Source organism: Muntiacus reevesi, chromosome 1 (genome assembly GCF_963930625.1).
Source record: "Muntiacus reevesi chromosome 1, mMunRee1.1, whole genome shotgun sequence".
Classification (NCBI taxonomy): domain Eukaryota; kingdom Metazoa; phylum Chordata; class Mammalia; order Artiodactyla; family Cervidae; genus Muntiacus; species Muntiacus reevesi.
Genome location: NC_089249.1, coordinates 66,805,470 through 66,866,417, shown reverse-complemented (window position 1 = coordinate 66,866,417; position 60,948 = coordinate 66,805,470). Strand labels below are relative to the sequence as shown.

General features: G+C 44.7%; 1 protein-coding gene across 1 annotated transcript; it reads right to left on the bottom strand.

Annotated features, from left to right (window-relative positions):
- Positions 1 to 1,129: 1,129 nt before the first annotated feature.
- On the bottom strand, positions 1,130 to 52,516 carry RXRG (retinoid X receptor gamma). The gene is made up of 10 exons (XM_065924838.1): positions 52,191 to 52,516; positions 34,036 to 34,283; positions 20,727 to 20,871; positions 18,133 to 18,312; positions 11,782 to 11,942; positions 11,536 to 11,665; positions 10,074 to 10,206; positions 8,654 to 8,745; positions 7,004 to 7,109; positions 1,130 to 1,519 (listed from the first exon to the last, which is right to left on the bottom strand). Exons 1-10 carry the CDS (start codon positions 52,237 to 52,239, stop codon positions 1,372 to 1,374), a joined length of 1,392 nt encoding a protein of 463 aa, XP_065780910.1. The 5' UTR covers positions 52,240 to 52,516; the 3' UTR covers positions 1,130 to 1,371.
- Between the last annotated feature and the right edge of the window lie 8,432 nt (positions 52,517 to 60,948).

Genomic DNA, 60,948 nt, shown 5'->3' with positions numbered 1-60,948 from the left:
CCTAGGGGGCACAGACCTGTGTATTATTAAGTTCTGTTCCTGCAGATGCCGGAAGGTGACTTGAAGAAGATGGGCTGGCTGTGATGTCAGTTAGACATGGTTTCTGCCCTCAGTGAGCTCACCATCCAGCAGACAGAAGGCTGTAAGACACTAGGAGATCACAGGCTAGAAGCTGGAAGAGCCTCTCTCTGTTTCCCTTTTGGGAACAGGCTACATAGGTAGCGTTAGAGATGATGGAAACAACTTTGGTGCACTCTGGTCGCCTCATTGCTATTGCTGTGTGTGTGTGCTTAGTCATTCAGTCGTGTCTGACTCTACGATCCCATGGACTGCAGCCCGTCAGGCTCCTCTGTCCACGGGGATTCTCTAGGCAAGAATACTGGAGTGGGTAGCCATGACTGGGATTGAACCCAGGTCTCCTGTATTGCAGGTGGATTCTTTACCATCTGAGCCACCAGAGAAGCTCGTTATTACTAATAGTTAAGGACAAAAATTCCACTCTTTTACCATTACCAGAATCCATTACCATGTCCCACAGACTCCCACGACCCAAGTATCCTCATCAAAAGAACATCTTCTCTAACCTAAATAGGAAAATAATTTGAAGAATATATGTATGTATAACTGAATCACTTTGCTGTATACGTAAAACTAACATAACATTGTTAAACCAACTATGCTCCGATATAAAATATAAATTGGAAATGAAAAAAGAACATCTTCTCTTGTCCTTATACTCCATGGTCCCCAATCAGGACAAGGCTATTAGTATTCATCATTCTTAGGAGTGAAAAAGCAAAAAACAAAAAAACCAAGCTAACTCTGAAAGACAGTGTTTCTTCCCAATCTCTCCAGAGGCTACTCTGGGGCAAAGCTGGCTGTGCCCAGCTCAGACTTGGGGCATCTAACTGTGAGATTTACGGTTTCAGGACCCCTGCCTCAACCTCTATTCATAACCTCCAATACCTTTTCTCCTGCATCTAAGATAACTTCCCTGCAGCATAATAATTCACCCTATGCTCCAAGCAGTGCCAATATCACATACGTTACTTTATTATTCATTCATTGGCTTTCCAAGGCAAGTGAAAAAATAATTTAAACCAATTATATGTACAGAGGCTTGGTTAGTTTTCCCAATAACTTCCAGAAGGAGCCCCATCCCCTTAGATAGCAAAGAAGGGTTACATTTAACATCTATACAAAACTTCACCTATAAAAGTCACATGTGTAGAAAGGTTTCTTTATTATAAGCATCACATCTGGGGAATGGGTAGGGGTCAGGGCGGGAGGTGGAGGAACATGTGCAGGCTGGGGGTCCACACACATCTGCCCGGGCTAGTCCTGTGCAGGGAGGCTGGTGGCTGGTGGGGCTCAGGTGATCTGCAGTGGGGTCTCCAACATCTCCATGAGGAAGGTGTCAATGGGTGTGTCCCCGATGAGCTTGAAGAAGAAGAGGTGCTCCAGGCACTTCAAGCCGATAGAACGCAGGGCTGGGAGGCGCAGCAGCAGCTTGGCAAACCTGCAGGGAAGCAAGGAGACCTTAAGAAATGGGGGGCCAGCATGCACGGGGCAGCTGCTGGCATGAGGCCGCTTGTTTGGTCTTCTTGACCAATCTGTGGTCAGAAGAAAGAGCCTGAGAGGGGAATCTAACGTAGCCGGAGAATCTCTAATCTGGGGGAGCTTCAGAAATAGGCTTGAGGTCTCATTTAGCTTCCTTAGATGGAAGTTGGATCCTGTGACCTCTTGAGGAACTCTTGACTTCTGTGGTCACATCCCAGAATTGCCCTCAGCACTCCCATTCATGGCAGGTGAGAGCTAGTCTGCTTGCAATGACTCAGTGCCAATCCTAACCACGAGATGTTCCTTACATTCTTTGTGCCCAGAGGTGCCTGGGAAGATCTGCCCAAACGCTTGGAACACAGCCCACAGATGTGCTGAATCCACAGGGGTTGTCACCATCAGGGAAGGTGCTCCAGGCATTCAAGCCACTGGAGCGTGGGGCTGGGAGGGACAGCCCCAGCTTGGTAAACCACCATCAGGCACTGCAATAGGTTCTGGGATCCAGGGGAGCCCCTGCCCTCAGAACCAACAGCTCTGATCGCCTCCCCAGACTATGCATTTCCTCGGGACACACTTACCTTAAGCAGCGTGACTGCAGTGTGCCTCAGTTACATTTTTGTTACCACTTTATAACCACTTTGTACATCAGCTTCTTAGTCTATTGCTTGCCTTTGTTTTGTTTTTTGCCTAAGAAATGTGACTTTCTTTTTTAAAATTTAAAAAAAAATTTATTAAGATATAGTTGATTTACAATGCTGTGTTAGTTTCAGGTACACACACCTCAGTTACACATATGTACACACACATGTATATTCTTTAGCTTATTCTCTGTTATAGACTCCCACAAGGCATCTAACACGGCGCCCTGCCCTGTACAGTGGGTCCTGTTGGTTATCTTCTGTATGTAGCAGTGCACACCTGCTAAGCCCAAACTCGTAGTTTATCCCTCTCCCCCTTCCCCCTGTGGTAACCATAACTTTCTTTTCTACATCTGTGAGTCTATTTCTATTCTATAAATTCACTTCTGTCATTTTTTTAGATTCTACATATAAGCAGTATCATATGATATTTGCCATTCTCTGTCTGACCGACTTCACTTAGTATAATAATCTCTAGCCACCATGGAGAACACGACGGAGGTTCCTTAAAACACTAAAGTTACCATATGATCCAGCAATCCCACTCATGGGCATATATCCAGAGAAAACCATAATTCAAAAAGATACATGCACCCCAGTGTTCATAGCAGAACTATATACAATAGCCAAGACAACATAAATGTCCATCAACAGAAGAATGGATAATGAAGATGTGGTACATATATACAATGGAATATCTTTCAGCCATCAAAAGAATGAAATAATGCCATTTGCATCAACATGGGTGTGTTTACTTTAAATTAGGAAGAGGGAGAGATAGAGCAGAGTAGTCTCTGCCCCTTATGGCAAAGTCTGTTAGGGGAGATAATACACACATGCATGCATACACACTTACTCACACGCGCCTCCCTCACATGTGCACACACACACCCTCATCACTCACACACAGATGTGTGCACACACAGTCACTCACACTCTCATCCGCCCTTGCACACAGAAGCTAGCACACACACATATACATTTAAGCACACATATTCTCCTCCATTCTCATCTGCCCTCACACACTGGTACCAACACTCAGGCACATAGGCACGTGCAGACACACTCACACTTTTCAGTAATTAAAGACCTTTAGTTGCAGGGCTCAACAAAGGGAGAGAGACTAGTGTGTGAGGAACTAGCTTTGTTCTGACATGTCTCTCAATCAAGCCACGTTTGTAACCTGCTTCTGTGGCCCTTGTTCATCTCTCAAAGTCCTTTTTGCCCATGAAGCTTATTCGCAATGTTATTTATGATAATGACCAGAAACTAAATAACTCTACTCACAACTTTCAATAAAAAGTACAGGAACCAAAATCATGTTCACCACTACAGACTTAAATCAGCAATTTCTGGTTGGGCTGGATCTTCCCTGGAAGTCACAACATTATTTCATGAGAAATTTTCAAATTGGAATTTTGATACTCCTTGAAAATGCATATAGTCTGTATTTGTGCCAAAACAAGTTTTAAAGAAATCTGGCAATACAAGAAAAATAAAGTAGCACAATCTTAAGAGGTAAGAATTACCTTCCTATGTGGAAAAATTAAAGGTCTATATCAAGGCTAGCACACACCTTCAAAATGACTGATTAGGAAGCTTCTGAGTGCATCTGAATGGTATCACCATGCTGTGAAGAGGCCATCAGATAAAGAACAAGGAGGCTGAGCTCCTGGTTGTGGCTCCGGATGGAAGTTTTATAGAACTAAGCAAAGGAAAAGGCTTTACGCTTCTTTATAAAGTGTAAAATTAGATTGAGATTATCTCTGAAAATGTATTTTTTTCACTCTAAAAATGCCAAAGTTTAACAATATGTAAAATACTAACCATTTTAGATGCAAACTATTATACACAGAATGGATAAGCAACCTACGGATTAGCACAGGTAACTATACTCAATATCTTCTGATAAATCATATAGAAAAAGAACGTGTATATATATACACACACACACGTGTATAACTAAAATCACTGTGCGGTACAGCAGAAATTAACACAGCGTTATCAGTAAAATACATTTTTAAAGAACGCTAACCATGGCGTAGCACGGCCGTCCTTGCTGTCTGCCCCAGGTTTAGAAGCTGAGACCAAGCCTGTAGAAACGGACACACTTTCTCACAGACGCAGCCGCCGGTGGCAGTCGCATCTCTCGCTGGTGTGTTGGGCAGCAAGGCCTTCGAGGGCGCCTGCTGTGTGCGAGAGAGAATGTCCCTGCCGCTCTGCCCCCTCCTGAGCTTTGATCTCTGCTTTCTGATGGGGAAGCAGAACTCGGCCCCGCAAGGTGTACTTCTGAAAAGTCTCCACGGAGGGGCAGCCCTCCACCACCGAGAAAACGGCCTGGACAGGCCCCGCGTGCCAGGAGCACCGCCTGCCGATTCACAAAGCCGAGGTGAGCAGCCTCGGACACGCTTCCCACCTGGCTGAGCCGAGTGGCATCCTGACGGACCTGCTCAGTCCCGGGGTGGTCTCCGTCTGCCAGGCTGTGCTGGGCACACCAGGTTAGCCTCTGCACCCACTTCCTGCACCCCCAGGCCCTGCTTCAGGCCAGCCAACACTTTTCCCTCGTGCCTGGAGGCAACTCAAGCCCCTGGCAGTCCCTTTCCTGGGAAAACAGGCACGTTCCCAAGTTTTCAAAGTGATATTCATCAGAAGCAACCTAACGGTCCACCACAGGGCAATGACTGGATACATTAGGATCCATCTATCCTCTGAAATATTACAAAATCACTGAAAACAAGAATTTTGTGCTTTTCAGTATCTGAAAAAAGTCTAAAATAGCTATGGGAGGAAAGTAGTACACTGAACCAAATGACTTCAGATCTGTAACTATACATGTCTAAGTATACACATATTCACAAATGGAGCTACTAGAACTATACCTCTCAAATTTACAATCAATATTACCTGCTTAATTTTTTTAATACACTCATTTTAATACATTTAATGTATTTTTTAGATACATTTATCTTTAATAATAAAAATAAATACATTTAAAAATACATTTTAACCCGGAAATGAATCCCATCACCATAAAACCCAAGACTGTGAGCTACGCGGCAGAGCAGTTCTCCTGGGTTCCCTTACCCTCCTGCTCTCCACCCGGGTGCCCTTTCCCAATAAAATCTCTTGCTTTGTCAAAAAAAAAAAAAAATACATTTTAGATACATTCCTTATTCATAAAAACATGCTTGGCTTTTATAATAAGATTTTTTAAAAAAAGAGTTTTGCTTTTTAAAGAGGAAAAGGATGAGTATGAGCTTTCCTCGTCCTAACGCCTGGCACACAACATGTGCACACACACAGAAAACCATGTGTAACGTTGCCTAACCGCTGGGAGAGTCAGTGAGTGTCGCCAGCATAGGGTTTTAAGTCAGCTCCTAAGGGCCAGAGGCTGAGCTGATGTTGGCAGCCAGGCCCTGCTTGCTGGGTGGAGATTTTTCAATCTTACCCACTGCAGGTATAGGAGAGGCTGCCAGGCACCCACCAAAATCCACTCTCCCCTTCCTCCTTGGCATCTAGCTGCATACATTCTCCAGATAAGCTATGTGACCGAGTTTTAGCCAACGGAAGTGAGTGAAGGCAGACGGGCCCTCTCCAGGTCAAGGCGTTGCCCATAGAGACACCTCTGTGCCCCCCTCCTCTGCCGCCCCAGCCATCAGCATACAAACACAACATGACTCGGGGACCACGGAGCCCCGAGAGGGACACCTGGGTTCCTGAGTGATGGTGGAAAACAGTCAGTGCTCTAGACCGATTATCCACCCAGGATTGATTTGTGAGGAGGAAATAAATTTGTGTTCAACTCTTGACATTGGGAAGTCTGTCGTCACAACTTACTCTCCCTAACACACCAGGCCTGCACATTTATTGTACCAACAGGCTGGATCCCACTCACTCAGATGCATTCATTTCCTGTGATAAAAAAGCAGAGCTCAGCCTCTTCTAGACAACTGATAGTGGCTTATGATCCAGGAAAAATGGCGAATAGAAATTAGATTTCATAGGGGAATAAAAGTCATCAGTGAGAACTGGGAACACATATAATTAATTCTAAAAACAAACTAATGCCTTTAAAGGAGTTTATTTAAGTTTCATTTTCAGTTTTCTGTGAGATTTGTGGATCTTTTTCTCTCTTTTTAACTAGAGTTAGCAGAGTAAGGAAACTTTTATTCAGTTGTACTTGGGGGAAACATTTGGGAAAAGTATTCAACGACTCAGGAATACTGGCAGATGGCCTCAGAGATCTTCTGACCCATGTCCTCCTTTTCAGACAAGAAGTTCAGACCCAGGACCTTGCCAGAGCCTACAGATGGTGACTTCAGGGCCAGTGATCACCTCTTGTGGCTGCCAACGCCTGTATCTTCTACTGCAGTAGGGCTCCCATTGGGGCGAAGCAGAAAGCAGTGCAGTCACATTGGAAAACACAAGCTCTTTGAAATCAAACACACATGTGTTCACATCTCACTACACCATGTAGTCAGGGTCAGCTCTGTGACCCTGGGCAAGTTACTTACCCTTTCTGAGCCTTGAGACCTCTTTAGAAAGTAGAGATAAGGACTTCCACAATTATTCACTCATTTGCATGTTCACTCAACATTTAAAGATGAGTATTATTTGCCAAGAGAGGTGATAGGCTCTAGAGTGCTAGAGTGATGCTAGAGTGGTGAGTGGTGGATATACAAGAGAGACAAGACCTCCAGTTTCATGAAGGTTGAGCTGCTTGTGAAAACATCTAGACAGAGCCTGCTGAACATCACCATTCATTAATGGCCACTGTTGTTAACACTCTTTCAGGACTGCCTCACCTGCCTGGTTGTTCTGGATACTTCTGCTTGGTGTAGGCCTCGAGGGTAGCATAGACCTTCTCTCGCAGAGTCTCTACCTCAGACGGGTTGGAGAGACCCTTGGCATCTGAAAAAGACAGCCGATTAAACCTCTGGTTACACACCTCTGTGGGGCACCCTGTTTCAGAGGCCGTCCCCATCCATATAGGTCACCTCCTGTAGGGTTGCTAGAGACACACGGGGTGCGGGACATTGTGAAATACGCAGAGCTGCTGCTTTGCGCCTGCCAATCTACCCAATAAACTCCTGAAGCAAAGGTACCCACTGCTGACTGCAAGGAGGAGAGTTTCCTTTTATCTGGGCCATTGTACGTATACTACCTTTACACATTCATTGAGTGTTTACTCTGTGCTAAGTGTGGGCTGAATGAAAAGACAGGGAACAAAAACCAGACATACCTATGTCCTGCTTCAACTAACTGACCACCTAACTCAGAGATGAAGTGCATGCGCCGGTTACTAGGTAATTCTGAATACTCATCTTTCCTGACCCATGGCAGCCTCTTGTGAAAGCTGAGCTCTTAATCCTCCTTGCAATGCTTTTCCTCCTTGAGCCCCCAGGACATCATTCTCTGGTTCTTCCCTCGCAGGTCCTTCATTCTCTGGTCTGACCCACTGCTCCCTCGCAGGCACCTTTGCTGTTTCTTCCTCTTCTCCACAACTTCGAAATGTGGCCATGCCCAGGACCCAGTCCTCAGCCCCGTGCTCTGCGTCTGCTTACACTCCGGATGAGCTCGCTTCAGCCTCAGAGCTCTCCACGCTAGGTATAGGCTGACAGCTCCCAAATGTACATCTCTGGTGCTGCCCCTCTCCTGAACTCCAGAATCACATGAATAATTGCTTCCTGGACAGCCACTCTTGGGCATCTACATCCATCTCAGAGTTTCACATCCAAAGACCTGCTTCCTAGCCACCCACCCTTAGAACCTCCGTTTCAGTCAATGAAAATTGTTTTCCAATTGTTCAGGAAAACAAAAATACTTAATGCCTCTCTTTCATATCCTATGTACAATCCATCAGCAAAATCCCATAAGTTCTGCCAAAAAATATATGCAGAACCTGACTCCTATTTTTTTTTTTTTTTTTTGCATGAAAGTAGTTTATCTGAGGCAGTGACCCAGGGAAGAGAAGGGAGGAACCGAAAAAAGAAAAAGCAGGGAAGGAAGAAAAGCCAACACAAGAGTACATAACTGGACTGATCATGGCCATGGGCAACCGGGATTCAACCTCACAGGGACCCTCTAAGGAGGTATGTAGAATGTACCTCAGGATTGTCCACCTAGGGAAGGAAGATGGAAGCACTTATTTATTCACTAGTTTCTGTCAGCCCCTGGAGAACCTGACCACTTTTTACCACCTCCTTTACTACCCTAGGCCTCTGTCATCTCCCACCTTCCCCACTGACCCCCAACGTGCGCACTCCACGCCCATTTGAGACACTTTTCAAGATGGCTCAAGGAGCAGAGGCCATGCAGAGGTGACTCCGTCCTCCCCACGGACAGGTCTCCTGGCCCTGCCTTCTCCCCTCTCTGTCTCAGCTGAGCTAGAGGGCCAAAGAACATCAGAGCACTGGGGGCTGACCATGGCGGGGGGCTAAGCAAGACGCCCTCACCTGGGTTAAACAACACGATGGCTCGCAGGCACCCCAGCTCTGACTTATCCATCTGCATGTCCTTCATTTTGGAGACCAGCTCAGTCAGAACTCTGTTCACAGGAAACAATGACAGGGAATGAGAAAAGCATGAGCACCAGACCAAAGGCTGATAAAATGAATGCAATCAATATTTATTATATACCCCCCCACTCCACGTTTTCCAGTCACTGCGCCAGGTACTGGGGGCACAGAGATGAATCAGACACAGTCCCTGATCTCAAGGAGCTCGCAGTTTAACTGAAGAAACAGACAGAAACAGCTCATAGCAACAACGCAAAGCCAGTGATCGACATAACCAAAGTCCTAGGGGACACCCAGGAGGAGGTGGTGAGCTCAGACAGGGGGCTGGAAAAGCAGCCAAGAGGTTTTGGAAACTGGTAGAAATGCAACAGGCGAAGCAGGCCGAGGGCACCGCTTTTCGGGAAGAACACAGCGGAGGACAGCGTTCCCTGACACAGAAGAAGCCTGCAGGCACCATCAGGAGGACTAAGGCCGCTGAAAACCACGCGCGGAACATGTGGGAAAAGGCAGGGAAGGAGGAGTGGCGTCTTAGATGGACATGCACACGGCCCTGGAAGACCGTTTATGTTGGGGCTGGAAAGGGACCACAGGTCCCCAGCACTGGGTAGAGAGACCATCTTCTAGCTCACCCTTCCCTTTCCTAGCGCATCTCCATCCTGTCTCCCCAAGTCATGCATCTCTACTCATTTCTTGTTGCCTTAAATCACCTGGCTTAATTTCCCTGAGGGCAGAGAATCCCAGACTGAGGCCATTGCTCCCTCAGCGGGCTTGCCCCAGAGAACCTGATGCAGAGTCCAGCAAAAACCCTAGCTCACCTTTCCTGGACTCCTAAAGTCAGATTCTAAGCCTTCATTCCTGTCTCAGCCCTCCAGGACAAACAGTTCAAACTCCCCACCCTACTTATCGTTCAGTCATGTCCAACCCCAGAGACTGTAGCCCGCCAGGCTCCTGTGTCCATGGGATTTTCCAGGCATGATACTGAAGTGGGTTGTCATTTCCTTCTCCAAGGGCTCTTCCTGACCCAGGAATAGAACCCAGGTCTCCTGCATTGCAGGCAGATTCTTTACCAACTGAGCTACGAAGGAAGTCCAATCTTACTAGGTAATGTCAGTAACACTGTCTCTTCCTTGGAAACCCATAGGTTTTCATCTGCCAAAAACTTTGTTGGCCTCTGACTGGCTCTGTCTCCTCGAATCCACATTTTTTTAAATCACTTTCTCATTCCCCAGGTTTATGTTTTCATGTGCTTAATGGTCTCTGCCTCCAGCCATAAATGTACAGCTGATTGAGCTATCCACTCTAAATGCACACGTGCACACATGTGCACACGCACGTGCTGCAAGCAGAAGAGATGCACCTGTCGAAGATGGAGCCAACCCCAGCGCTGTGGGCGCTGCTTCGGTGGACGTGCAGCCCCGTGGCCAGGAGAATGCCGTCCTGCACGGAGACGGAGCGGTGGGAGAAGGAGGCGATCAGCAGCTCGTTCCACCCTGCAAGGATGAGAAGGTGGCCGTGAGGGAGGCCTGCCACACCCGTGCTTCATGGACGGCCATCCAAGGCGGGCATTATTATCCTTTGGAATAAAAGTAGAATCAGAATCCAGTTCCAGACAATACTGCTAATGAGTGAAGAAGCAAACGAGAAAACGGGGGTCTCCGGACCTGGGGCTGTGCCCATCCCCCAGGCTCCCCTGTGCTGCGTAGAATGGTAGCTTGAGAGCAAGAACTCTTTATTCCCCAGTCCATCAACAGATGTGGATTGAACACTTAACGGGTAATAGTCACTATGTTAGCTGCCGTGGTGGATAAAGCAAGCATACCTTGCAGTCTCTGCCCCTAGGACCTGACAACTTGGTTTTATTTCTTTGGCATTGTCTAGCATGGGCTGCCGTCTATGGGGTCACACAGAGTTGGACACGACTGACGTGACTTAGCAGCAGCAGCAGCAGTATCACCCAGCGTGGCATGACGCTTTCCATCGCCAGTCAGGGATCGCTCATTATTTGATAGGAATGAAATGAGGGCGCTGGCTTCCAAGGCTCAGCCAATCTTCATGACATTTCTCTGCTGGCTCTGTGACAAAGAGAAGCTTTGGCATATGTCAACTGCCAGTGTCCCAGAAATGGGAGGTGAGAGAAATTATAGCATGTAGAATATTAAAATAGGAAGGGACTCTGGAATCCATCTAGTACCAGCCTGAGCAAAAATCTTTTGCTTACTTCATCTGTGAAATGGGAATATCTCTATTTTCCAATTTCATAATAATAATGAGGCAGAGCTTCAGATTGTCTTCAGTAAAAAACTATTTAACTCTCTTTGAAAATTGAATGCAAATTATAAAGGCTGTGTAACATTTGCATGGAAAAATAGTCCTTTTCTGGTCACTATAAGGATTCTAGGAAGCAGTTTAAGAAACCCAATGGACGGAAAAGTCTCTGCTTCTTAATAACTTGCCTCTTTTTGAAGTGCTATATGTGTGTTTAAAAGTTATTTTTCTCTGATAATAAAATGCATGTAGAAACTAATACAAATTTCATTGTGTAAAAAAAAAAATTTAAATATCAAAAAAAGAAAAAGTCTTATTCCTCCACTAACAAACTGTTTTGTTTGGGAATGAAAAGTTTGGGAGAGGGCCATCCAAATTTAAGAGACTGTAAATAATATAAAAAAGAACAATCTCACATAGGGTTATCCTGTCTCAACAAGATGTACCAGCTTGGAGGGGTTCAACGCCATCAGGTCACTTGTTTTAGAATCCCAAGGGCAAAACGGCAACCCAAGTGCTTGCCCCGAGAAGAAAGGATCCTTGGTATCACTTACCTGCCCGGAGCAGAATGACTTGGTCCTCCAAGGTGAGGTCAGAGAAGTGGGGTATACGCTTGGCCCATTCAACGAGAGTAAAAAGCTGCTTATCAGCAGCATGGCATATATTGGTGACAGGGTCGTTAGTCTAAAAAAGGAACAAAGTAATCTGAAGGGACAGACTCTAAGACTCAAACAAATCCCTTGCCCATGTCTAGCCCCATCTAAGATATGGCAGCTGGATGGAGATCTAAGAGCACCTACCGAATTTTCCGTGTTCATGTCACCATAGGATTCTGTCTTTGGTTCAACAGCAAGCTCAGCCTCCAGAATCCTCTCCACGGGCATGTCTTCGTGGCCACTGCTGGCACACTCTGCCTCACTCTCAGCCCGCTCCCGGCTTCTCTGCCTTTCTTCCTGCACGGCTGGTGAGGACAAGGATGTGCAGACGTTACCACGTGCCCAGGACAACAGTGGGAAATTTAGTTACCTCCCCAAGCCTCCATCTCCTCATCTGCAAAATGGACACCATCATGGTAGTGAATCAGGACACTGTCTTTTAACAGATGAAACCAAGAAAGCAGAGCGTTTGCTTATGCCTGTGCAGAACTGTGGGTTTTTTAGTCCATATTCTTTCCAGTTCATTATGGTGACCTCTCTAAGAAGTATGCATTTTAAGCTTTAATTATCTCCAATTTTGCCCTTTCTTTAAATGAACCACTATCTCCTTGCATGCTGTATGCCATGTCCTTCCTCCACCGGCTACCTCTAATAAACTATGAGCACGCAATAGTTAAGTAACAAGCACATTACTCTAAAAACTCCCTCTGTCAGATCCTATGCATCATCCTTGGCATTCACGTCCCATTAGGTCTGCCCCTAGTGCACCAGCCTGAACACAACATCACCTGATCTGACTTGTCAGGGAAGATCTTTAGGGAACCATGCAGGCATTTAGTAAGCAGAAAGGTGGAGGAATGTCACCTAGATGACATTTCAGAATCAGTAGATGATTTAGGGGGTGAGGAAGGGTACACAGGCAGAGGTGGAGGCTGGAATTTTCTCAGATTCCCAAAACTTAGGGTTTTCATCTAGAACCTTCTGGGTTTGTACATGAGAATGTCAGCCAGACCCCTTCCCCAATTCTGTCTTCTTCATTGGGAGGACAGGCTCTATGGGGTTAGTTTCCATTTCCTCAAAAGCTCTAGTTTTCATCTTATTCCTAGTAGCAATAAACAGAATTCAATATTAGCACACATCTTTTTAAATCCCAAGAATCAAGAAATTATACTCTAAACAGTGGCTAAGTAGGACCTCAGTGAAAACTACTCCACCAGAGACTTCTACGTCTCACCCCCTGTCTTTCCCTCCCCATCATCCACTTTCCCAGGCACCTCCTACTTTCTGAGGGCAGAAGGAGCTACAGAGACTGCAGAATGAACTGGGACCGGATGCTGGACATTTAGTTTCTCACGCAAGGGGTATTATCGATCTGTCAAAGTAGGTCAGAAAAGGGTCTGCCTCACAGACACAGCTGATACACCACAGTCTCGAACAGAGATGGACCAAGAAGCCTCAAGATGAGAATAATACTCAGGGGTTGAGAAGGAAGGAAGGAGTAAAGAAAGAAAAGAAAGAGAGATTAAAGCAAGGGACTAAGAAAAAGGAGAACCAGGAGAGAAAGAGGACAAAGATGAGAAAATAGCAGAAGAGCAAAAATCATGTACTCGGAGTCAAATCTTTTTCAAAATGGGCCTGACCATTTCCTAGCTAGCAGCATCAGACATGTTACTCAGCCTACAAAGCCTCAGCCTCCCTGTATGTAAGGTGGGGCTTGTAGTACTTACCCTAGATTGTTTTCTGAAGATTAAATGAAGTAATAATTTAAAAGTTAAAAAAGTAGCAATTTCCCTCCCCTTGGTCTCTCTACACTCTTGGACTCTGCTCTGGTCCTCTCTCCATCCCCTCTTTGGACCTCTTCCTCTCTCTCCTTGTTTCTCTTTCCCCCTCCTCCTTTCTTTCTGTCCATTCTGTTAGCCTTCATTCACTGACGACATACAGAAACTCTCATATGCGTCTTTATATTCAGTTGGATTTGCTGGTAAAAGTTGAATGCTTCTTGTATTAATTTTTTAATACAGGTTAATGGGCTTCTATTTGTCTTAATTTGAAAAGATGGGGAAAGCAATATAAGTTGCTTTTGCGGTCCTCAATTGATTTCTTCTATAGATTTGTAACATTCAAGGAAAATAACTTTCAATTTCAAAGAAAATAACCTTAGCTTCAGGGAATTATATCCTAATTCCAATTCTGTCATTAATTGAGTGATCCTTTTCTATTCACTCCTCTTTTTTTGTGCCATGAATCTTACTGTCGTCAATAGGAGTCCAGTATCCCTGGTTGGAGGAAATTCGCTATGGACAGACATTTTGAGCTACTGCGACTCCATATCTCAGGCTACATTTAGGGGACAGTGGAATCTAAAACAGGATTATTCTTTAGTCCAACATATATCTATTGGGATGTACTAAAATAGCCAAAATTTACCAAGCTCTTTCTCTATGTCAGAATTGTGCTCAACATTTTCCATAGATTACAGGTCCTTAACCCTCTGAAGAGCTATCAACCACAGAGAAGTTAGGTAACCTGCCTGAGGTCTCAGAGCTAGAAAATAATGAAGTTAGCATCGTAGATAGACCCAGGCTGGCTGTCTCCTGAGCCTCCCTCTAGCCCCTCTTTACTACCTCCAAGACTGTAGGCTGGTTGGATTAATAAATCCACAAGGATATCAAATGCTGCCTAAATTGCCTGAAAATAATCCATTCTCTTACTACCCAAACCACATTTTATGACTCAAAATTGTGGAAACAGACTACCCCAGAACCCTGAGGATTGTTTGGTGGCCTGGATGCCAGAGGGTCCCAGTCCTAGAGCAGCTCTGCCATTAGCTTGCTATGTAAGCTCAGGCCAGACTCTGGCCTCTCAGAACATCCGCTTCTTCATTCAGAAAATAAATGTGTTATATCAGACAACAGCAAATGTCCATTTCAGCTTCACCCCAGTATGTACCCTGATCCCAGACAGGTGACTTCTGAGCCCACTCCAGTTTTATCTCTTTCTATCTGTCCAACTCTCTAGTAATATAAATTCCATAGTATCACTCAGTTATCTGTTCCAGAATTTCATTATTCTTGTCCACAAGAAGGTGTATGAACTGAGCCCTAAATTTTGCAAATAAAGACCAGAAATGATAGTGGCAAAGGGAAGGCTGTCCAGTCACTTTTAAAAAGTGACATTTCATATAGTGAGATGAGGAATTGATTCATTTCTTTGCCTTCTCTTTGTCAGGGTAAATAGTATGAATTCCTTTAGTAATTTCCCAAAGAGCCCTTTTCCACTCCTGATTTTTAATGATTCAGCTTTTCATCACTCTTGTTTCACCACATGATTCTTTTTTAATTCAGGAACCAAAACTGGACCCAATTTTCTAATAATGAATCAGAATACTAGGTTTAAAAAAACCTAGAGCCTATTATACAGAGTGAAGTAAGTCAGAAAGAAAAAGACAAATACCATATATTAATGCACATATATGGAATTGAGAAAGATGGTACCAATGACCCTATATGCAGGGCAGCAAAGGAGACACAGACGTAAAGAACAGACTTTTGGACTCGGGGGAGAAGAGCGTGGAATGATTTGAGAGAATAGCATTGAAACATATACATTACCATGTGAAAAACAGATGGTCAGTGCAAGTTTGATGCATGAAACAGGGCATCCAAAGTCAGTGCTCTGGGAGAACACAGAGGGATAGGGTGGGGAGGGAGGGGGAGGAGGGTTCAGGATGGGGGGGACACATGTGTACCAATGGCCAATTCATGCTGATGGGTGGCAAAAACCATCACGATATTGTAAAGTAATTATCCTCCAATTAAAAAAAATATATATTTAAAACAGGACAGCCCAGGCTGTTATAATCCACATGTCCCTGTTTGACTTACATTTTAAAATAAAGAACCACATTTCCCATAATTTTCTCCATGAACCACTCTGACCCTAATTGAGCTGGAAACATCCAGGTTGAGTTTTGAGAGACAGAATTAGACTGTGAAGCAATAAAGTCGAATATAGATGATTCTCAGTCAGTAGCAATCACACTCTATGCTTACGGGAGACACACTTCGGGGTCATTAATTTAGTGTTTCGACTATCACAGTGGTGGGAGCTACAAAAAGTGAGTATCAATTCTATCCTGGGGAAGAGAAGACAGTCTCTACCATCTGATTTTTCGCATCACATGTTCCAGTCTAGAAAATCGTTGACCCCTCTACAGCAAGTATGACACAAACATAAAGTAGACACCTGGTTAATATATGATGAATGAATGACTGAGCAAATGAATCATTTAGAAGCACCTGAATTACTAAAACATCTGACTCCAATATTTAGTTTAAACCACTCATCGATTCTCTCAACAAATGCTTCCTAAATATCTACTATGTGCTAGTCCCTGGTGATAAAGCGGTGGGGGGTAGGGAGGCAGGAAAAATGCCCCTGGCTTTTTGGAGACAGGCAGTAGACAACATTTAAATATGTGTTATATAGTAATAAATGCTGTAGGAAATAAACTGGGAAGTATTAGGGGTGGTTGATGTGATTTGAGTCAGTGTAGTCAGGCAAAACTTTAAGAAGTTGTAAAGATGTGAAGAAGTGAGCCATGCAGACACCGGGAGAGCAGACAGAACAGTAAGTGTAAAGCCCTGAGGCTGGAGTAGAAAGACGGGGGTAGCCGGACCACGTACATACTTGAAGTCATAACCAGGATTCTGCCTTTTTTTGAGTAAGAAGTGAAGGCACTAGAGGGTTTTGGTGAAAGAAAGGCTTCACCTGACCCACTTGTTCAAAGACTCACTCTGGTTGCTTTGATAGGGAGAGACTGAAGGAAGATAAAGATGGAAGCAGGCAAACTTCTTAAGAGGCTATTTGCATTATTACAAAAAAACCCCAAACAAACAGTGGCTTGGCAATAACAGTAAAAATGGTGAGACACGGAAAGATTCTTAACATATTTTGAGAAAGAGACAAGATTTCCTCATCCACTGAATGTGGTGCATGCAAAAAAAGAGTTGTTCAATGACTTTTGATCTGAGTAGCTGAAAAATGGCTATTTCCTAAAATGGGGAGAACCATATGATGAACAGGCTGAGGGGCAGGTTTGGGTCTATCAATCTGAGATTCTTGATAGATATCAGAGTGAGAGTCCATCCTTAGCTCCACAGTTCCTTCTTGCCCTGGTAGGAGAAGAGATGTGTGATGAGCTCTGACCTGGAAGTAAGAAGTTCCAGTCTCTGTTTATCACCTATCCTTGGGACCTTGGGAAACTCACTCCACCAATCCAAGTCTATATCCTCAGCTATAGAATGGTTAGGTAAAGAATCTGCCTGCAATGCAGGAGACCCAGGTCCAATTCTGGGTTGGGAAGATCCCCTGGAGAAGGGAATGGCTACCCACACCAGTATTCTTACCTGGAGATTTTCATGGACAGAAGAGTCTGGTGGGCTACAGTCCATGGGGTCACAAAGAGTTGGATAGAAGTCAGTGACTAACACTTTCACTTTCAGAATGGTTAGGGTTATTAAGTTATTCTTAAGGGCCACCTCCATCCCAAACATTCTAAGAGTGCCATTTTTTCCTTGTTGGTAGGATTCTCTCCTACAAGGGGTCCAAACCCTTTTTTCACTATTCCTTTTAGCCAGCCTCCCCCCTCCTCATAGAAAAGAAGTTCTTTAAGAATAGTCACCTGGGAGATACAAAAACGCCTTGTTGAGAGAGAGAGAGAGGCAAGACCTCTTGACTCTTAAATCTATTAAGATTTACCATTTACAGCCTGCACCTCTTGAGTTCATTAGTTAATTAACTTCTTGATTTGATTTATCTGTGTTACTTAACAGAAAGGCTTTTTGATCTTGTAAATAGCGAGCATGTTCATATTTTTTCCCTACAACAACCCAGCTAACCTACCCTGTAAATTTGAAAGATGTAACATTTTAAAAGTACACGATGATGATCCCTCTGAATGAGAAGGCTGTCTGATTATTGGTAATGCCAATAATCCCTAAAGATTTTGGAATACACCAATCTCAGAGGATTTATAGCAGACCAAGGTTAGAAAAGCCCAGAGAGATTAATCAAACCAGCAAGCTTCCCCAGGGTGAGGATTAGAGGGGATAGTCATCTCTGCCCAGAAGGTCAGTCTGATGCTCCATGGTAGGCCAGCGCCCTGAGACCTCAGCTCTAATACTGCCTGGATATTGGAAGAGGAAGAGAGCCGGTCCCTCTTGGACCATCATCTGAGGTCCAGGACAGGTGAGAATGGTGAAGGAAGACGCTCCTGCTCGCTTTGCTTAGGGATACACGCTTACCAGGGCAGGAGGCATTCAGTTGCAGCACTTGATAAATCATGGTACCCAAAGTCATTCCCTCCTCCTCTTCAAACTTGTTCACATAGTCCAGCCTAGCAGGACTCTTTCCTACGTCCTGCACTTGCTTCCATTATGTCTATGCAAACTGCTCTCTGCCCTGAGCAGAGAGCAGGGTAGCAGGAGGCCTTACCTTCTCTCTTCATGCCCATGACCAGGCACTTCTGATAGCGGCAGTACTGGCAGCGGTTGCGCTGACGCTTGTCGATGAGGCAGTCCTTGTTATCCCGGCACGTGTAGATGAGGTCTTTCCTTATGGTTCTCTTGAAGAAGCCTTTGCAGCCTTCACAACTGTACACACCATAGTGCTTTCCTGGCCCCAAGAGAAGGACATTCCACAAGTTGCTCTTGTGTTTATCTGGGTCTTTCATTCAAAAGAACCTCTGGGCTCTCCCCAGAAAAACTAGCACCTCACTTCGGCAATGGGAGCAAAGGCGAAGGATAACTAGCACAGAACACAAGCTTGACGACAGGAACCAAACCAAGGGAGAGTAAATACGCCCTTTCTTGTGTCTACCCCCTAGAAGCAATTCTCTGGAGTCACTAATTCCAGAGAATGTTATTAAAAACGTCCTTATATAAGACTTTGCTTCCACTTATTTAATAGGGCAATTCTTATGTTTAGTTAAGCAAAATGTTCTGCCTTCATTCAAGACATTAGTGTACATAAAAAATAAAAATATTTATGATTGTTGTGCATTGTCTAGCAGGAAAATAACCTGTTTCACTCATATTTCTCCATAACTGAAGTCCAAGGACTCAAGAATCTCACTTAGAACTATTATGCTTTATAATAAACTACATGCAAGAAACTAACTTATAAATTTTTCAAATATTATTGCCTATCAGAGGGATAAACTGTTATACGATCTTTACGGCACAACATGACATGTAATCTTGAGATGTGACAAGAAGATCTGGTGGAAGGTGATTTTACTTGGTCCAGGAAAATCTGTTACCTGTTCCATTGTCCTTATTACCTGTCCCACACCTCCAGTTTTCCATGACCCAGCCAAAGATGGCTAATTTGTGTCAGGAGGGCCACCTCACACATGACCACACAGGCATCAAGAATCAGTCACCATGGACTTCCTGGGTGACCCAGTGGCTTAAGACTCTGTACCCCAAATGCAAGGGGTTTGGGTTCAATACCTGGTCAGGGAGCTAGATCCCATATGCTGCAACTAAAAAAAGATCCTGCATACCACAACTAAAAAGACCCCACATGCCCAATTAAGACCCAGCACACCCAAAGAAATAAATATTTTTAAAAAGTAGTTTTTCTAGGTAGACATCTTCCCAATACGACACACCAGGCAGCTTCGTTCAGTTGTGAAATTTTGAGACTTGAACAATATAATGAGACAAATTATGCAAAACAAATTTAAGTCTGATTCTTGAGAGTGACACGTGATGCAGTTTAGCTATAGACCTGATATGACTTTCTAATCTGGTAAATCTGAAGTCCCTGAGAACTAATCAATGTTAATATCTGGATCCCAGGAGCTTATATTTCAGAGGAAGACACTTTAAGGTGCAATGGTGGCTAGAGATAGCCTGCTTGATGAAGTTGTCCCTGAGAACTAATCAATGTTAATATCTGGATCCCAGGAGCTTATATTTCAGAGGAAGACACTTTAAGGTGCAATGGTGGCTAGAGATAGCCTGCTTGATGAAGTTAGTCTGTGTCTAATCAGCTGAATACACCAATTTACTGAACTCATAGAACAACAAATAATGCTCTCAGCTCTGAAGTATTTGTCATTAAGAATTTATCATTTCCATGATTCTCCCATATATGAATGAACCGCCCAACTTCAATTAAACCATAGCAGAAAAAACTCTCTATCAGGGTGTGGCTGGAATTCTGTTGCTATGGCAATGGCCAAATCTGCACAATTTGGGAACAACTTTTTGAGAACAAGCAAACACTAGCCATGTAGCTAAGTTCCAGGCACTGGGAACTTTCAATGGAGTGACATTTTGCAGTGACTTCAGTGGCAATAAAAAGCAGAGAAAATATTGTCAGCCATCATACACAGACATAGAAATCTTCCTCAGCTTCTCTTTCATCAAATCAGAGATTCGATTATCATCAAAATTGTTGAGATGGGGAGTAGAGGGGCAGAAATTTTGGAGAGGTAGGGAAAGAAGTCAGGAAAGAAATAATTTGGGCAAAAGTGGAAGAAGATAAAGAGAATAAAATCAGGAAAAACAATAGTTTCCACCCAGGGAAACATGTTAAAAGCCTAGAAGGTTGTAGAAGGAAATTTGCTAAAATACCAAAGGATTTGTCTTTGTTGGGAATATTATAGATAACTTTTTTAGTTTTCACTGATAACTTTCTAGTTCTCCCATATTTTGTACATTAGGATATTATTTTTAGAATTATAAAAATAATTTTTTAAAAATTAAAGAGACTCTAGATTGAAATACTTGCTCATCACAACCATTTCTTTATCCCAGATACACACGCAACATGGTAACTCCAGAGAAGCTTCCTGAAATGTTTCTTATAAATCTAACCACCTCAAGTGAAGTCATGCTTTAAACTCATCAAGCCTGTGGTGACAGAAATCTACAGCCTGGGCCCCAACTTGGATCATCCTCAAGGACTCTTGTTTTCTCATTGGGTACAAAGAAGCCAAGTGGGAAGTAGAACAGGTGTCTTCCCTGGGACCCCCCTTGCATGGGGCACTTGGGAGGGGTGTCTGCCTCTGTACATACCTGAGGATCTGTCCCCACAGATGGCACAGATGTGTTTAACCAGAGATCCTGGGCTGGTGGATGGGTAATTCATGTTTCCAATGCCAGGAAGCCCTGGTAAGGGCTTGATGTCCTCTGAAATGCTGACACTGTTGACCACATTTAGCTTCAAAAAAAAAAAAGATACAATAAAACACAGAGTCAGAGTAAACCCAAACCCCAAGGCAGAAACTAACAAGGCCTTCCAGTGGGGGAAAAAAGCAGGTTCTATTTCAAGAAGTAGTTTCCAAGTACAGAGTATCTAAAATTGCCTATGAAGGATGTGAATTTAAGGGAGAAAAAGAGTAACATAGAGGAACCAAGTCATTTCTAAATGCCAAAACCTAAACTGAAAATCACAACACATCTACATCAGAGCTCTCAACTTTAACTCATTTTACTCATGTATTATTTGAGCTAGAAATCCACACTGAACAGCACACTTAGAACAAGTCTGTGTATTTCTAAATTTTTTATTAACTACCTCTTGCCTATTCAGCAGTGCTCCAAGAGGAGATATGGCCCTCAGGCAAGACTTAGACTCTGAAAGAACCAAGCAAATTATGCAAATCCATTTGTTTAGTGAATCAGCAGACCTTCACAAGTGCTCATTATGTCAGGCATCAAGCCAGGCTCTGTAGCACAAAGGTAAATAAAATGCACACTTAAGATGTTTGCAGTAAAATGGAAGAGGAGATAATGTGTAGTGGTCATCTCAGTGAACCTACTCAAGACAATAAGCCAAATGCCCACATCATTGCAGTAGCACTAAAAATGAGCTTAAAAGCCCCTGATCATACTTTTGAACTTGTCTATAAGGAAAAAAATAACCTCCATGAAAATATAAAATCTTTTGCACCAAAGACCAGCACTTCCCAGTACCTGACATCAACCCAGGACGTGGTAGTGTGGTAGGAGAAAGACGGGCCTCTAGGCTGGACAGCTGGCCTTTGTCAAGTGGGGTAGAAATCAAGCATTGTTCTCACTCAGGCTCCAAGGGCAAAAAGCTATGGCAAAAGCTGAACTCCGCTAAAGTAGAGAGGTAAGGTGCTCACTCTTGAGATCAAGGAAGACTTCCCTGTCTGCACACGTGCAGGAAGCCTCCTTGGGGCCAAAAAAGGAGGGGAATCCACGGGTCCCATGCCATAAAAAGTGTGAACATGCACCCACAGCCCTCTGCAGTGGGATCCATCTTAGCAAAATGTTGTGTGAACATGCACCCACAGCCCTCTGCAGTGGGATCCATCTTAGCAAAACGTTGCGAACACATCTTGGGAAGGGTCCTAGGAACAGTCAGGTATGAAGAAAGTAGCAAGATAATTGGCCAGGGTAAACAAAGACAAGCTTCCCAGGTGGCGCTAGTGGTAAAGAATCATCCTGCCAATGCAGGAGACAGGAGAGATGCCGGTTCAATTCCTGGGTCAGGAAGATCCCCTGGAGGAGGAAATGGCACCTCACACCAGTATTCTTGCTAGAAGAATCCTTGAACAGAGGAGCCTGGCTGGCTACAGTCTATAAGGTTGCAAAGAGTCAGACATGACCGAGCATCTGAGCATACACACAAAGACCAGAAGGACAGCCCTACATAAGTGATTTAAATCACCTCTTTACTGCTCTCCTTCTCGTTCAGGATGCCCACACTCCTCTTGGGGTGTGTATTTCTGCCTAGCTTCAGACTTATTGTGCTCCTCCCCACTAGAGAGGATGCTCATACCCTTCTTTCTGTGTGTGTGTTTCTTTGGTACTTTTGTCTTAAATAAACTGTTTCTCTGTGTGCTCTCCCATACATACTATGCTCTGTCTCTAATAAACTTTGTACTTATTTTTACAGCTTTTCCCTCCATGAAACATTCTTGCTTTCCAACAGGGGAAAGAGCCAGGGCCACTTTGCTTCTAACCTCTCATCCCTGGCTGGCTAGGATTCCTGGTTTTCATCCAGGTTCAGTTCAGTTCAGTTCAGTCGCTCAGTCGTGTCCGACTCTTTGCGACCCCATGAATCGCAGCACTCCAGGCCTCCCTGTTCATCACCAACTCCCGGAGTCTACTCAAACCCATGTCCATTGGGTTGGTGATGCCATCCAGCCATCTCATCCTGTTAGCTGGGTTCAGTTCCTAGGCAGGGAGCTAAGATCTCTTTGTAGGATCGCTCACTGCTGTCTCTCTGAGATCAGTAGGGAATTGGTAGAACTGAATGGCTCAAAAAAGGAACATTGTGAGATGCCTTTCCTCACCCCTTAGCACCAGTTAACATTAGCTCCTCACCACCACCAACTCCATGTCTCTTGGTGCGCTAATGGAGGTGACCGAGAAGCCACTGCTACCTGTTTCCTATTCATCAAAGAAAAGTTAAATAAACATGAGTCCATCATCCAGTCGGCAGCATTTCTGTACCCATGGGTACAGGTCAACATTCTAGACACTGTCAAGGGAGATATAACATCTAGATCTGTCTCTCATTCCTCAAAAATGGCCACAATCTCAGTGAGGAGTCAGAACACACAAAAAACTAAGAACATTTCCGAGTAAATTCAAACAAAGGTGATGCTGAGTGTGCATGTGTTCAAGTGTCCAGCAGCAGCACCTGGTGAACACCTGGGGATTTTAGGGAGGGTCCACTGACTTTTGCATGGTCTATATGAATTCTGAATCACATTGCCCAACCGAAGTGACTGCAGCTCCCAAACTGAACCAAAGGTAGGATTTTCTTCTCTACTTAAGGCCTTTGAAACAGAAGAAATGATCAATAAAACATAAAATATAACAGAGCCTGAGTTAGGTTCCTTCAAGATTTACTATCTTTTCAATTCACTAAACAAATATTTATTGAGCAGGAGGTGGGCAGAGGTTCTGGATTAAATGCTGTAAGGGATGCGAAAAAGAAAAGATAGCATTCAGGGCCTTGCTTTGAAACCAAAGTCACCAGGAATTTTTAAAAATTAATTTGTGTGAGAGATGAAAACACATATGTGATGAGGGACTTCTCCCTCCTCTTCCTCCTCCTCCCTCCTTTTTGTACAAGGCTAAGACAAGATATCTAGAATTTATGTTCAGGATTTTTTTTCTTTTGGTTTAATACAGTGGTTCTCATCACCGAATACACTCCTGGGAGCTTTGGAAAAAAATTAATTCCAAAGTCCCACGCCAAGAAATGGTGTGAGGGTCATTGATGCTGGCATTTCTTTAAGTTGATCAGATAATGCTAATGGCAGTCCAGGGTTCCGAAACACTGATGTAGAGGAGAAAACTTGCTTTGAAATCACACAGCCCTGGGATTGACTCCCCATCTGCCCTTATTAGCTGCATGACTTCAAAGAAGTCCTGGGTTCCAGGTCAACATTCCTCCTTATTAATCTTCCTTGACCTTCTGTCTCCTTGTCTGTAAAATGAACATAGTAATACCTAACTTACAGAGTCACTGGGAGGATTAGATGAGATGATAATGTAAAATGTCTGTCACATTGCCTGGTACACAGTAGATGTTCCATAAATTGAAGCTATTATCATCCCAATAAAATCCGGTTAACTCAGATTTTGAATGTTTATTATGAACCAACATTCTGCTATGTGCTAGGAATTCGCAGCATCTCAAGGAAAGTTAGATCCATCCCATGAAATGGAAATATTTTAGAGAGCTCTCTAACTGACCTTTGTCTGCAAATCCTGAAATGGATAAGAAAGATCAAGGGAATAAGAAGGAAGACAATATCACCTGGGGCTCAGGAGACCCTCACCCACCTTCCCTTCCCACTCCCATCTCCAGTAGGACCAGCTCCACCTTCTCCAGTCTGCAGTGATCACAGAACAGTAATTATTGTTCTTGCTACTCAGTGCTACCATCCAAGGAAAGTTTGCTCAGAGCCAACTATTTTAACCCTCACAACAACCCTATGAGGTTTTCCTATTTTCCAGCTGAGGAAACTGAGCCATAAAGAGGTTCACTTATTCATTCACTCACAGGTCCTCCTGGGATGCAAAAGAGAAGTCTCGGGCATTGCCTCAGGAAACCGGCCATCAGTGAGACAAGCCGGCTGGGATAATTTAGGAGAGAAAGACCACAGGCAAGATTAGGGAAGGTGTCTTGAAGGAAGGAGCATTTGATCTGGGACCTGACAACTTTAAAAAAAGAATGGTATTTGAATGAGCCAGTGGGTGAAAGGTTTTGACAACAAAGGCCTGGAGAGAAACCCAACTATTCGTGTCCGGTGGATGTATGGGAGACAAGACCAAGAGGTGGACTGTAACCAAGCCTGAGGCTTGATCGCCCAGGGAAAGCAAGTGAATTTAATCTGAGAGGCCATGAGGAGCCACAAGGTTTCCAGCAAAGGAAAAAAGCCCTTTAAGTATGGGGCAGCAGCACAAGGAAGAGAAGAGAGACACCTGAGGCTATTGCAGTTGCCCATGTACCAGGTTCGGAGAAGGCAATGGCACCCCACTCCAGTACTCTTGCCTGGAGAATGGGGGAGCTTGGTGGGCTGCCGTCTATGGGGTCGAACAGAGTTGGACACGACTGAAGCCACTTAGCAGCAGCAGCAGCATGTACCAGGTTAGGCATCTTCCCAGATCTAACATATTGGAGCTGGAACCCTGAGCTTCTGGATCCCAGCTTATCATTCTTCTTTCCCCACCTTGTCTGTCTTGTGGGGCAGGAGCCCCCAGACCACCCCTGCTTTGGCTGCTTCCAGCCCCCACCCCCTAGGCAATGAGCCCCTGGAGGAGTAGACTTGCATCTGGTCACTGTCTCCTGGCAGCCCCTCTCCAAAACCCTTCCTCTTCCTGGGTTGGATGGTGGTGGGAGGCAGTGGTGGGGACAGGTGGATTGATACCCTCTCCTCTGTTCGTCTCTTTGCTGGCTTGGGGTTTGTGTGGGCTAAGAGCAATGGTAGATGATATTGAAGGCAGCCACCAGAGCTCAAACCCATTAGCTGCCTGGTCCCAGTCCCACAGCTCCCCAGCTGTCTTGTTCCATTAGAAGCCGCTCTGCTGAAGTGAGCACTCCAGAGCTGGGATTTACCAGGTGGCTGGCTAATCCTGAGAAAAAGGAGAGACACACACTTGGCTGACCTGTCTTCCATTTGCAGACTCTCAGCCAAGGACCGAATGCATCCTAGATGCCCTGGAGCCATCACCAAACATCGGGTCCCACATTTCTGAGCTGCTTTCAGCCCAAATTATTCCATTCAAGGCAGATACGCAGCCAGCCAGGCAGGATTCAGGCAGGCACTCCTCTTCCAGTGAGCGGGGTCCTCAGAGGGCCATATCTTTAGTCGAATGAGGGTCTTCACTGTGAAAAGTACAGAGCCTGGACTAGCCACTCCCTTGCTGTGAGGTCTTGACAGGATGACATCACTCAGAGACTGCACTAACTTATGCACAGACTAAAGCAGTGGTTTCCAAGCTGAGAACATGTGTGGCAGGGGGTGGGGAGGTTGAGCAAGAAGTTTTCATATCTCCTACCTCGAGTTCACCAGACCTGTTTTTACTTAACGTGCAATGGCTTCCAAACATGCTTTCACTTGAAGACTTTATGGCTTTTTAAAAATCATTAAACAAGATGGTATTCAAGATCTGTTCTAGCTCTAACATTTTAAAATTTTTACTATATTTTTATTATTTTTAAATTTTCGGTCATGCCACACAGCTGTGAGATCTTATTTCCCCAATCAGGGATCAAACGTGTATTCCCTGCAGTGGGAGTGCAGAGTCTTAACCACTAGACCACTGGGGAAGTCTTACATTTGCAACTTTTATTATCAAAGTAATCTCTGTAAAAATGCAAACATCTGAAAGGGCAACAAGTCAGTTATCAATCACTACCTAGGCGGGAATTATCAGTGACAGAACCCAGGTCAGGCAGCAGGGTTGGGACAGGCTAATGAGGTGGGGGCCTTCCAAAGACTTGCAGGTCCTGCTTCGGAGTCCAGCCAACAGACATCAAACTTACAAAAATACAGCATCACACACACACACACTGTAAAATGTAATCTAGATCATCTGTCAGAACGCTGCATAAATATCTCCTCAATTATATACATGTTGTTTTGGGAAACAACTCACTCCACTTAGATCCTCCCCAGGCCAGGGACTGAGTCTTGTATATTTTTAAAATTTCCAGTCCTTGGTGTAATGAATGCTTGTCGAAATGAACTTCTCTGGAACCTTTCGACAACAAAGAACACACACTTGGACTAATGATCACGTAGGTATAAAATATTTATTACCTTGGTGCCTGATATACCACCTGGGTATAATAGTACTAATAGTAAAAATAATACCACCTTATGTCCATAGAGCATCATAAGCACCTAAGAAGTAATTTCTTAAGTCCACATCTTGTTTGATATACCCAAAAAGTCTCTGTAGGGTAATCAGGGCAAAGTGTGTTACCCCACAATAGAGAAAAAGGAACTGAGATAAATGTAAGTTCAAAGTGATGATTTGCAAAGGTTACACGGTCCTTGCCTCCGGAGTAATCAGTTCAGTTTTCTTACTTCTCAAGACTGAAAATCCAACAAGAGCAAAAAGAGAAGCTCAAACACCAGAAAGGCAGAGCACAGAATAGGACTCCGCGCCTGCTCTCACCCCGAGCACCTCCTTCCTCCCCTCACCCCTAAATCACACTCACCCGAGACTCAGGTCACAGAAGACACATGTTCCCACATGAACTCCACTCAGCCTCAGTCCTGGGTGAGAAAGCAGGGATGCATAGGAACCGTCTATCTGGAGCGTTCAGAGCCCAGCCCACAGTGGCTAACACTGCAGGCACTGAATGTCCCGAGTCACCTAGTTAATTGGGCAAAGTGTCACTGCCCCGTGGCTCCAGAAACCAAACCCCAAACGCAGCTCTGCGTCTGGGGCTGCTGAGCTTCACCAGTGCTTGGCAAACTGAACACAGCTCTCAGAGCCAAAGTTGGCTTCGGCCTCTGCACACAACCCAGTTGGCCAGAACCAGAGCTTCCAGCTGACCTTTCAACCCCAATCCCTCTGTACAGACACATGGTCCAGGAAGAGCGGCCCTGCCACTCACACGGCTGTGGAGCTGAATCTGTTGGCCAGATTTGGCTCAGTGAGACTGGAGTGTGTCTAAAAGCAGGCTTGGAGGGCCGGTGGCTTGCCCCCTCCCCACCCACACACCCTGTCACTGGTCATCACCTCACCCTGTTTTATATCTTCGTGAGTATAGTCATGGTCATTTGAAACTATCTGGTTCATTCATTTGGTTTTTGTCTGTCTTGCCTGCTGCAGTATAATTGCCATTAAAGTAAAGACTTATTCAGTGCTTATCCCTGGAACCTAGGACAGTGTCAGATAGTGACACAGAGTAGGTCCTGCTAAATAGTTATTTGAATAAATGTGAGTGTCCTTTGCAAAATTTTACTTCCAGAACTTCAATCTCTCTTTCTGTCTCTAATCTATTGACTTCGACCTGCCCTCCTGGAATCCATTCACATGAATGAAAATGAATAAACAAATCTCTTCAAGGTCCCGCATTCTAAAGGGTAGAGTGTCACCAGCTCTGCTGACGACAGAGGGAGAGAGTGGCATAAATCCACGTCCCCTCCCACTGCTGTCCGGCCTCCACTTCTCTGAGAGGCTGACACTCCCATGGAACACAAGACTGGAAGTTCTCAGGTCTCTTTGCTATGCTCCCTTCGGTTCTGTCCCTACACCTACACAATGTTGCAATTTATCTGCGTGATATTCATCTTTTCATCCTTGGCAGACAACAGGAAGATCCTGGGGTCACTGTTAAGACAGAAGACACCATGGCTGTGAGTGAATGCAGCATCATGGAGTCTGAGTGGGCTGTGGAGACTTGGGGTCTAACCCTGGCTCCGCTGTGACTAGCTGTGTGAAGTCGGACACATCACCTGAGCCCACTGGGCCTGTGTGGGATGAGGGGCCTGGACGGAATTAGTGGTTCTCAGCTGGGCAGGGGCGGGGCAGTTAGAATCCTCTGTGGGGCTTTTACAACTCACACAAGGGCCAAAATATGGGATGAGGGAGAACTGTGTATGCTGAGAAAGACCCTAAAGGTGAGGGCCATTAGATTACAAATTAGAGTTAAAAGGACTGGCCAAATGGGACCCACAGAAGTACTCTGCTTGGCCATGAAATACTTCAAGCCTCTGAATTTGAATGGCTTCAAGTGGGGAGAGCAGCTCTCTACAGCCCCCACCAGACTCATTCACCCTCCTGTGTTACCTGTATGGCCCCTGACTCCTGTAATCCCTGCACTAGAGAACTGATAAGGTCTTCTCCAGATTCTTTAATCCACAGATGAAAAACTTTCTGAAGTCCTTACTGGCTATGAAATTCTATGACTCCACATGGCTTTGCTTTTAGACTCTGAGCACACTCTCTCTCTAGGGAGAGTCTCTGAAATTCTCTTTGTAGAAGTAAAAAATGCTAAACCAATAGGGGCCTTGTCTCTTCTTCAAGCTATAAATTCAAAAGAGACTATAAGACCTACTAACTCTACTGCTAGATGTGCTGGTGGTTGGAAAACTGACCTCAGTTGTGAGATACCAACACAGTGAGAGAGTGTGGTAGACAGGGTCACTATTCCTAATGCTTCACTCCTGCTAATTCTTCATATCCTTTGCATTGTGTCTTTGTAGTTTCTTACACTAAAAGGCACAAATTATTCCCCTGTCCCACCAATGTTGGAGTCAGTCATACAGTTTCCTTAGACCAATGGAATATCAAGGGACATGATGTGAGCAGAGACTTCACTGTATTTTCCTGATTTGGTTTAGACTTTCCCACTCCTGAGCGATACCTTGAGAAAAGCATGACCCAAGAAGCTGCTGCTCCTGTAGTCGGGACATGAAGAGCTGACCTGCACCCAGGCTGCAGCCTAGACCAGCTCCCCCACCAACTGAAACAGAACCTTCCTCAGTTCAGTTCACTCACTCAGTGGTCCAGCTCTTTGTGACCCCGTGGACTGCAGTATGACAGGTTTCCCTGTCCATCACCAACTCCCAGAGTTTACTCAAACCCATGTCCATCGAATATGTGATGCCATCCAACCATCTCATCCTCTGTCGTCCCCTTCTCCTCCTTCCTTCAATCTTTCCCATAATCAGGATCTTTTCAAGTGAGTCAGTTCTTCGCATCAGGTAACCAAAGCACTGGAGCTTCAGCTTCAGCATCAGTCCTTCCAATGAATATTCAGGACTGATTTCCTTTAAGATTGACTGATTTGATCTCTTTGTAGTCCAAGGGACTCTCAAGAGTCTTCTTCAACACCACAGCTCAAAAGCATCAACTGTTTGGTGCTCAGTTTTCTTTATGGTCCAACTCTCATACCTATACATGACTATTGGAATAACCGTAGCTTTGACTAGATGGACCTTTGTTGGCAAAGTAATGCTTCTGTTTTTTAATATGCTGTCTAGTTTGGTCAGAGCATTTCTTCCAAAGAGCAAGTGCCTTTTAATTTCATGGCTGCAGTCACCATCTGCAGTGATTTTGGAGCCCAAAAAATAAAGTCTGTCACTGTTCCCACTGTTTCACCATCTATTTGCCATGAAGTGATGGAACCAGATGCCATGATCTTAGTTTTCTGAGTGTTGAGTTTTAAGCCAGCTTTTTCACTCTCCTCTTTCACTTTCTTCAAGAGGTTCTTTAGTTCCTCTTTGCTTTCTGCCATAAGGGTGGTATCATCAGCATATCTGAGGTTATTGATATTTCTTCCAGCAATCTTTTTTTTTTTTCTCCCAGCAATCTTGATTCCAGTTTGTGCATCATCCAGCCTGGCATTTCAAATGATGTATTCTTCATATAAGCTAAATAAGCAGGGTGACAATATACAGCCTTGACAATATACAGCCTTTTCCTATTTGGAACCAGTCTGTTGTTCCATGTCCAGTTCTAACTGTTGCTTCCTGACCTGTATACAGATTTCTCAGGAGGCAGGTAAGGTGGTCTGGTATACCCATCTCTTTCAGAATTTCCCACAGTTTATTGTGATCCACACAATCAAAGGCTTTGGCATAGTCAATAAAACAGAAATAGATGTTTTTCTGGAGCTCTCTTGCTTTTTCGATGATCCAGCAGATGTTGGCAATTTGATCTCTGGTTCCTCTGCCTTTTCTAAATCCAGCTTGAACATCTGGAAGTTCACGGTTCACATATTGCTGAAACCTGGCTTGGAGAATTTTGAACATTACTTTGCTAGCATGTGAGATGAGCGCAATTGTGCTGTAGTTTGAACATTCTTTGGCATTGCCTTTCTTTGGAATTAGAATGAAAACTGACCTTTTCCAGTCCTGTGGCCATTGCTGAGTTTTCCAAATTTGCTGGCATATTGAGTGCAGCACTTTCACAGCATCATCTTTTAGGATTTGAAATAGCTCAACTGGAATTCCATCACCTCTGCTAGCTTTGTTCGTAGTGATGCTTTCTAAGGCCCACTTGACTTCACATTCCAGGATATCTGGCTCTAGGTGAGTGATCACACCATCGTGATTATCTGGGTCATGAAGATCTTTTTTGTACAGTTTTTCTGTGTATTCTTGCCACCTCTTCTTAATATCTTCTGCTTCTGTTAGGTCCGTACCATTTCTGTCCTTTATTGAACCCATTTTTGCATGAAATGTTCCCTTGCTATCTCTAATTTTCTTGAGAAGATCTCTAGTCTTTCCCATTCTGTTGTTTTCCTCTATTTCTTTGCACTGATCACTGAGGAAGGCTTTCTTATCTCTCCTTGCTATTCTTTGGAACTCTGCATTCAAATGGGAATATCTTTCCTTTTCTCCTTTGCTTTTCGCTTCTCTTCTTTTCTTAGCTATTTGTAAGGCCTCCTCAGACAGCCATTTTGCTTTTTGCATTTCTTTTTCTTGGGGATGGTCTTGATCACTGCCTCTTGTACAGTGTCATGAGCCTCCGTCCATGGTTCATCAGGCTCTCTGTCTATCAGATCTAATCCTTTGAATCTATTTGTCACTTCCACTGTATAATCATAAGGGATTTGATTTAGGTCATGCCTAAATGGTCTAGTGATTTTTCCCTACTTTCTTCAATTTAAGTCTGAATTTGGTAATAAGGAGTTCATGATCTGAGCCACAGTCAGCTCCCAGTCTTGTTTTTGCTGACTGTATAGAGCTTCTCCATCTTCGCCTGCAAAGCAAATAATCAACCTGATTTCAGCATTGACCATCTATTGATATCCATGTGTAGAGTCTTCTCTTGTTTTGTTGGAAGAGGGTGTTTACTATGACCAGTGCATTCTCTCGGCAAAACTCTGTTAGTCTTTGCCCTGCTTCATTCTGTACTCCAAGGCCAAATTTGCTTGTTATTTCCAGGTATCTCTTGACTTCCTACTTTTGCATTCCAGTCCCCTATAATGAAAAGGACATCTTTTGGGGGTATTAGTTCTAAAAGGTCTTGTAGGTCTTCACAGAACCATTCAACTTCAGCTTCTTCAACATTACTGATTGGGGCATTAGATTACTGTGATAGTGACTGGTTTGCCTTGGAAATGAACAGAGATCATTTTGTCATTTTTGAGACTGCACCCAAGTACTGCATTTTGGACTCTTTGGTTAACTATGAGGGCTACTCCATTTCTTCTAAGGGATTCTTGCCCACAGTAGTAGATATAATGGTCATCTGAGTTAAAGTCACCCATTCCAGTCCATTTTAGTTCACTGTTTCCTAAAATGTCAATGTTCACTCTTGCCATCTCCTGTTTGACCCCTTCCAATTTGCCTTGATTCATGTACCTAACATTCTAGGTTCCTATGCAATATTGCTCTTTACAGCATTGGACTTTACTTCCATCACCAGTCACATCCACAACTGGGTGTTGTTTTTGCTTTGGCTCCATCTCTTCATTCTTTCTGGAGTTATTTCTCCACTGTTCTTCAGTAGCATATTGGGCACCTATCAACCTGGGGAGTTCATCTTTCTGTGTCCTATCTTTTTGCCTTTTCATACTGTTTATGGGGTTCTCAAGGCAAGAATACTGAAGTGGTTTGTCATTCCCTTCTCCAGTGGACCACGTTTGGTCAGAACTCTCCACCATGACCCGTCTGTCTTGGGTGGTCCTATACGGCATGGCTCATGGTTTCATTGAATTAGGCAAGATTGTGGTCCATATGATCAGTTTGATTAGTTTTCTGTGATTGTGGTTTTCATTCCTACGGACTATACAAGCCATGGAGTTCTACAGACCAGAATACTGGAGAGGGTAGCCATTCCCTTCTCCAGGGGATCTTCCCAACCCAGGGTTCAAATCCAGGTCTCCTGCTTTGCAGGCAGATTCTTTACCAGTTGATCCACAAGGGAAGCCCAAAAGGAAAATGAAGTGGTTCAGTCATGCCCAACTCTTTGTGACCCCATGTACTGTATGTAGCCTGCCAGACTCTTCCATCCATAGGATTTTCCAGGCAAGAGTACTGGAATAGATTGCCATTGCCTTCTCCAGGATGTCTTCCCGACCGAGAGAGTGAACCCAGATCTCCCGCATTGCAGGCAGACTCTTTACCTGAGCTACCAGGTGATCTAGAACTTTCCTAGACAACACATAAACTTGTAAGAAAATAATTGTGTGTTTTTGTAAGCCATGGCAATTTGGGGATTGTCTGTTATACAGAATCATTGAAGCAATAGCTGACCACTACAAGAAATGAAGGTGAATGATCTCAGTGTGACATTGCTAGAAGGAAATAAACCGCATATGGCCAACCTATAGTTTTCTTAGAGCAGCTAAAGCAATGTCTACCACGCATATACATCCTTGCCTCTGTTGCAGCAAAAGGCACTAGGAACTAAAGTGAAGGTTTTTTCCCCCTGAGTTTCCACAAGCTTTGCCTCTATCTCAGAGATAACATGTATGTAACACAGTCTGCCTTGTTTTAGATTTATCCATGTGCAACACCTGCTTCTCAATGGTAAACTCCTGGAGAGCCAAGACCACATCCTGATCATTTCAGTATCACCTACAGGATGTGGAAAAGGACCAGGCACTTCACTGACTTGAAAAATACCTAGTATTGAGTTGAGAAGGATCAAGGGGGTCCACCCCTTGGAAGACAAACAGGCCTAAGAGATGTTGAAATTACAGCCAGGACTGAACCATCAAAACGCCTGGGCCATGAGGCATTGTCAGTTCTCTGCGGCCGCCTGAGGACACACTCCGTGAAGGCCGTGCAGGAGGGAAGCCTACACAGACAGCCGAGTTCCTTCCCCAGCACGCGTTAAGCACCTACTGATCGCTGGCTCAGCAGCAGGATGAACCTGTTAAAGACGTCTGGAAGGACGTTGAAGATGATGGACGCACACCTACCTGAGAGCTAGGCGGGGCCACCAGATTGATCCCTGGGGGGGCTGCCAGTGCCCCCGAGGGTGGGCCCATGGCAGAAGTGATGACACGATATGGAGAGCCCAGGGCGTTGAGGGGGGCCCCCACTGCACCCAGAGTTCGCGGGGCACTCACTGGGGTGTCGGTGTAGCTGGGGCGGCTGTCCACGGGCTTCCCTGTGGACAAAGCTGCCGATGGACTCATGGACGTGGAGCCAGTATGGCCGGGAGAACCTGCAAGGAGAAAAAAGTCAAGGTGATGGGAGGGTTGATGTGTGAGGACAGAGTCCCCTCCTTTTGTCTCCTGTATCATTCCCCTGCTTCCAGCCACAGCCGCACACCTGTGAACTCACAGCTGGCAGAATAAAGGCCAGCAAAGACCAGGAAGGAGAAAGGACTTGCTATCGGACAGGTCCTCTGGTACGCCACATGGAATTCACCTTGAACTGTATCAGAACAACAATCAGGGCCACAGGGACATAACCCACAAGTCCCCAGGCCTGGGGGACTGTGACCTGAGCCGGTGAGACTGGGAAGGTGAGTCCATACCAAGCTCCCAGGTGGGGGATGGAGTGAGCAGGTGTCTGGCTGCTCCCAGAATTCCCTGCTCAAACTCATTTTGCTCTGAGACCACGGGTAGGGCTGAGCCTCTATATAGTCAGGAGTCATTCATTCACATGTAATGAGCATCTATTATGGTGCAGGTACCACATTAGATGCTAGCGATTCAGAACTGAAGGGAACACTGTGCTTGCTGTTGGGAACACATTCCATTATGATCATGGGGAAGGCAGAGGCTGTTAGCATGCCTTTCACTGTCTGTAGCTTTTGCATTTTCGTCCCATAAGGTTCTTATCCAATCTCTAGAGTGTAGGCTTAATCAGCACTTAGGGAAGAAGACTCAGGATGGCTGGGTATGGCTCAGCGGCCGCAGAGGCCCCAGAAGGCAAGTGTGACCTGGCCTGCCCAGACTGTTTCTCCGCTGGGGATAGGAAGCTGTGGCCATAAGTGTCTGTGAAATGGGCTCTGGACAGATGGCATCTGGTACCTTTTTCCTAGAAAAGTTGAGCCCAAGTTCCCTCCTAGATGCAACTCAAGATAAATGAAAAGAAGCATACCCAACTTCCATCTCAGGAGCCCAGCATGGAGCGCCCTCTCCAGAAGAGAGGAGCTGTGAACTTTAGGGTCCCAGCAGCAGGGCAGAGACTCGGGAGAGCAACAGAGCAGCCCACCGAGAATCACAGTCCCAGCTCCCTGTGTGGCCGGCATGCAAGACAGATTCTGCATCATAATTTTATATATATATAGTTTCCATTTATTTTTATTAGTTGGAGGCTAATTACTTTATAATATTGTAGTGGTTTTGTCATACATTGACATGAATCAGCCGTGAAGTTACATGTGTTCCCCATCCCGATCCCCCCTCCCACCTCCCTCCCCATCCCATCCCTCTGGGTCTTCCCAGTGCACCAGGCCTGAGCACTTGTCTCATGCATCCAACCTGGGCTGGTGATCTGTTTCACCCTAGATAATATACATGTTTTGATGCTGTTCTCTTGAAACATCCCACCCTCGCCTTCTCCCACAGAGTCCAAAAGTCTGTTCTGTACATCTGTGTCTCTTTTTCTGTTTTGCCTATAGGGTTATCATTACCATCTTTCTAAATTCCATATATATGTGTTAGTATGCTGTAATGTTCTTTATCTTTCTGGCTTACTTCACTCTGTATAATGGGCTCCAGTTTCATCCATCTCATTAGAACTGATTCAAATGAATTCTTTTTAATGGCTGGGTAATATTCCATGGTGTATATGTACCACAGCTTCCTTATCCATTCGTCTGCTGATGGGCATCTAGGTTGCTTCCATGTCCTGGCTATTATAAACAGTGCTGCGATGAACATTGGGGTGCATGTGTCTCTTTCAGATCTGGTTTCCTCAGTGTGTATGCCCAGGAGTGGGATTGCTGGGTCATATGGCAGTACTATTTCCAGTTTTTTAAGAAATCTCCACACTGTTCTCCATAGCGGCTGTACTAGTTTGCATTCCCACCAACAGTGTAAGAGGGTTCCCTTTTCTCCACACCCTCTCCAGCATTTATTGCTTGTAGACTTTTGGATAGCAGCCATCCTGACTGGCGTGTAATGGTACCTCATTGTGGTTTTGATTTGCATTTCTCTGATAATGCGTGATGTTGAGCATCTTTTCATGTGTTTGTTAGCCATCTGTATGTCTTCTTTGGAGAAATGTCTGTTTAGTTCTTTGGTCCATTTTTTGATTGGGTCATTTATTTTTCTGGAATTGAGCTGCAGGAGTTGCTTTATATATATATATATATATATATATATATATATATATATTTTTTTTTTTTTTTTTGCTTTATATTTTTGAGATTAATCCTTTGTCTGTTGCTTCGTTTGCTATTATTTTCTCCCAATCTGAGGGTTGTCTTTTCACCTTGCTTATAGTTTCCTTTGTTGTGCAAAAGCTTTTAAATTTCATTAGGTCCCATTTGTTTATTTTTGCTCTTATTTCCAATATTCTGGGAAGTGGGTCATAGAGGATCCTGCTGTGATTTATGTCGGAGAGTGCTTTGCCTATGTTCTCCTCTAGGAGTTTTATAGTTTCTGGTGTTACATTTAGATCTTTAATCCATTTTGAGTTTATTTTTGTGTATGGTGTTAGAAAGTGCAAGAACAGATTCTGAATGAGCAGATGCTAGGTTTCACCACGGCACCCATGTTGTCCTCATGGATGGAACATGAGAGGGTTATGCAGAGAGGTGGTCAGTAAGCATGGCCTGCAGGAGAAGTCATCCAGTTCTCCACTTTCTACTGGAGCCAGACACACTTCTACTGGAGCCAAACTATAGGGCAGTCTTAAGTCTTTCAGAGACCTTAGTGATACTTACATAGTATTAGGACTAGGATGCAGAGAGGGGGTACTCTCTTCACATTCTGGAGGGGAACGTGAAGCATCGGAGGTGTAACCGTGCAGCGATTCTTAAACATAAATATCTCACTAGAAAAATGTCACCCTGGAGTTGCCCTTGGAGCTTCACCTAGCTTTCTTGCTGTTTCGTTTCCAAGTGGTGTCCAACTCTTGAGACCCCATGGACTGTAGCGCACCAGGCTCCTCTGTTTATGAGATTTCCCAGGCAAGAATACTGGAGTGGGTTGCCATTTCCTTCTCCAGGGGATCTTCCCAACCCAGGGATCAAACTCGCATGTCCTGCATTGGAAGGCGGATTCTTTACCTGCTGAGCCATCAGGGAAGCCCACTCTTCTAGCTTAGTTAAGGTCTACTTGTAGCAAGAACAGTCACTCCTGTGTCTGAGGAGGCCGGAACCTTCCAGGAGTTTCAGTCTATGAGGGACACTTGTCTCATAAACAGATGAATCCCAATTGCCATGTTCTAAGGACCACAACTGAGGTGAACCACACGCTGTGGGTCCACAGAGAAGTGGCTAAAGGGCTCAAAGGGATGGGCGAGACACTTCTTGTGTGCCCTAAGTAGCATCAGGCAATTTCCGTACATTAACTCATTCTACCATCTTGACAACAGGGCATGAAGACCATCTCAGCCTTTTATAGATGAATGACAGCTTGGGCTTAGCCTCACCCCCATGCTGCTCCAAGTGCTGGGATGACTTGCCCCCACCTCCTTTGTCTAGAAGTTTTTATTTCTCCTTCAAAGTCTAACTCAAGTATCACCTCCTCTAGGAAGTCTTCCCTGATATTCTTAATCTGGTTTGATGCCCTTTTCTGTTTTGGTAGTAACAGCTTGTTTATTTCCTTGTATTTTCCATTAAACTGAAAGGGAGAACTGGTCTGTTTTTGTATCCTTACCGCTAGCACGTTACCTGGCATTAGCCAGGTAGCAAGTGCCAGATTCCAGATTCACACTGTCAATCTGAAGCCCATGCTGTCTCCCGTGTACTCTGTCAAGGACAGCAGAGATGATTTGGAGAGCCACCACATCACAAAGTACAAGATGACTCAATTATGAAGTGATCTCAAGCTGAAAGTTCATCTGAAGGAGAGAGAAGGGGGCAACTTCCAAGAGCTCAAGCCAGAAAAACCAAAAACCTTCTCAGACGGTCACTGATTAGAAAGAACAATTTTAGCCTCTTCAGCAGCCCCGGAAGGCTGTGACATTTAAAGAAGCCAATGCGCACCTTGAGCCTGCCACTAAGATAGCATGTGACAGGTGAGTTAGGAGCCAGCCCAACCTGATGGGTGAGGAGCCGTGAACTTGGCTGGGATGACAGCTGTCCTTCCCCAAGCCATCTGAGGAAAACCGACTTTCCCTTCCCTGAGTGGGCTTTCCAAAACTGACCCAAGGACCCTGCATATTCTACTTGAAGTGGGTCGCAGGGACTGTGCCTTTCACTTCTACATCCCCAGGGTGATGTCCAGTGCTTCACACTATCCCAGAGCTATGGGACAGGCAAGAACAAGATCTTCCTTCACACAGTCATCAATCTGAGGGTTACCAAGGTATGCAGCCTTTAACACTGGTGATATGGAACATCTCAGGTGGTGTTTTAAGTGATATGTAGGCAAACGTTTAAAATATATTAATAGTTTTATATTCATTTTTACTGTTTCCTTCTGTTTATTGCAAGTGACTCTGCTTCCATCTTTTATATAAAATTATCTTCCTAAAAATCACTATTTTAAGTTTTCCCCAAAAAGTAAACTGACCTCAGAAAATTTCTATGTAGAAGAACATGTGATATGTTGAATATCATGAAAACAGTATGCAAAGGAATGATGTTTAAGAAACATGGACTGTAATTTGCTATTGATAAGGAGGGAGAAATGGAGAATATAACAAAATTTCCAGTTCTGTTTTGTTTTGTGTTTATGAATTGAGTTTACTCTTTTTAAATTTTATTTTATATTGAAGTATAGTTGATTTATAATGTGTTTGTTTCAGATGTACAGTTAAGTGATTCAGTTATAGACACTGATTTAATGTTTTTGCAGCTATTATTTATTATATGTAGCTATTTGTAACAGCTAATATATATAGACAGATATGGAATTTAGCTTTCATTCCACATATAAAAATAAAGTATTGACTAGCTTGATCATTTACTTAAAAAAAAAAGAAACATGAGCTATACAAAAAATATGAAAATATGGACTTGAGGAAACTCACAAATTATTTCCAGAATAAAATGAGAGGATGTGAGAGAGATTTGAAATTTAAACTACATTATTTTTATTATAGTTAATAATAATACAAATGAAGACAATCAGAATATTCCTCAATTACTCAGTGATGGCAATGGCACATTGAGACAGAATGCAACAGCCAATTAAAGTCTGGTTTACCATGGCCTTTAAAATGTCTGCTGAGTCAATGGCCTAGAAGAGATGGGCCATATTTTTATAAGAAAAAATAAAAAATTAAACACATCTTCACAAATGCATTTTTATTCTTTGCCTTTCACAATGAATGACCACTATTGCTTAGAAATAAATAGCTTTGCTTTTAGAAAAGGTGGAAAATAATAAGTGTTGTTCAATGGAAATTAATCCACTCTCCCAAATAGACACTAAAACATTCCTATCTAGGACACTTTTTATCAGTTTCTTCGGCTCTCACTTCTTTTTTTTTTTTTTTTCCATAGCCATGTGGGAACTACAGCTAGTACAAGTTTTCCAGAAGTTTGGTTTCTAGTCCAAATCCAAAGTGAAGATTTTCTCTAAAGCTTCTATTTGGCTACTGTGCAGAGGCTGGGAGCCCAATTTTCTCCCTGACCACATGCCCTCTAGATCCTCATAGCCCCTCATACTGTGACCACTCTCAGATGCCTGGGAAATGCACAAAATCTCTAGTCTGCAGAGTTCATTCTTTTTGCAGAGCAATTATTTTTATAGAAATTAATTCATCTGATGGGAGAGGGATAGCTGCCTTTCTCTGGACCTTCTCTTCTCTCCTGGCAACATACCAAAGAAATGCCTTTCATCTTTCCAGGACTCACTCTCCCCAGTAAGAAGGCAACACCTAGTGGCTTCTAAGATCCCCTCCAATGCTGTTCCATGAACACTGAGGTGGGTAGGACATAGCTCACTGGCATCTAAAAGAAGGACGTGCAGGTGGTGGTGGTCTGGAACGGTCTGAGTATAGACCACGTGCCAAGGCGCCCGTCATCAGCTGGACCGTGTTAACCCTTCAGGCTGTTTGGATTCCAGATTGCAGTTTGAGATGCTGACAGTGTCACCAGGAGCCAAAGAGGTTATGGAATCTGCAAAGTGTCTGATTTTTGAAGTCCATGAGTGCATCGTACGGGCATCCAGGGTGACATGTATGTGGAATACAAGACTCTGAAGCTGCCCAAATGTCCTAGGTTGGATGGAGGTTACATCACTTTCCAGTCATGTAAACCTGGGCCAGGAACTTGACCTCTCTGATCTAGTTTCCTCAGCCATAAATGGAGGTATACATACCTAGGTCAGAGGTGCTCAAACCATTTGAGACCACTAGCTCAGGGGTAGCAGTTACAATTACTTACCGTGCTATAAGATTGGTGAGAGAGACCTATGTCTGGCTTGAATACTGCTGTAGAAGGTTATGTAAATAGAGTTTAACCCAAGCCACACCAATAGCAAATGTTCTATTAAGAACAGCTACCATCAGGCACTAGTCCGAACATACCAGTTATTTATAATATTAACCACTCCTCTGAGCCCAGAGTGCCCCTCCATCATCCCAGCAACCTCAACCCTTCCCCTTGGACCCTCCAGATCTCCCCATTATCCATCACAACATGGAAATTTCCTCTATGCTTTCTTTCTGAATACCTGGTACCCTACTGGCTATCACACATTCTAAATTTCACCACAATTATCTTTGTGGTGTCTAGTACTGTGCCTGGAACACAGTAGATGGTCAAAAAATATTTGTTGAGTGATCAGTGAATGAGCTTCCCTGGTGGCTCAGAGAGTAAAGAATCTGCCTACAATGTGGGAGATGTAGATTTGATCCCTGGGTTGGGAAGATCCCCTGGAGAAGCAAATGGCAACCCACTCCAGTATTATTGCCTGGAGAACTCCATGGACAGAGGAGCCTAGCGAGCTATAGTCCATGGGTCAAAGAGTCGGACACTACTGAGAAACTAACACTTTCTTTTTCAATGAATGGAATAGTTCCTTTGTTAACTGATACAACCATGTAGGGAGTTCATCAATAGAAATCATTTGCATGAGAAATCTGTGTTCCTTATGTTTACCAAAATGAAAATCTCTGAAATCTCTAGATAACAAATTGCATGTGTGTGTTGAGGGGACACTTATTGAGAAAGAAAAGCCCAGGTACTTAGAACTACAGAATTCAACCAAGGCAAGGAAGTTGCTTAGCAACCTCATCCTCAGCCGGTAAACATAAAATGTCAAGCATGAGTCTTTCTGATTGGCCAGACAAGGGAACAAATGGCTTGCCGTTTCCACCCCTTAACTGCTGTGCCTGGGTAGAGAGTTCACTGTCCCATCCTCAGGATGGAATGGAAACTTGGGATGAATTATCAATAATGGTAACATCCAGCCACAGGGAAGGGGACAGAGGTTAAAAAAAAAAAAAAAAACAACTTGCTATTTCTAAGAGTCAGGACTCTCCATTAGAAACATCACAGGGCCCTATCTCAATTTACTTTCTGTCATGATGGACACAATCTCACAACAACCTGCCTCCTTTTCACTAATGGAGGGATGTGCTACATAAGCCTACCAGTCCTAGAATATTCAGAAACCTGGCTTGTGCTTCCTAGTCAAAGGGAAACTTGTTCACACATCTTTTCCCTGCTTGGCTCATAATATACAGACAGGCTGCAAGGGAGGTAGGGAGGCCTGCAATATGAAGACACTCAACTGACACTTAAATGTCATCTCCTCTGCTAAGTAAAAACAACAGATAATATTTATTAAGCAATTGCCATGAACCAGATATAGATCTAAACACTTTACATATACTGACTTAATTCATCCCTACAAACCCCTTTAAGGTTACCAACTTTCATTCCTATTGTACAAATGAAAAACGGGGGGACAGAGAAATTAAACAACTGGCCCAAGAGAACATGGCTAGTACCTTATACAAGTAGCACTTGATTCTAGGGGAAAGGCAGCAGACCTGGGTTTTAATCCCAGCCGCACCATATACTATACTGGCTGAGTGGCTCCTTATAAGAGTTACTCAGGATTCCTCCTTCCTCTAGCTTCCCCGGGCCCAGTTTTTGTCCCCAACTCTGCCCTTCCTAACCCAACTGTGGCCTCTCTCAGGATTCTGACTTGGTATTCTCAGTTTTAGATTTTTATTGGAGTAGAATTGATTTACAATGCTTAGTTTCAGGTGTAGAGCAAAGTGAGTCAACTGTACATATATTCACTCTTTTTAGATTCTTTTCCCACATGGGCCATTACAGAGTACTGAGCAGAGTACCCTGTACTATACAGGAGGTACTATTAGTTACCCATTTTATACACAGTAGTGTGTACGTGACCTGGCACTTTCTGACTAAGACACTCCAGCCCCTCATATCAAACCCAAGCTCTGGTTTCCTTCATCAGGTTGGAAACTCAGTCCTCAGTTCAACTCAGCTTTTTCCTCTCTCTTTCTTCCACAGAAGGGGCACTCAGATGCCCAGGCCTGGCTGATATGCATTTCTTATATTTAAACTGCTGTGGCATTTTCAAAAGCACTTTCACATACTCGTCTGAGCTGTACCGCCACTCTGAGACTGGACGGGAAAGTATTGTACAGGCATTGAACTCCCCTTTTAACAGATGTGGACATCACATCATTAGCTGGATTCTTACTGAGCACAAGGAGAAACTGCATTTTTTTAATGGGAAGCCTTCTCTGCTACCAACGTCCTTTCTGGCTTTCTCAGTGGGGAAAGTGAAGAAATATGATGGGGGTGGCAAGCGTGTGGGAGAAGAGATGCTCCCTCGGGCCCTGGGGCTCAGCCTCCTTGGCCTCTCAGCTGGAATCTGAGGACACAAAATGCAACAGCTGATGAACTGCCGCAGCTCCAACCAGCCTGCCAGCCTGAGTCCACACAGCCCGACTCCTGTAGGCCCCTCAGGAGGGCTGGCGGGCTGGCGGGCTGCCGGGGTGGGGGCGGGGGCTTGCTTCTTCCAGGGCTGGGATGAGGGGGAGGGCGAGATTGGCAGCCCCTCCTCCCTCTCTGCCTCCACTCTCCCCTCCATCCCTCCTTCTCCCTCCATCCCCACCCCTTTCCCTAAAACCTGCAATGATGGAGGTAGTGAAAAGCAGCAAAGATTGATAATCAGCCTCATTATTACCAGCATTATATATAATTATAGCAAAACCTCACTCATTTGGATCAATTGAGAGAAAAATCAGTCTAAATTCGTGACAAGTTGGCAGATTACTTTTAAATTACAATTTTATTACTTCTAAGTAACACACGTGAAGAGTTTGTGTTTCAAGTACCACAAGCTAATGGTTATTAAGTGGGGATTTTATAAAATCTGCTTTAAAAGATTCTTTTGTAATTAACACCCGGTTAATATGCTAATGAGATTTCTACTATGCTTTCTTTTTAAATTGCTTAGAAACCAATGTAACTTAAAGAGGTTCAAGTCTTCCACAGCCTTACTTGCTTAACAAACATTTTTGTTGCTATTTTTCATGAATGTGCAAATACAGACTAGTTCCTGTCATGATCAATTTAACCACCATTCCAAATTAATAATATCACAAATTAGTAAGGCCATGTTGTTTGGGGTAGCAATCAGACTTTCAGGACTTGAGGAACCACTTCATTTTCTAGAGAAGTTGCCTGAATTGGTCGTGCAGTCAGGACAAAACCCTGGGTCTTCTGCTCCCACGTCAAAGCTTATTCCATCCAGTACATACTGCCTTACATTTGTAAAACTCTTTATAATTGTCTGCTGTGTATTCCCACATCAATTATTGGTTCCGTCAGTCAAAAAATGTTTGTTGAGGGCTCCTAACTGTGGACGAGGCTCCATGCTGCTGTCGCGTCCCTCAGTCGTGTCCGACTCTGCGACCCCATGGGCTGCAACACGCCAGGCTTCCCTGTCCTTCACCACGGCCCAGAGTTTGCTCAGACTCATGTCCATTGAGTCAATGATGCCATTCAGCCATCTCATCCTCCCTGCTAGGTGCTACACATAGAGCAGGCCCTCCAAGCTTCAAACTGGCTCAGAGTAGTTGGAAAGGAAGAAATTATTCTCATTAGACAGATTAGAAAACTGAGGTTTAGAATGATAAAGGGACCCTTTCAAGTATTTGTTGTGAATTATTAAAGACCTAGAATCTGAGTTTAGTCTGGCACAATTTCTGTCAGCCTCTCTGCGTGTAATTAATGGCGTTTTGCTTACATACCACCCTTCCCACCCAGGACCAAATTTGAACCTTGTTGGTACAGATGGAGAAGGCAATGGCACCTCACTCCAGTACTCTTGTCTGGAACATCCCATGGACGGAGGAGCCTGGTAGGCTACAGTCCATGCGGTCTCGAAGAGTGGGACACGACTGAGTGACTTCAGTTTCACTTTTCACTTTCATGCATTGGAGAAGGAAATGACAGCCCACTCCAGTGGAATGCCTGGGGAATCCCAGGGATGGGGGAGCCAGGTGGGCTGCCGTCTATGGGGTCACACAGAATCGGACACGACTGAAGCGACTTAGCAGCAGCAGCGGGTACAGATGGATATTGTGCCATCCCCAACGTTTTGGAGGCACAAGGGTTTACTGGAGAGTAGGGGCTCCACCAAACAGGACCAGCTGTCTGTCCCTTTAAACCAAACCCATGCACTGGTATGCCATGTACCAGCCCATCAAGACAAATGCCAGGAAGTGCTCCCGGCGTTGACTTACAGTGCCCCCCCCCCCAGCCCCTTGTTCCTGAAATCCTTGAACACCAATTCTGCCCACACCCAGCTCTTGAATTCATGACTTCCATCTCTTTCTCTGTCTCTGTAGGCTTCTTGTTCACATTCTGAGGGGATCTTCCTTACCCAGGGATCAAACCCTGGTCTCCTGCATTGCAGGCAGATTCTTCAGTGTCTGAGCCAAGAGGGAAGCCCCAAACAAATCATCATTTCAGCGTGTCATTAGTGCATGCTTAGTCGCTCCGTCAGGTCCAACTTTTTGTGACCCTTTAGACTGGAGAAGGCAATGGCACCCCACTCCAGTACTCTTGCCTGGAAAATCCCATGGACCATTGAGCAACTTCACTTTCACTTTTCACTTTCACACATTGGAGAAGGAAATGGCAACCCACTCCAGTGTTCTTGCCTGGAGAATCCCAGGGACAGGGGAGCTTGGTGGGCTGCCGTCTATGGGGTCGCACAGAGTCGGACACGACTGAAGCAACTTAGCAGCAACAGCAGCAGACTGTATCCTGCCAGGCTCCTCTGTCCGTGGGATTTTTCAGGCAGGAATATTAGAGCAGGTTGTGCTTTCCTCCTCCAGGGTATCTTCCTGACCCAGGGATCAAACCTGCATCTCCTGTGTCTCCTGCATTGCAGGCAGACTCCTTAATGACTTGGCCATTGCAAAGCCCATGCTCTCCCTAGCCTCTCAATATGGACTGTCTTCTATAGATTGTAGGTATTTTAAAATATTGTGAACCATAAGCAGAAATAGAGACATAGAAAACAAATGTATGGATATCAAGGGGAAACGGATGGGGTGGGAAGAATTGGGAGATTGGAACTGCCTTATATAAACTGCTGATACTGTGTATAAAACAGAAAACTAATGAGAATGTACTGCATAGCACAGGGGACTCAACCTGATGCACTGTGGCGACCTAACAGGGAAGGAAGTCCAGAAAGAAGGGGTATGTGTTTACAGATAGCCATTTTCTTCTGCAGCAGAAACTAACACAGCATTATAAAGCAACTATACTTTAATAAAAATTAGTTTAAAAATACGGAGAACCATACCCTTAGTGCAGTGTTACCATTGGGTAATGGACATGGTAGTATTTGTTCTCAGGTCCTAAATACCTAAATTCCTTGGACCATTCTCTTAACCTCAGCCCCAAAAAACATTTCTAGGAATAAATCATCTCCAACTGTCCTACAGACTTCAGAGCTTGTAACTGGTTTATATACTCCTTCAGGGCAGAGGATGGGTCTTCATTCTTGGTGTCCTACACAACCCCTGCACAAACCAGAGGCTGAGCCAAAGTGTGCTCACTGAAAGATTGAAAGGCCCTCCTGGAGCAGTCTGAAATATTCTTTCCCTCCTGGTGACGTCTAACTTTTGCTCTGTTCCCTATGTCACTGGGACTGAGAAAACACAGGTATCATGAGCCCCAAGCTTTCCAAGAGACTGCTTCCCCATGACATTAGGGACCAACGAAAGCAGAGACCAAAGAGATGCTGAGTCACAGAAACACAACCCAGGCAACCAGCCTAGAAGGAACATCCCAACATATTTATTAAGCACTCTCTTTGCTGCTCCTCTGACTTCTTGTAAATGTGTTTTGAGTAAAAGATCACAAGCTTTTCCATTTTTTAAGTTCAGATGCTGAATTCTAAAATCCCAATAGAAATCTGAGCTTGGTCTTGAACGTGCAAACTCTTGCCTCTCCCGTCCTCCTTTCTCAGTTACATTATCTGATAAAAGGAGCCAACAGCCCCAGGCTGCACAATTTAAAGTTGAGAAAACTCAGGGGAATATGACTCACTCAGGACACTGGCCTGGGGTGAGGGTATCCCGATGATTATAGGAATGGGATGTCCCAGGTCACAGCCCTCTTTCTGCCAGATCTCATCTGCCAGTGTCTGTCCTGGAATGATTTGCTAAAATATAATTTTCTGTAACTGACCCAGAATTGATGCCTTATTTACTTCACCTTGTCAGCCTCTCAGTGCACAGTCTGACACGTGAAGAACAGGCATGCCTCCTCTAAGAAAAACCTACATACAAAATTTAAGCTGAATGTACTACCACAGTCTCCAAGTTCTCTGAAGTAGGAAAGAGAAATAAACTTTTATTGTGTGTTTACAATTTTCCAGCCTTTGTTTGATTGAATCCCTACACTGTGGAATGTTAACCCTTGACCCTGTAAAGTTGGTAGTATTGTTATTGTACAAAGACAGGAGGGGAGGGCTCTCTGTGGCTTAGCCTCCCTCCACATTTCTTTCTGCCACTGCAGGTGGCCCCCAAGGGCGCTCAGGAGAACCCAGTTTGTAGAGCATAATTAGCCATAGGTCGCAGGCAAACCCCACCTGCTTCCCCTAGTGTCCTCATCCCTAACTGATGGGTCAGTTCAGATGAGCTACAAGTCTTTTTCTGGCTTTAAAGATTCAGCTCTTGCAGGGAAGCTGGGGTGGGAGTAGGGGGTAGAGGAGGGGTGAAGAACTGTTTAGAGCTAGTGTTGTTATTCACTGCTAACTGGGAGACAATCAAAATAGTACCAAAACTTCTCTGGAATAATCCCCTAGGGGTGGGCCAACATACGCAATGCAGCACATCCCCATGCATTGGCTTATACATTTGACCACAACCACTTCCCCATCACAACAGAAGAGCTGAGCAGTTGTGACAGAGGCCATAACCAGCCACTGAACCAAGACCTGGGTCAGTCTCAAGAAAGCCACCCAAACGCAGGCCTTCTAGAACGTTTGCTCCTTAGATTCCCTGGGCCTCTGTGTTTTCTACTTTCAAATAAGAGAAAAAAATAGCAGCTTCCTCCGGGAGCCCCCGGCACCCCAGCCACCCAACTCTGGTGGCTAAGTTCTCTGCAGATACAGAAGCGACATAATGAGGGGAAGGAAGAGGTGGAGAATTTTGATTACTCTTTGCATAATTTCTTCCCCCAGTTGCTATTCAGCTCTCTATCTCTTGGTAAGATTGTAAATGTTTCAGAAAATAGTTTATACTAAATATACTCCTTCCTAAATCTCATAAACATTTATTCCTTCCTACATAAACCCTAACCACTTACCTCCATGGTAAGTCCCTATTAGCCACCCACACGTTTGTGGAGGGGAAAAATATGTTCTGGCATACACATAAACACACACACACCCTCCTCCCACATCCTCATATTGCCCTCCACACACAGACACACACATACACACACACACCTCCAACTCAGCCCCTCCTCTGTGGCTATCCTTACGTAAGAAGGGGACTCTTCTACACAAGTACTCAGACTCAGTAGGGTAGGGCTCTTACAAATCAGTAGCCCCCAGAGAAAAAGTGAAAGTGTCAGTTGCTCAGTTGAGTCCGACTCTTTGCAACCCCATGGACTGACTGTAGCCCACCAGGCTCCTCTGTCCATGGGATTCTCCAGGCAAAAATACTGGAGTGGATAACCATTCCCTTCTCCAGGGGATCTTCCTGACCCAGGGAAGATCTCCTGCATTGCAGCCAGATTCTTTACCATTTGAGCCACCGGGGAAGACCCAGGCCCCCAGAAGAAGCCGGCAACTAGTTCTCCAGAGGCCACCATTGCACCTGCGTGACTGCTGACTTACCGTGTACTTTACTCCTCGAGGCCAGGCTCCTGCATCTACAGCTGCTCGGCAGTGACGTGACTGGCTTGGGCTTCCTCAGCCCTTCAAGGGATGTGCTGCTGCCTTAGCTTCCTGTGCCAACTCTGTGGCCCACAGAAGTTGTAAGAGGCATCTCAGCACTGCTAGGACTCAGGACCAGACTGCCTGGGTTCAAAGCCTTGGCTGTGCCATTTTCCAGCTCTGGGACCTTAGAATGAGTTATTGCAGCTTACAATGCCTCAGTTTCCTCATCTATAAAAGGAGTGCAATAATGATGGTAGTAATACCCACTCAAGGAGTTGTCATGAGGATTAAATAAGATGATAATGGTGACGTGCTTACAATGGTAGTGGGCACTTAGTAAGTGCTACTGTCTGCTTGTTAAATGAAATGAGACAAGTGCCCTCTCCCCTGATCTCCTTTTCACCCTGAGGATTACTGCACAATTGGAAGGGGGATTACAGGATTTGTTCTGCCATCTTCTTAGAGGCTGCAACTGTCTCATCCAGGCAAACAAATCTCTTATTGGGCAGCTGGCAGAAAAAAAAGAAGAGAAAGGTTCTTACCTCATCACGTGGGAGAGACCAGAGCTGGGCAAGTGGGCACCTTGGTGGGGCCACTGCAACCCAGGTAGTCCCCACCCTGTGGCCAGTATGCCCAGTGTCTTGTTCACTTATGGGAGGATGGTCTAATATCTGGTAAGCACAGCCCAGACACAAATCCCAGGTGTTATTTCCCAAGGGTGACATTGCTTCCCTAGAGATTCTCAGAAATCACAGGAGCCCTCTGTGGTTCCACTTGCTAATATATGAAAGGACAGAGGTTATACACTAAAGCATTTATATGTGTGGTGCAACTCGCCTCACTGGGGTAAAAGGAGCCTCACTCCTTTTACCCCAAGTAGGCTACATCTGCTTCAGACTTCAGGTCTCCCCAGCTCCTGCAGGCAGGTCCTTCTCCCTCCCTCCCTCCCTCTCTCACCTCTGCAAGCTCTCAGGCAGACCTTCCTACAGATGGGGTCCTTGCCTTTGCTCAATGTTTCTGCCTCTTAGCTGGCAAATACAAGCACAATGGAAAACATCAGTATAACTAAACCAAATAATTGTTCTCCTCCCCCAGGAATGGGGAGGAAGAGGAGCATTAGGGCAGACAGCCTAGACAATCTTTTCCCCTCCCCCCCACAGTTATATCAGCCTACTCTTGCATGGCCCAGCCATTGTGTTTCCTTTTATCTGAAACCTAATTACACTAAATACCAGAGCTCCCACAATTATGAAAATTTAAACCAGCAACGTATGTGGGTCTTTACGAATTTAATTTTATTTCCCCAGATTCCTAATTCATTATTCTACAGTAATTTTTGATTTTTAAATTAATTTGCATGTTAGTACTTGGGCAGAATAGAGGGGACAAAAATATTAACTTTTATTAAACACCAAATATATAGACAACTCTTTGTATCTGCTTTTTCAAGCATTTGCACGTTTAATGCTCACAACCATAGTCTGAGATAGGATTTTAAACTACATTTTAGAGATGAGGCTCAGAGAGGTTCAATATCTTGCCTAAGGTCACAAAGCTAGTAAGTAAAAATCTAGGAACCAAACTCAGTTCTCTCTCTCTCTAGATAGATAGATAGATATCTTTCATGCTCTTTTCACTGTATGAGATAGGAGGAATGCTATTAGAAGTTGGACTCAGGGGCTTTTCTAGAAGGGCTCTCCTGCTCAACCCCATATAACCTTAGACTGGTACTGCCTTCCTTGAGGCCTCAGTTTACACATCTATATTAAGAGAGGACTAAGGTGCTCTTTGAGGTCTCAGGATGTTACAATCCCAATATTCCAGACAGCAGCTTCCAGTGAATTTTGGACTAGATCTTCTTTCTCCAGACTGTCTCTTCCTACACCTGTCCACCTTCAACCCTTTTGTTTACCCCAACCATCTCAGAGGGTCTCCTTGGCAGCTAAGAAGTCATAACCTCACAGACTTCAAGGGTCCCAAGAATCTCATGGATAAGCATGTTCTTCAGACAACTGAACTCAGAAGGAAAAGGAAAAAGCGCTTCTCAGCTGAGAATGGAACCACATGGGAGTCAAGGAGGCTTTTCACAGCACCCAACTGTATACTGAAGATCAGATGTCCACTTCACAGCTTTGGCCACCATACTCACTGGGTCACGTCACAAGACTGGCCCCAGTAGCTTCAACATTATCTCTCCCAGAACATGTGTCCAGGGTCCCTCACCCATTGGATCCAAGCAGCAGCCTCCTTCTGCAACCAGGAGTGCACACACCATGCAGGATTACGATGAGTCTGGGTAGTAACAAGCCTGCCCGGTACAAATAGTACAGACTGTATCTCATGAACGTCTGTATTATCGGCACCTAACTGCATGCTTGGTCCATAAAAACTGCCCAATGCAGCCCGAATAAATAAGCAACCCCCCCTGGCTTAACGTCTCCAGGACAGGGACCCCATCCGCTTTCAGTGTCCCACCACACCTTATGGAGGGGCATGCCCAGGGGAATAGGCAAGCTTTGCTCCCAAGCCTTGAGATGAATTGCCTATCTGTCCTCACAGGAGGTGGGGAGGGCAGGGACTTTTCAGTTCTCAAAACCTAACAAGAATTTCTGCTTTGTCGAGCCTGCCAGCGTCTGCTCTCCCCTTTGGCTCCTAAGAACCCAAACCTCCGGCCACCAGCTGACAAGTCAGAGGCAGTTGGTCAGCTGTTGGGCCCATTTACCCGAAGCTGGGCCACCGGGCTGCTTCTGTCCCTGAGTCAAAGGAGCCTCGGGACCAAAGGGCCTGGGTGTGAGGGCAGCCCTGGGAAGTGCCACCTGGCTGCCCTGCCTGGTTTGGCAACCTGGAGCTCCAGCTGCCTGCGCTCCGCTCTGAGAGCCCGGACCCCCCATCACGCCCAGATCGAGACCCTCAGAGTGGAGGTGGGGGTGGTGACCCTGGAAGTGGAATTGGGGACAGCCGCAGGGGAGGGGACAAGAGGCTATTAGCAAATCAAGAGGGGAGGAAACGGAGGAAGGAAAACACCGCAGCAAATTAAAGCACTGTTTTCTTTTTTAAAAAATTCAACTCTAGGGAGATCTGCTTTTAAATAAAATAATCAGTCTGTTGTTATGAAGTATCCCAGGTACCCTTAATATTGGCAAAACCTTTTCCGTCATTTTTTTTTTCTCATGGCAAGCTGGGTACTAGGTTCATCCCAGTAATTTCCTCTTACCTCTTCCATTCTTCACACCCCCACAAGCCCACTGAGTTAGAACAAAGCTCTCAGTCTACCTTTGTCTCAGACAGACTCCCAAGCATGTTGGCTCAGGCTCTCCTTAGAATATCCCCAGATCCTCCCATCTGTTCACTCATTCGAATGTGCAAACAGATCCTCACCTACGGACCGTTCTCTCCCACTCTCCCTCCCTCCCTCTCCCCATCCTTGCCCCTCACTCCTGCCCGCGCGCTCACACACACACTCGCAGGGAAACACACTCTAGACGCCGATAAACACAGATGCCCTCCTTCCCAATTCAATCCTAATCCAGTTATCCGGATCTCCCCATCTCCGCTCGGTCTCTCCAGACGGTCCCGGCGTTGAAGCCGTGTGAAACACTCACCTCCAAAGCCTGTGGGAAACTTCATGAAGTGAGAATAATTTCCATACATGTTGACTCTTCAGTTCATAGTCCTCCCGGGCGCGTCTGCTCAGTGGCTCGGCCTCTGCCTGCTCCCAAGCGCAGCCGGGCTCCCTTCAACTTGGGCTAACAAGAGTGGTCATCGCTTCCTAGCAGCCCGGGCAGCTCGGGCTGGGCCAGCCCTCTGGGATTAGTCAGGAATCTGCCTCTCGATCTGAGCGTCCACATCGTGCGTCGAGCCGGCGGTGGCGGCAGCAGCTGGTGCCTGTCAGTAATCACGCATAATGCCGCCGCCGCCGCTGCCACCCTGCCACCGCCGCGCTGCCGCGGGAGGCAGATCCTGTTGCTAGTTTGATTAAGTCGGGGCAGGGCTGCTGCGCGCGACTCTTGGCGCTCCCGGCTGGTCCCCAGAGGTCCCCGGCGGTGGCACGATCTGTTATCTAGGAAGCCAATCGATGTGTGACTGACCCAGAGTAGGTCAGGGCAGAGGAGGGGGAAGTGGCGGGGAGCTCTTTGGATGTCTTTTCTTTGACTTGCACCCCCCCCAAAAAAATCAATGGGGTTTAATTAAAATGGGTTTCTTCCCTATGGCTTCTAGCTATCCAATGCACTTGGTGTTTGATCTGGGAAAGGAGGTGGGGATGGGGTGAAGAGAGAACAGACCCCTTCATAAACCCAAGATTAGCCAAGAGTGAGAGATCCTCCCCAACTTTGGAAAACTAATCCAGAGTGGCCCTTAGACTTGGGGCAAGCACCCCCTGCTCTGGTGGCGGGAGGCACTGGTCTGTGCTCTAATGGTAGAAGCTTGAGAAGGGCAGTTAGGAGCCAGAGCTCACTCACACAGAACACAGTACAGGTAGGGAAGACGGACAGGTGGTCCTTCTCTGATGCGTCATTGAGGGGAGGCAGTCGCCTTATACACCACTGTCATCAGGCCGCCCGTTCAGAAAGTGCCCCTGAGTCCTCACTGGCACAGAGCTTCTTTGGAGGGACCGACCCGCAGATCATAAGGTCTATGCATCCCCTTCGATGTTTGGATCTGCTATACAGTTTTTCTGACAAACCACTGCCCCACCTATACCTGCACACCTCCAGTGATGGGAAGCTCACTGTCATTCCATCCCATTTCTGAACAGCTCAGGAGAACGTTTTCACTGAGCTAAAATCCATCTCCTCCCTGCTGCTTCTGCCACAGGTTCTAGGCTACTCCCTGGGGCCACACAGGAGAAGCCTGTGCGGTCTTTCACAGTAGGATCATCTGCAAATTCAGAGATAAATCTCCCAAGGCCATAATCTACATTCTCTAGGCATTCTTGTCTCTTTTATTCATTTCACATATATCACCAACTGTTCAAGTCTGTTCACAACCTATCCTTTTTCTATGAATGTACTTCAATTTACATAGATACCCTTATGGTAGGGAAAGGGGTCAGCCAGACTGGGATACAATACTCCATATATGGTCCAAATTTTGTCCTCGTGATGTTTGTATTGGGAGGGCAATGGGGGTGCTCTCAGCACACCCACCAGAGGTCAGGCCATGATCTGAGCTCTGAGGGTTTTCTTCAGATGCAGCACTGCACGTAGACAGCCATAGAGGCAGTCAAATCAGAGTCCCATGGTGGGGAAATAAGAAAGAAGGTTCGCATGGTAGGAGAACCCAGAACAAAAGCTAAGAATAAAGGGCTAGAGGAAGGAACAGTTGGGATGGCAAGAGGGGAGGAGGCCAAGATGGAGGGTCAGAGCAAAAGCAGGTCAGGAAGGAGGAAGAAAGATCAGGCCAGCCCTGTGACGAGTCTTGTTGCCCAGAGCTCCCCTAGCAGGTCTCTGGTCTCAGAACATCAGCTGAGACCCGCATGGACGTGACCAGTGAAAAACATACATGGAATATCATTTGCTAAATTGCATTAGCTCTGGGCAGCCTCACATGCTTACTCATGTAGGAGTTGATAAATCCCTCCCCTCAAGTTGTATTTTATGCACGTTCCCCATTCCATTCTTGGGCAATTGGTTTGAGAATCAACAAGCAGTATCTTTTTATGTTCCTCTGAAATGAAAATGTTTAGATTTATCATCCCAGAATTTTTGAGATCCTGCTTCCTTTGTCCAATGTATTTTTTAATCCTCTCCCCATATAATGACTTCTGAAGATCTGATGAACCGCTTTCCATATTTTATCCAACTCATGGATAACAACGGTGAAAAGAACATAACAAGGACATCTTACAGCATACCACTAGAAAGTCCATTCATTAGTGCTATTGACACTTTGTTCTGTCACTTGCTAGTTTTACAGCCTGGAGAGGCTGTACCTAATTCAGGAGCCAGTCCTGCTGGGTACAAATCCCAGGTCCATTGCTTATAACCTCATGATATTGGCAAGTTACTAAATCTCTCTGAGCCTCCGTTACCACGTAGGATTGTTGTGAGGGTTAAACCAGCCATGCATGAGTGCTCAGACACCCAGTCATGTCTGAATCTTTGTAACCCTATGGACTGTAGCCCTCCAGGCTCCTCTGTCCATGGGAGTCTCCAGGCAAGAATACTGGCGTGAGCTCCTCCTCCAGGGGATCTTCAGACCCAGGAATCGAACTCACATCTCCTGTTTGGCAGGTGGATTCTTTACCACTGAGACATCTATCAAGCCAATATGCATTGAACACTTAGAATATGCCAGATACATAGTAAATGTGCAAGCTATGTGTGTAAGCTATTTTGATGATGAGAATGATAATGATGATTATAATGATGATATAGCTCAAAGCAAGTTGATTAACCCCTTGTTTCCCTTTCCTCATCTATAAAATAATGGAGCAGGGTTAGATATGTTCTAAAATTCTCTTCAACTTTAAAATTCAGTGCAAACTATATTATATACACACCACTATGTTTAAAATAGATAACCAACAAGGATCTATTGTATAACACAGGGAACTATATACTCAATACCTTTTAATAAACCATGGTAGAAAATAATCTGAAAAGAATATAAAACTGACTTACTTTACTGTACATTTGAACCTAATACAACATTGTACAGAGAAGGCAATGGCACCCCACTCCAGTGTTCTTGCCTGGAGAATCCCAGGGATGGGGGACCCTGGTGGACTGTTGTCTGTGGGGTCACACAGAGTTGGACACAGCTGAAGCGACTTAGCAGCAGCAGCAACATTGTAATTCAACTATATTTCAATAAAAAAATAATAAATCAAGTAAAATTTGTAAAATAAAGTATAGAAATTCAATGCAAATTAATTAACCACCCATCCATTATTGTCCATTTTCTCCAGAGAGGTATCTGAAGGAAGCATTTCACTGAAGTACCAACTAAATTTCCTATGGTACTCCTGTCAGAGAAGGAAATGAGTTGCTCCAACATAATTGGCTTTTCGGTGAACAGGTGCTGGCAAGGGCTCTTCCAAGTCCTCCAAAGCCATCCTTTAGCAAGCTCTCTACAGAGCCTTGCCCAAGGTCAGTGTCAGGATGATCTGTTTGCAGTTTGTGGTGGACTCTGCTTTCTTCCCCTTGTGCTAAATTAGGTGTACTGTCTATTTCCTTTCCTCCCGGAAGAAAGACCAGATTCCTTAGTCTGACATGGAAAGACCTCACCATGACGTCTCATCCTACCTTTTGGGATTTACAGAGGGAAAGTGTGCTGGTTCAGTTATGTGAGGCCCCCACTGTCCAGATGTGTGGTCTCCGGCAAGCTCATTTACTCTCTTGGAAAACACCCACACTGCCAACCTCACTGAGGTTTCTGGGTTTGGTTTTGTTTTATGGATCAAATGTGATGAGAGCTGTGCATGCGTTTTGGTTTAGTTTGGGGTTTTGTCTGTTTGTTTTATACTAAGAAGTTCTTTGCAAACAAGGAAGTCATGTTTTCCTGCTTTTCTTTCATCTCTTTCTCTGATGGTCCCTTCTGCTCTGGCTAACCTGCTTACTCACTATGGGAGCCCAATATGCTCATTCCAACTTCTAGTTCATTGTTCATACTAAGTTACCATCTCCCAACAAAATTCTTCCACATAAACACTAAAACACACAATAGGTGCTCAATAACTATTTTTGCATTAAAAAAGTGCTTGATATGATTAGACCCCAAATATCCCAGCCTGCTGTCCTTATGGGTTACCTTCCATCTGGTTTAACATTCCATAACAAGCCATAGAGTACTAAGCCTAAAGCACAAAAAATATGAATGTAGCTTTTCTTTCTAATCCACATTTTTTGCTTGGCACCACTGTGCCTTGTTTAAGATTGTTATTGATATAACAACTTTATCCTGAGCTAAGCCCTTCTCAGATAACCCTGTGTCTCACTCACTCCAGTGTCTCCAGCTGGTCCTGAATTTTCACTAGGATGTCAAATTAAAAACCAAATACTCAGTGTCCATAGTGGGAATCACCAAATCCATTCATGAGAATTCTGAGCTTACTTCTTGTTAAGGCTAAATATTTTTTCCCCTTAAATGATATGTTCTGCTTTTATGAAAGCCACTTGTGCCTTTGGATAAATGAAAAGGGTGTGTGTTTTCACTAGTATGTTCAACACAGACTCAATATAACATCTTATATTCACTCTGGTAATGAAAGAATATAGATTTAACACTGGTGTTAATTTTTCTCTTTTTTGCTTTTAAGTAAATGGTGATAGAAATAATATTTTGCAGTGAACACAAATGAAAAGCCAAAGTTACTTATTTGCCAACTGCCAATAGACATTAAATATGAGATTGAGACACAAATATCTCCACACTGATGTTTTGGACTAATATTTTTATATTTGTGTAGTACTTTACCTAAATGATTGTATATCGTTACAGTTATTTTCCTCAATACTGAAGATAAATAGGGCAGGTTGTATTATCCCAGTTTTATAAATGAGGAGTTTGAGATCAAGGCTGTGACAGCAGAGAAGGAAAAATAGCTACTCTAACAAATTGGATTTTGGACGTGGTCTCACAATTAGGTAGCGACAGAAATGAGTATAAACACTGGGCCCCCAACTCTGACTCCTAGCCAGTGTATCTTGCACCAGACCACATCTTTCTCTTATTAATGATGTTTCTATTTTACGTGTCTCTCTGTGTGTGTAAGGGGATTTCCATATATATTGTTTTTTCTCTTTGCTGTCCCTCATTCATTTGCTTATCATTTAGCCAACACTTATCGAGACCTTTTCGCTTGTCACTCACTGGGGATACACTAAGGGACAAGATGGATAAAGTCCCTGACCTCATGGAGCTTATGCCAGCTGATGGGAGAGGTGGATGTCAAACAAATGGTCACAGACATAAATATATCATTATAATCTGTGATAAGTACAAGGAAGGAAAATAATTGGATGAGATGAGAGACTATAGCAGAGGAATCTAATTTCAGTTGAAAGGTCAGGGCAGACTTCTTTGAGAAAATGACAGTTATACTCAGACCTGAAGGATGAGTAGGATTCAGCCAAGGTGAAAAAAAAGAGCAGTGGGTGGGGAGGGTGTACCAGACAGAGGAAAGAGAGGATCCAAGAGCCCTGACAGGGTGAGCTTGGTGCATTCAAGAAGCTAAGGACTGAAAATGTTCAGGTCTCACCTTTAGATGGCCTAGCTGTCAAGATTTCCATCATCCCATTGTCTTACCCACAATCCGATGTTCGACACGCCATGTCAGCTGATTACTACTGACAGCCTCCCTTCTTGTCTTTTCTCTCCTCCACATGCTGGACAAATTCAGATGACTTGCCATTTTGCCAAGGCACCACCCCAGTAATCCATCTTCATTCTGCTCTGCTGTGTAGAATAGCCTTCCTCTCTTTCTGTTCTCTATCCAAATACCACCCATCCCCCCAGGCCATTCTCATGGGACCTTTTGGGTGCTCTTTGGTTGAACCCCTCTCTATCCTAGACTCCTGTAGTCTATGGTTGGGTTGGAACCACTCTTGTGTCACCAGACATTATTATTAACTTCTCATGTTATTATAATCATGAATGCAGCTGAGAACCTGTCCTACTAGAAGCAAAGCTTAAATAACTGTCAACTTGGTCTGAGTCATTTTTGTAGCCTCATAAGTCTTTACAACAGAGTCTAACACATAAAAGAAATCTAGTACATGTGAGACTAGTGAATAATTAAGTTTATTGATGACGCTGAGATCTCCAGGGCATTGGACAAAAGGAGGCCAGTGTTCCTACACCCCAACAGTCTTTACAGCCCAAATTTCATTTTCATGAGTTCCTTTTTCTGGAATCACAGGTTCATGTGTGGACAGGCTCCATAATGGCATTAGCACAGGACGTCAGTCTCGATGACTGAGATCCTTTGAGGAGAGAAATGAGGTACCTAATTCAGAAACAGTGATGATTAGCTTTAAATTAGAACCATATCAGTTATCATAAAAAATGGGACCATTTCCCTAAGGCCTGAAATGTGTCCAAAAGTACACACTATATTTACAAGGTGTCATCCATGGCTCTACAACCAGCCACGTTTGTATTGTAGCTAACTATTCTGATCATTGATAAAATGAGCTGAGTTAAATGTGCCTTAAGAGATGTATTCCCAAACTTGTCTGTGCATTGGAATCACCCAGGAAGCTTGAAAAATTAGATACTTAGACAGTCTACCTCCAGAGATTATTTAGTTGGTTTGGGGCTATGGTCTGTGCTTTGGAACTGTTAAAAGAATGCCAGGAGATTCTAACATGCAGATGAGCTTGGGAACTATTGACTTAAGGAAAGAGAACCTTTCCACAACAAGAGGCTAAGAAGGACCCATCAGCAGAAAATGAGAAACCACTTCCCAAGATAGTTCCAAGGAACCAATAAGATCCACTTTGCCCATCTGCTAGTACATACAATTGGGGCTTATGAACCCAAGGAGCGCTTGCTTAGCAGGAGATGTGGTGGCTGAGGCCATCTGCTGTGTAGACTTGCATATACTGACTTGAGGGTTGCTGGCACTGTGTTCTCAGCATGACATGCTCACACCCCACCCTGTCTGCTGTCAAAATCTTACTTGTTAAAGGCACTATCTAAAGGCCGTTTTCTCTGTCAATCTTCCTTTGCAAATAGTACTTCCACTGCTTTCCAAAAAAAACTGCTTAAATATTTATTACAGCACTAGCTGAATTTCCTTTTGTATCATAACTCGTTAAAGTGGAATCTTCTTCCTGAGTGTAGGGAGAACCTCTTATCCATCTTTATATTATCAAAGAATCTAGCATTTTACTTTGTACACAGTAAGAGTTTGATAAATACTTATTGAATGGATGCTGAGATTATAACTATGAACATAACAGACTCTCTCCCTGCTCGCATGGAGCTATGAACTGAGAGTTTAAGGGTAACTTATAATGACCCTCAACTCCAAACTAAATAACACTGTCATAAAAATTTCAAGGTAGAAGGCACATTTATGGATATGCCTCCATCTCTTGGTTCCCAGTCAAATGATGATCATAAAACCCTCCCTGTCATAAACAACTCAACCACAGCTGCAAAGCACATGGGAGCTCTCGGGATACAGAACAACTGTGATCCCACTGAGAGAAGAATAGGGCTGAGACCAGAGGGAAACATCTGGTCCCTTGCAGAGAGAGGCCAGCCATGCAAATATGGGACACTCTAATCCAGACTGGGTCCAGATCCAAGGAGTCCCAGCCAAAGAGGTGGACGTCAGCCCCAGACCTCAGAAAGGCCAGTTTAAGTCCCTTTGAGGGAGGAAAAATACTTGACCAGAGCCCAGCCCCCAAGACCAGGCCACTGTCACTTGGATTCTATTGAATCCACGTGTGTTGAGCTGGCTACCACCTACGTGTATTCAGGTGTAGAGCTGGAGGCTGCAACCCAATCACATACAAGCCAAGCAATCTATTTTCAGATCACACTTACTCTTGGGGAAGAGGCTCTAAATATACCGTCCAGTGACTGCTGGAGGCAGACGATCACTGCTAGCAGCTGAGCAGGGTGGGGCAGACAGGGACGTTAGGAAGCTCACCATTAACCTTGGCACAGCCCAAAGGCCCCAACACTTGTAGAGCTATATTTACAGAAGGGCAAGTGTCTGTTATATTTGACTGGGTTTTCATTTAGGAGTGCCTAGGCATAGGTTCGGAGAAGGCAATGGCACCCCACGCCAGTACTCTTGCCTGGAAAATCCCATGGACAGAGGAGCCTGGTAGGCTGTAGTCCATGGGGTCGCAAAGAGATGCGACTGAGTGACTTCACTTTCACTTTCACGCATTGGAGAAGGAAATGGCAGCCCACTCCAGCGTTCTTGCCTGGAGAATCCCAGGGATGGGGGAGCCTGGTGGGCTGCTGTCTATGGGGTCGCACAGAGTTGGACACATCTGAAGCGACTTAGCAGCAGCAGCAGCAGGCATAGGTTTGGTATGGCAGTAAAAATCTCTCTTTTGCCCTCTCCAAGATCCACTGAGCAAAACGTGTAAGAGGCAGCAAAGGAGGGTTTAGGTGAAACTGACACTGATCTGTTCAGGCATTCATATCATAGGAGGGTCTTACAATTATATAAGCAGTAGTAATGAAATTCATTACTTCATTACAGCAATGAAATTCATTACTTCATTACAGCAGTAATGAAATTCCCATGCGTATAACACCTGACACTCTACAATGCGCTTTTATAGTTTATTTAAAAACAAGCACAAAATATTATTAAAAGCAAAATCTGAGGGAACTGCAGTCAGAAAGAATGCTGGATATTAAAACGTGAGACTGAATCTTGCTGTAATG

Excerpts from the sequence above, each read along its gene's own strand:
- RXRG (XM_065924838.1), bottom strand. The coding sequence starts at position 52,239 with ATGTATGGAAATTATTCTCACTTCATGAAGTTTCCCACAGGCTTTGGA. Across the intron at positions 20,872-34,035 it reads TGGCCCCGCCTAGCTCTCAG|CTAAATGTGGTCAACAGTGT; the intron begins GTAGGTGTGCGT and ends TTTTTTTTGAAG. Across the intron at positions 7,110-8,653 it reads CATCGTGTTGTTTAACCCAG|ATGCCAAGGGTCTCTCCAAC; the intron begins GTGAGGGCGTCT and ends TGTCTTTTTCAG.